General features: G+C 33.2%; 6 protein-coding genes across 9 annotated transcripts; 4 read left to right on the forward strand and 2 right to left on the reverse strand.

The window, feature by feature from the left end:
- The first annotated feature begins 17,272 nt into the window (after window positions 1-17,272).
- Window positions 17,273-23,510, forward strand: LOC105166094 (basic helix-loop-helix (bHLH) DNA-binding superfamily protein). 3 transcript variants are annotated; one of them, XM_020695216.2, is made up of 7 exons: window positions 17,273-18,174; window positions 18,548-19,232; window positions 19,868-19,999; window positions 20,121-20,186; window positions 21,150-21,215; window positions 22,295-22,354; window positions 23,081-23,510. In XM_020695216.2, the coding sequence occupies exons 1-7, from the start codon at window positions 18,041-18,043 to the stop codon at window positions 23,225-23,227; spliced, it is 1,290 nt and encodes a 429-aa protein (XP_020550875.1). In that variant the 5' UTR covers window positions 17,273-18,040; the 3' UTR covers window positions 23,228-23,510. The 3 variants fall into 3 exon arrangements, with proteins under 3 accessions (XP_020550875.1, XP_011083625.1, XP_020550876.1); XM_011085323.3 differs by having other exon boundaries at window positions 17,273-18,092; XM_020695217.2 differs by having other exon boundaries at window positions 17,273-17,761.
- Window positions 23,511-24,695: 1,185 nt separating this feature from the next.
- Window positions 24,696-28,258, forward strand: LOC105166285 (LisH and RanBPM domains containing protein). Of its 2 annotated transcripts, none has more exons than XM_088882307.1 (7): window positions 24,696-25,013; window positions 25,961-26,102; window positions 26,780-26,927; window positions 26,998-27,073; window positions 27,187-27,298; window positions 27,457-27,587; window positions 27,790-28,258. In XM_088882307.1, exons 1-6 carry the CDS (start codon window positions 24,981-24,983, stop codon window positions 27,552-27,554), a joined length of 609 nt encoding a protein of 202 aa, XP_088738433.1. In that variant the 5' UTR covers window positions 24,696-24,980; the 3' UTR covers window positions 27,555-27,587; window positions 27,790-28,258. The 2 variants fall into 2 exon arrangements, with proteins under 2 accessions (XP_088738433.1, XP_088738432.1); XM_088882306.1 differs by having other exon boundaries at window positions 24,697-25,013; window positions 27,457-27,548.
- A 1,091-nt stretch (window positions 28,259-29,349) lies between these two features.
- LOC105166095 (putative GTP-binding protein OBGC2) lies at window positions 29,350-35,397 on the forward strand. Its single transcript, XM_011085324.3, has 10 exons — window positions 29,350-29,569; window positions 30,329-30,804; window positions 31,026-31,117; window positions 31,446-31,529; window positions 32,675-32,752; window positions 33,380-33,580; window positions 33,746-33,853; window positions 34,117-34,191; window positions 34,317-34,522; window positions 34,886-35,397. The coding sequence occupies exons 1-10, from the start codon at window positions 29,457-29,459 to the stop codon at window positions 34,983-34,985; spliced, it is 1,533 nt and encodes a 510-aa protein (XP_011083626.1). The 5' UTR covers window positions 29,350-29,456; the 3' UTR covers window positions 34,986-35,397.
- Window positions 35,398-36,529: 1,132 nt separating this feature from the next.
- On the forward strand, window positions 36,530-37,698 carry LOC105166097 (dehydration-responsive element-binding protein 2D-like). Its single transcript, XM_011085326.3, has one exon. It carries the CDS (start codon window positions 36,628-36,630, stop codon window positions 37,264-37,266), a length of 639 nt encoding a protein of 212 aa, XP_011083628.1. The 5' UTR covers window positions 36,530-36,627; the 3' UTR covers window positions 37,267-37,698.
- Window positions 37,699-37,880: 182 nt separating this feature from the next.
- Window positions 37,881-41,080, reverse strand: LOC105166096 (purple acid phosphatase 2). Its single transcript, XM_011085325.3, has 8 exons — window positions 40,708-41,080; window positions 40,104-40,304; window positions 39,882-39,993; window positions 39,271-39,500; window positions 38,969-39,107; window positions 38,615-38,835; window positions 38,287-38,408; window positions 37,881-38,192 (listed from the first exon to the last, which is right to left on the reverse strand). Exons 1-8 carry the CDS (start codon window positions 40,891-40,893, stop codon window positions 37,994-37,996), a joined length of 1,410 nt encoding a protein of 469 aa, XP_011083627.1. The 5' UTR covers window positions 40,894-41,080; the 3' UTR covers window positions 37,881-37,993.
- Window positions 41,081-45,939: 4,859 nt separating this feature from the next.
- Window positions 45,940-48,534, reverse strand: LOC105166098 (protein WALLS ARE THIN 1). The gene is made up of 6 exons (XM_011085327.3): window positions 48,229-48,534; window positions 48,058-48,120; window positions 47,846-47,962; window positions 47,294-47,708; window positions 46,901-47,052; window positions 45,940-46,508 (listed from the first exon to the last, which is right to left on the reverse strand). The coding sequence occupies exons 1-6, from the start codon at window positions 48,456-48,458 to the stop codon at window positions 46,322-46,324; spliced, it is 1,164 nt and encodes a 387-aa protein (XP_011083629.1). The 5' UTR covers window positions 48,459-48,534; the 3' UTR covers window positions 45,940-46,321.
- Window positions 48,535-65,033: the final 16,499 nt, after the last annotated feature.

Consider the following 65,033-nt stretch of genomic DNA (forward strand, 5'->3'; position numbering starts at 1 on the left):
GCAAGAAGGCAGTTTTGACATCCATTTGTTTTAATTCCCAGTCATAATAAGCAGTAAGAGCAAGTATAATACGGACTGTAGTGTATTTCACAACTGGTGAGAAAATTTCATTATAGTCTATGCCTTCTTTTTGTGTAAATCCCTTAGCAACTAGTCTAGCCTTGTATTTTATGGGATTTTTCTATTTTATCTTGAATAACCATTTGCAGTCTACAATGGAGGCATCTTTTGGTTTTGGAACAAGAACCCATGTTTTGTTATCAATTAATGATTTCATTTCTTCTTTCATAGCAATAAGCCATTTTTCGGATTTTAAGGCTTCTTCAACACTAGAAGGTTCTCCTAGCTCAGTATTAAGGCTAGTATGGAAGTCCCTAAGTTTTGAGGGTATCCTAATTTGTCTCCTATCCCTATCTCTAGCAAGTTGGTAATTATCTAGGGGGTTATTAACCGGATTTGTATCTCCTAGGTTTTCAAGGTTTTCTGCATTTTGTTCTTGATTATTCTCTAATCCCTCCCCTTCTTGGTTATCCTCTATATTAACTTTGTTGAAAGTGGTTTCTTTTCCCATGGGTTGAGTCTGTTCTAAGCATGACATTTCATTTTCGTTGAAAGTAACGTCTCTACTAATTAAGACTTTAAAGCCAAGTTGACTCCTCACCCACAATCTATACCCTTTCACCCCTTCAGGATAACCAATAAAAATGCATTTGAGGGATCTAGGTTCAAGTCTATCAACATTCTGATGAACAAAAGCAGAACATCCAAACACACATAAGTAAGATAGATCAGGCAATTTACCATTCTACATAAATTCAGGAATTTTTCCAGACAATGACACAGAGGGAGACAAATTTATTAAATGTGCAACAGTTAAAACAGCTTCTCCCCAAAACGTTTTGGGTAAACCAGAACTAATCAGTAGGCACCTAACCTTTTCAAGCAAGGTACAATTCATGCGTTCAGCTACCCCATTTTGCTGGGGGGTGTAGGGATTAGTCTTATGCCTTCTTATTTCATACTTATCACACATTTCAGAAAACTTTTGTTACAGAATTCTAAGCCATTATCGGTCCTAAGAGATTTTAGTTTCTTACTGGTCTGATTTTCAACAAGGGTTTTCCATTTTGCAAATTTGTGAAAAACTTCTGATTTATGCTTCATTAAAAACACAAACACTTTCCGAGAATAGTTATCAATTATTGACAGGAAATACCGATTACCACCATGAGTTGGCACATTGGATGGACCCCAAACATCGGCATGGACATAGTCTAAAATGCAAGTGGACATGGATGGGTTTGGGGATGGGGATACAGGAAAATGCACCCTATGATGCTTACTCATAACACATTCATCACAAAAGTCTAACTTATCAAGTTTATCATTCAAAATCCCATCTTTTCTTAGAAAGTCGAGTCCCTTCATGCTAATGTGTCCAAGTCTTTTATGCCAAAGAGTTGTTTTATAGTTTTCAGAAACAGATGCAGCAAAGTTATCATATGTGGCAGTGCAAATGTAAAGGTTTCGTCTTCGTTCAGCTTTAAAGACAACCAAAGACCCTTTCATAATTTTCATAATGCCCTTTCCCCACCTACCTTCTAACCCATCTTCTTCTAATGCAGCATTTGAAATTAGGTTATGACTTAAATTAGGTACGTATCTAATATTTTTTAAAATCATTTTATAACCTTCTTCAAAACATAATGCAACATCACCAAGACCTTGTATTTCACATTTTTTCTCATTAGCCATAGACACAAAACCAATATGCTCATATTTCAGAATTGAAAATATTTCTTTAAAAGAACTCATATGAAAAGTGCAACCAGAGTCAATCAACCATTCATTCATATCAAAGGAGTTCACAGAATCAACTTCGTATACAACGAAAACTTCACCATTTGACTCAATGGACACATTATTAATCTTCTCTTTATCATCATAGTTTTCTCAATGGACACATTATTAATCTTCTCTTTATCATCATAGTTTTTATCTCTATTTTCTCTTCTAGGTTTTCTACAGTCTTTTATATAGTGGCATTTTATACCACAGTTATAGCAGCGTCTATCTTTTATTTTGTCATTTTTAAGGTTGTTTTCTCTAGGTCGTGACTTACTCCTACTGTTATTATATCTACTTCTGCTTCTACTATTATACCTGTGATTTCTAAATTTGGTTCTACCCCTAACCATATTAATCTCATGTTGATTCTGACTAGGCTTATTGACCTTAAGATCTAACTCTTTACTCTTTAACCCACTAACCACAGTTTCTATATTAATACTATCTCTTCCATATTTAATGGCAGCTTTTACATCTGAGTAAGATTCAGGTATGGCATTCAGTAATACAATAGGGGAATATTCGTCAATATATTTATCACCAGCAGGTTTAATATCTTGGATTAATTTCGTGAAGTCATCTAGATTCTCATCGATATTCCTAGAAAGATCAAGTTTGTATCTAAAAACTTTTTCTAACAAGAACAGTTTGTTAGGTAAAGAAATTTCAGTGTACAGTTCTTCTAGTCTATCCCATAAGGCTTTTGAAGATTCTAATTTACCTACTTTTCGTAAAACAGAATCAGAAAGGTTCAAAATTATGGAGGAGTAAGCAAACTCATCGTTTTCCTTTTTCTTTTCTTCAGAAACATTTTCAACGTAGTTGCCTTCAATGGCTTTGAAAATCTTTTGTTGGATAAGGATACCTTTCATCTTCTGTTGCCATATTGAGAAATCGGTTTTTCCGTCAAAAGGTAGGAGATTATAGCCAGCCATTTTAGAAACAGAGGTTTTTAAAGAAAGGTTTGATTTTATGGGCTACGTAAGAAATCACCGAAATCAGTTTTTTTTTTTTTTTTTTTTTTAAAAGCAGTGTGATCTTAAGAAAAGACAGATAGTGTGTTTCAAAGTTACTAATAGGTAGTATTCGAATATAGAGGCAAAAACAGAGATTCAGTTCACTACAAATTACAGGAACTTTTGAGTACAAGATAATAGCAGTGATAATGAAACAGTATAACACATACACCAGAACTGAAACAATATAGCAAGTATATCGAGAACCGAAAAGCAGTATAACAAATATACCAAAATCAAGAACAGTATAACAAATATACCAAAAGCAAAAACAGTATAACAAATATACCAAGAGCCGAAAACCAGTATAACAAAGATATATCAGAACACAACAGTATAACAGATATACCAAGAATGCAAGCATATACCAGAACCGAGGCTCACCAGCCTAAGTCCCTACTAGATACCCGACGACCTCACGGATCCGGTCAAGAGGGATATTAGGGGGTTTCACCTCGGCAAATAAGAGTAATAAGGAATAAAGAGACTAACAGTAATATGTGCGGAAAAATAAACAAACAGTAAACCAAAAAAGGAGGGGTTTATGAAATTACCGCCACCAGGATCTGCTCGGATCAGAAATGCAGGCTCTGATACCACTGTAGGGAATAACCCTCCAGTGGTATACAAATCACCTAACCAACTATTACACTCGAAATGGAGTACAAAACTCCTTAATATTTACATGCCGAATATGAATAGAAAATTATTACAGAAATAATCGAATAGTTACAGTAAAATAAAGAAGACAAAAAACCTGTTTGAATATGGCTCAGGAGATAGAGCCAGATCCAATATTCCGAGGGACACGGTCACAAAATACCAATGCCCACTACTCAAGCCAGGAAACACACAGAAATATTTCAGTGGACGGGAAGAAGAAGAAAACAGATTTCTCTCACGCGAGTCATTCACCGTTGGAAAGAAAAGGGGGCTTACTATTTAAAGGGTTAAAGTAACGGCCGGAGTATCAAACCGTTAGGCGGTTTCCAGAAGAGCCATCGGTTGGCTCTTGAAAACCGCCGGTGAACGGTTGCAACTGCCATGGTCGGATATAAGGGGGAGAAGAGAGGAAGCGGCGTAAACCGAGTGAGAAGGAGAGCAGACTGATTAGGGTTTAGAAGAGGGAGACTTATATATCAAGTCGAGTCGGGTCGGGTTTTGGACGGTGGGTCGGGTACCGGGTAGAGGGCCTCCCAAGTGATAGTGGGCTTGGGTTGTGGGCTTCGGATTTGGGCCATTTAATACTAACAGTTTGACTATTATCAGACGAACTACTCGATTTCTTTGGCCTAATAGACAGTGGCGGATGGATATTGAATGGGCTTCTAGAAAATGGAAGGGCAAACACATTATTAATATGGCATACCGTGCGCTATTTGGGGCATGCGTTTACCACATTTGGAGGGAACGCAACATGAGACGGTTTGAGCACACTTCGAGGTCGCCGGCTATGTTAACTAGCTTAATCATAGAGGACATCAGACTACGGATTCTTAGCAAAAACATTCCTAGCTCTGTTAGCTCTAGCGCACTTTATAAATTATGGCGTATCCCTTGGCCTGTCAAGGGATAGCATATCATACGAGCATTGTTATATTATACCTCCTTTTATTTATAAAATTTACCTTTCCCAAAAAAAAAAAAAATTATAAATATTCTTACAAAATATTTCTAAAATGAGCTACAATAAGAGAATATTTATTATTATAATTTACCCGGTATGTGTATTAGCCAAATGGGTTTCAGGAGTTAGAAGGGCCTAAAGGGGGCAAGCTCATAAAATAAATGAGACCCAGAAGCCCATATTCACATTGGACTTCCATTTATTTCAGAATTAAGTCAAATCCCATTAGCATCCCTCTGCAATTTGTAACAAGCTCTCATCTCCAGTCGTTTTAGATCCCACCCCTTTGAACCTTTGTGCATGGGGTAGATTATCCAAACATATTAAACAATTCTTTATTTTATTACATTATACTTCAATTTTCTCATAATCTTTATCCACATGCTCGTTGGGGCATTCTCTGCAGTTGGGTGAACCATACTCACATATACCCTCAGGTAAGTTTGAAACAGTGCTACAAGAAGTTTGAACAATCCAATATACACACTTGGCTTAAAGATATAAAAGAGAAAAATCACATCAATGAGTGAAACTTTATATCACCATCAAACTAAAAGCATGCACTTTTATTACATCTGAAAGACGTATGCTTTGTATTCAAATCTTTTGACATTTAAACGTAACATATTTTATACACACACACCCCATTTTATATTTATTCTCAGTGAAATTGAGATATTTTCATTGTCAGGGTTGCACCGCCCAAAGATTCTTTCTCACTTTGATAGTTTTCAGACTGAGTGTTTGTGCACATGTATTGTCTGTCTATATATGTATATCAGCCATAGCTCCATTTTATATATCTCCAATTAATTACTTCTTGATCATGTAATAATTCCATATGTGTGAAGAATTTAATTAAGCCCTCTCTTCCCAGACATATATCATGCATGTTAATTACGTTCATATTTTGAAACTTCATTGAATTTCTCCTTGGCGTTGTTTCAAGCTGCATATATGCATCCTGACAATAATGAAACAAGTGTTCATGTATGCCCTGTGATCATGGCACCATCATAAGCTGCAAAAACATTAGTTTCGTGAAATCATGAAACTTTGTCCAACTTGCAATAGAATAATTACAAGGCAGAGAACCAAAATTTCCGGACAACTTTGAATGTCTAAAGGGGGTTCTTGGGATTGGAAGTGCATGCCCAATTTTAATAGGCCACACAGCTTATCTTCCCTTTATAGGGGAATCACTTTCTCCCATTCAGAAATTTCATGTTCCCTTTCCCTTTCCCTTTCCCTTTGCTTTTGATTATGTATATATCTTCTTCCGTATCCTACATAAATTGATGTTAATGGTTATTTACGTGCAAAACCGAACAACCTCTATAACCAACAGTGTAAAGACAAGTATGCCTAATTAATTGTCATTTTACGTTCATTTTATGTATCTGAATGGAGTTTTCAGGAAAGCTGCTCGAGTTTTAGTAAAAGCAGCTTCAAGATCAAGTTGATTTCAACATGATACATCCATATTTTCCTTTTCTTGCACCACCCTCAATCCGTTTACGAGCATGCATGGATACAACACCCGGAGGAAGAAAGTACATTCTTGTCATGACGTAGTGAACCATTTCATGGTCAAAAACCCTATACACATATTGCTCTAATATTTAATTAAGCCCTTCATATTTATAATCTTCTTAAAAAAAATTCTCTTTTTGATGATCATATATAGGTAATATAATTGAAGGTATTAGTGGTTTATATGAGGGATTTTTTGCAATTTGCAAGATGAATAATATTCATATATATATATATATAGAGATGAGTGGGAAAGCAATGAGGGGGGAGATGATGGCCCTTGTGTTGGATTTCTTGCCCTTACAGATTGAGGAAAGCATATATTCTCCTACTCCAATGCCTTGTCTTCTTCTCAAACACCTTTAAGCCCTGTAAACTTTAGACCTCCTTTTAAGGGTTTTGCCAAATGTATGCAACTTTAAAACTCTCTTCTTGTATATATTATTATAATTTCAACACCCCCCCCCACCCCCACCCCCACCCCCAATCAAATATTAATTAATATTGGTTGATGAGCAGCCCAAAGCAGCTCAATTCTTTTCTGATTTCATGACTTAGGTAGTGGGGTGTGTTTCCTCTTGATTTAAGTGACAGAAAACAGACAGAAATCAGGGAAGACAGTGATCATCAGGAATTTCTTTTCACTTGAATTAATAAATAAATAAGGTTGCTTTTTTACCTAAATGAAATAATATAGTTTCATCATTTTACCTATTCAACACGCAATGATCATGGGTACATATTTTGAGAGGTAATTCACAAACATATTATGCACTAATTGAATTGGTTACTTGCAGTGTGTCTTTGTCATTAATGTTGGCTACCAGTTTTAATTAATTAATTACCTTTGATTATATATAAATCATTAATTACTAAAAAGATTAAAGACTGTACTTAGTTGTGTTTGTAAACACAACCACAACTAGACATCCTAAATTCATACTTTTTACGTGTGTGTATATGCACTTAATTATTTAAATTTAGGACTAATTATATTTGGACTTCCTCTAAAAATACAAAATTAGACTTTCGTCCAATTTGTTTTTGAAACTATACTTGCACTTTTTTTGAAAACTCTCCATTTATAGCTATACCCCTTCTGTTATGGTTTGAAAGAAAAATGCTGATGTTAGCAAAAAATTACATAAACTTCTAATTTTCGCCTTATTCAACATTTCCTTATAAATTATTGACTATATGACTAGTTGTTTTCATTCATCAATGGTTATTATTTATCCAATGATAATAATTCGATAATAATATTTTATTACAATTACCCTCTAATCACAAGTATAAAAGAATTACTAGGATATCTTTAATATTAAATTATATGGAATGCTGAATAAGGAGTAAAATTGAAAGTTTATATAAATTTTTGTTGGCATCATCATCATTTTTTGAAAAAAATGAAGTATAATTAATCCTTAAACTTATATAAGAGAAGGGTTTTCTTTCTTTCGGTCGTTTTTCCCTATATATTAGAACGGAGTCATCAGAAATGTCAAATGATGGAATCATGTTGAATCAATACAATATTAGGTACCAAAACTAACATATATGATCAAAAGGTGTAATATGATCTATCAATATTTGTTACTTTTACATTGTATTCATATAAAAAGAGCATGTAAATTTAGTCCTGTAATTTAGGGGTGACTTTTTAGTCCTGTACAATTGATTTTGGTAATTTAGTTCTGTAACTTTATAATTTTGGCAATTTAGTCATTTTTTGGCCAATTTGATCGAAAATTGTAATTTACTTGCAATTTTAGTTTTGTAAATAAATTCATTAGGGACCAAAATGCCAAGTCTTTTAAGTTATAGGACTAAAAATACCGACGTCCCTTAAGTTATAGGACCAAAAGTGCAATTTAATTGGGTCATATGCAAGTCACATGCAATTTTTCCGGCCAATCAATGAAAATTGTCAATTTTTTTAAAGGTATGGGACTAAATTATAAAAATCAATTTGTACAAGACCAAAATCGCTATACACCATAAGTTACAAGATTAAAATTATATTTTTTCCGAATAAAGTGGAAGTGGATTAATCAAATCCATCATCAACAAAAAGAAGAACGCTATTACATAAAGTGGTATAAGTGCCGTGGGGGTTTGACTTTGAATTAAGTTGACTGATTAAGACTTGCCAATTCATGAGCTTAAATTGGTCCCTAATTTCTTAATGATATCAAATTGCTTTAGGACAGTACTGTAGGCCTCCTTATCTTTAAACAAATTGCTATATACATATATATATATATATATGGACACAGCTTCAAAGCATATTCTCTTCTGACAGATCCTTTTTATTTTTTTTAATTTTAATTTAATTATGTTGTTGTATGTATTATAATATATATTATGAATTAGATGTAGATGCATCCCTTTTGCTAAGCTGTTTTTGGGGCTAAAGTTGTACACACTTTTCACTTATTAATAATGACTATATGGATCGGTAATCATAATTGGTATCTTTTTAGCTAGGTGGGTCTATAATTCTATCATTAATTTAATTTAATTTAATATATATGTGTAGTGTGTATTAAAAGTAATGGAATTTTTTGTATTAATTTAGTTTAGTCAAGCCATTATTATTAATTAGTGAGGTTTCATGCATTTAGACATGACTTCCCACACGTGCCTTACGTTGTAATACATTCCCCCTATTATTATCTTTTGGCCCTCCAATGATTTAAAAATCAACCTACGGGTAAATAATGAAATGAAGAGAGGAGTAGGTTAAGGTTAATTTTTGTATTCTTTTGAGGATGATCATGTAGTACGTATAGTAATAATATCATATGTTAGGGTGAAATTACACTTTTAATCGGATTCGACACTTTCAGTCCTTTATTTTATAAATAGTTTTAAAATTGAAAAAATTCAACACAATTTAGTTCTGCTTTGCGGAATTTTTAAAATGATCCAAAAATTAGAAAAGCTCTCCATATCTAATCTCATAAATCCCCTCAAGCAAATGACTAAATATGTGGAATTTTCCTAATTTTATGAGCATTTTGAAAATTCCGCAAAGTAGGAGATTAAATATGTTTAATTTTTCAATTTTGGCACTATTTTAAAAAAATTATTAAATAGACAAGTAAAAATACTAAACCCTCTATTCTATGGGACTAAAAATATAATTCTGATCATATTAATATAACCCTTAATATCACATGATACTGCATGTGATGTTTTTTTTTTGACAAAATTTGGTTGAAAAACAGTTATAAGTGCATAATTTTGTAAAGTTGAGATGATAAGTTGACACAAAAAAATATATATATAGATATCAAAGTGTAAAAACAATCATAGTTCGAATGACAAAATATAATTAACCCTCAAAAAATAATAATAATACTACATTGATATCACTTTAGGCTGGGTTTAATTACACAAGTATCTCATATCCTTTGTAAAATTATATAAGTACACACGGTAATGGTAATTATAATTTAAGAAAAATATAGTTTTAATTTCATAACTGAGAGGGTTGGAGATTTTGATTTTTTTCAAATTAATACCCGCACTTCAGTGCTGATGACTTGGCTATATTTTGGTAATATTCAGATTGTAAAGTTTAATTTGAATAGGATTGAAATTTTCAACCCCTAAATTATAAGATTAAAACTGCAATTTTTCCTTATAATTTACAAAGACATCTCCTCGTGGACATAAGTCACAACATCATTCTTCAAAGTGTACTTGTAATCTTACAACATACACAAAAACAATGTGGCACTGATTGTATGGGGTTAGGACATTAATTAATTATAAAATAGCATATAATAATAATAATATAATAAATAGAAGGTGGATGTAGAATAATAATGAAGGTAGGGGCAAGCGTGGGAGGGTGAAAAGGGGGGAAAAAAGCAAAGGCAAGGCTTGCCCATACCCTGATTTCACATTCTCCCATCTCAACTTTTCGTTTCATCTCTAACTTTTCTGCCCCTCCTCATCACTCTTTTTAAAATAATAGTTGGGTTCAATCAATGTATAAATATAATTAAAAATAGTAATAAGTTGTAATAATTTAATAACTCATGTGACATACATTCACATAAAATAAGACAAATACTTACATATCATGGCACTTGAATCCATGTTCTCGAACATGTTCATGGGACCTCATTCTTAACCTTAATCATTAGGCTAGGACATCATTCATCCTCCTCATCACTTCACATCATTAAGAAAAATTGCATTTTTTTATCACGATACAGAATCTTACAATTTTGGTCACACAATTTATGAACTTAGAACATTTAGTCCCATATAATAAATTTTGTAGCATTTTTTGTCCCATTGAGTAAAAGTTTATAACACATTTGATTCCATAAACAAAAAATCCTAGTATTTTTTGGTACCAAATACTATAATTTTTTAGCCTATGCGAAACCCAAAAATTGTAAGACCGAAAGTGCAACACCTTCTACTATGTGGGATGAAAAGTGTGACTTTTCCAAATCATTAAAAGCCCTAATTACCTTAATCAATTATAATTATTAATTAATTGCTTAGAAAACCCTTTTTCGTACATGGACAGAAACAGACAAGATCAGCAGCAGACAGAGGGATCCAGGAGTATGTAATATTTATTTTTTCTTTGGAGGGAGTGGAACAATATTGGTTGCCCTAACTGAGAAATTATTAAAGTATTTAGAGACAGGTGTATGTCACAATGTGTGCACAGGAAATGGCTGCGTCTGTCTATGCTTAGCTAACCTTTCTTCCTTGCTTCCCACTATAATTTCTATAATATTATGATGGTAACATATTCTGGAAATTTGTCCATCTCCTTACAAGAAATATGATTGATCAAAAGTAAAAAGATATAGCAAATATTAATGGGAATATATCAAATTTATCCATAAAAGAACAAATTAAATTATCCCCTCCTAATAATAAAATATCATTGACAAATAAAATCCGACCCGCTCCGACCCACATTTGAGCCTTTGATCGTCAGATACTTCCCACTAGCTCAAAATCACACCACCTAAACCAGATAAGTATGTAGATTTGGTCCTATACATATATATAAATAAATAAATAAATAAATAATAGAATGGCTCTCCACACCTACGAATGGTGACTAATGACACTGCCTCATTAATTTTTTGTGAAGTCAAAAATATCTTTTAACTGATAAAATAACTAATTATTTAGCCTTTCAAATTTTTTATAAACTAATAAATTAGTTTTCGTTTCTTTCTTTCTTTTTATACTTATTTATATATTTTTTATTTTTATTTAAAATATAAAAAAATATTATTATATGCTTGTAGAAATAGCATGCTATAATGACTAGTTTGTATATTATGTACGTACAATTATGATCAATATTAATAATATTGTTAAAAATTATTATTACAATATATAAAATTTATTTATTTCTTTTGATAATTAAACATAATTATTAATAATGAGCATAAGCTCAACCCAAATTACAACAAAGGTAGCAAATTGCAACCTTCAAATCAATGGGGATATATATTTTTATTTCTTAATATATATAATCACTGATAATTTTAATATTGTCAGTTAGTGATATGTTGTTCCAATTTTAATTCTTGTCATGATCACTGATTGGGAGAAATAATATTTTCATCCCGTAACTTAGAATTTTTTTACTTTTAATCTCACTGAAGGCCGGATTTCAAATTTGCAATCGTAATTTTCAAAAAAATATAATATCTTTGGTTTTATGGTACCTTTCCATTATATAATTAATGGAAAAGGCTCATCGTTAAGTGCATAGAACCAAAAATGTGCTATTTTTTAAAATTTATGGCACAAAACGTAAGAATTTCGTAAATAATAGGACACAAAAGTGCAAAAATTCTGACAACCCTTGTGCTACGTATGTGACATTTTTTGTTAAAATTTCTAATGAAAATATATATGTCATGAAATAAAAAGTATTGCATTTTAGAAGTCATAAAATCAGAAGTGATAATCCCATAATCAATAAAATTAAATGTCAAAATATCCTAAATTACGAGACGAAACCCTCACTAATTGTATTCTAGCTAAACTATTAGTGCAGATTTTCAATTAATTGATTCGGGTGAGCTCATAAATATTTTAAAAATATTTTATAAGATATCGATGGAGAGGTTTTTGGATATTTTTTCCGGAAAAGAAAGTTTAGAAAATCTAAAAAAATTGTCAGAAACTTATATGATCATCTAAAATCGTCAATTTTTAATCAAATTAATAATTATAAAATCATCACTTGTAATTCCATCATTTTATTATATCCAAATATCTAATAAAACTCATCATTTAAAAATAAAATTGAACATCATATCAACTATAAAAAGTTTTTATAAGTATATTTTAAATAAAATTAGACAAACATCTTTTATTTATAATTAAATACAATCACATATATATTTAGCAGTTGGCAAATTTTAAATTCGGGTGTTGCCTCATTTATCTTTTTCCTCAGTAAATAAATTATTATATTATATTATTAAATTATTCCCCTAATTTTCCCTTTCTAAAATAATCGACTAATTAAATAATAAACCTATGTAATTTGCTAGAGTGCTCTACATGCCTACGAACAATCTTTTCGCCCCACCGACACCACGAATTATAAAGACATCATTCCCAATCTTTTGTTTTTAATAAAAATGATAATTACATAATTACATCATTGTCTCAATAAATTCAACAATTATATATCAATTTCATCAATATTCAATACAACAAAGAAATATGAAATAAATTACAAAAAAAATGAGAAAATAATATTTTTCATCTCGTAATTTAGATTCTTTCCATCTTTTGACTCATTGGTTACGGGATTTTCACTTGTGGTCCCGTAAATTTTTAAAAAAATAGTAATTTTGGACCCAATGATACCTTTCCATTAGATGCTTAACAGAAAAGGCCACGTGACGTTAAGTTCGTGGGACTCAAAGTGCTACTTTTTAAAAATTATTGAACCAAAAGCAAAATTTCTGTAACATAACCAAAAGTGTAAAGATCATGTGCTTTTTTCTTTAAATATATAACGAAAATGTGTCATGGGATCGAAAGTGTTACTTTTAAAAGATACGGGACCAAAATAAAAAAGTCCCTAAGTTACGGGACAAAAAATATCATTTTTCCACAAATTCCACATAAAACAAAACAAATACTAACACATTTGATAAGCTTTTAAACTCATAATTTAAAATCTGTTCATAAAATTTCAATCTTACTCATTAAATTAAGATATTATTGATAAATCATTCACGATCGAAGATCAAGAAATATCTACAAGAAACATGTACATATATGTTTTTTTTTTTAAATTACATTTTACTATTTGATTTTTCCACTCGAATTGCCGACATAACGGATACCGCTGCTTTTCCGGCTATACTCAAATTCCAAGAGAAAACACCATCGTATTTAGTTATATATATATATATATATATATATATATATTCCTAATTTATTTTTTTTTTTCTATTCAAATCAAGACATAAATATAGAGATGAAAGAATTCTGATCACATTCAATGTCTTAAGTTATTTGATATAAAATTATTAGGCGATCTAATTTTCTGTAAGTACAATTAATTTATTATAGCATTAGATACGCTCACACCATATTAAAAATTAATTAAATATATTAACAATTTTAAGTTTTATATTACATCTAAGAGAAATAAATAAATATTATAAAACATAAAAGGCATGCAGTTATATCTATAAATTCGAATACACAATTCTAATTACTGGATTTCGACGAGGAAGACATATAGGTTTATTGATGGAATTCTGGCCTACGAAATTTGACTTAGTTAGGGAAATTGAGGTCTATGATTAAGAGATTATAGTTTCGAATTTGTGTGTATTAGTTTATTTTAATAGTAGTTGTTTATTTATTATGATAATTGTTATTGGCACTATAAAAAATATAATTTTTCACTAAGATTAATTGTTATAGCCGAAAAAAGAAAATCGCAGTAAATACAAATTAATCAAGGTTTCACCACAGTCATTAGTCGTTGTTTCTGCAAGTGTGGCTAAGACATTAATCATGGCCAAAATCATGCCAAATGTTTTGGCTGTGGCAAAAAATAATGGTGAATATTAACTAAACGTGGTAAAAAATTTTAAGTTTTTACTTTGATTTTTGTTTACCCATAGTTAGTAGTAATGATTTATTATAATTTTTAAGCCGTGATTATTTATAATGTAGCGAAAATTTATTTTTTTTGTAGTTTAGGTACTACAGAATCACAATATAATTCTAATCGATTTACTTAAAAAAAAAAAAAAAAAGGAAGTGGATTACAGGGATGATGATTAGATAATGAGTTGAGGGGCAAATTGACGAAGTTAAAGCCCCATTACTATAAGGTTATGGGTTTAAATTCCACCAATATGTGTGATGTTATTCTACGTTAATAGTAGTTGTTGCTATACTTTAATAATAGTTATTGATTATATATAATTATTTGATATTGATAATTTAATGTATGATTGTTATAAGTACTATTAATTGTTATACATAGATATTTAATATTTATAATCATAAATAATTTATTTAAAAAAGTAATAATTTATGATTTTCACTAAAAAAAAATTGATGAGTTGAGTGAAATAAGTAATGTATTGTGAGGGAAGAAGCCAAAAATTGAATCCACATATGTTAGGGGGGAAATGATGATGTCATGGAAAGGTCAAATTGACATCATTATGATAATCCAAATTTTGATGGTGTCATGCTCATTCCACCTTGTCCTTTCCACAAATTCAAATTAGAGATCATGATGTAATGTATGTGTGCCCCTATGGCCATGCTATGTATATCTATGTATGTATGTAGTGTTTGAGTCGACTGCTCCCTTTGAGACTTGTATGTATAACTATATATAATAATAATAATAATAATAATAATAATAATAATAATAATAATAAAATAGTAGAATTGGATGATTGGGCTTTGTATTCATTATGTCTTCTCACAATTATCCTCTTACGTTGTTTTCATACATTTCCTAAATGTCAGAAACTCAGAATTTTTATGCACGCTTTGCTTCACCTCTCCATCACTACCCTAATTCACTCTAACTCAAATTAACCCCCATTTTGTCCAGTATTTTAGAAAACTTTTATTTTTGATCAAATTTATTACGGGTATTTGGTTCTGTAATTTCTAAAAAATAGCACTTTTAGTCTTATAAACTTTTTTTTTAGATACTTTAACAGAAAATGGCACATGACTATTAGTACCTTTACATTTTTTGTCCCATTAGTTACGAAATTTTCACTTTTTTATTCAATTTTTTTAAAAAAATAATACTTTTGGTCTCATGTATTTAACTGCCACGTGCTCATTTTCATTAAAATTTAATAGAAAGGTGTCACGAGATCACACTACTTCTTAGTTACGGGATCGAAAGTGATAATCTTATAATCAATGGTACCAAAGTGGAAATGTCCTAAGCTATGGGACGAAAAATATTATTTTCTCTTGCTCTTTATATATGATTAGTGAAATTAATACATTTATATAATTATTTTATGAATATATATATATATATATAGCCAACTATTAATTTCTTCATGTTGTATTTTTAATACACCCTATTTTTTGTAAAATTACAAGTACACTCTCTGAAATTATAGTTTTAATTATAACTCCACCTCCTAGGAAAGACAAAATTTAGACAAATTTCTCCTAAAAAATATTATACTAACACCCCTCAGGGTATAATTTCGCAAAGGTGAGGATTGTTTGTATATTTTAATCTAATCTAAGGAGATATCAATATAATCTTTACCCTTTAATTATAAATTTTTTTTATGATTATGTTTACAGAAATTACTGAAACACACCACGTATATAAGATAATTTTTTAAATAAAATAAATAATATTATTTTTATACACGTGATGTATATATATTAAACGAAATAAAATGATGCAATTATAAAACTTGAAATAAAACATCCAATATAGCGAAGCCCATGCTATTTGTTTTGCAGCCAGATTCTCTTTTATAAGTTACATTAGTATATCATGTCCCTTCAGATACTTTTTTATTTAATTTTAACACTACACCCCTGTGGTATGGTAATATTATATTTTATGCCCCTTTAATTTCTTCCAAAGACATGCATATACTTAGTTTTGGACGGTGGAGTTTCATGAATATACAAAAAATAATAATCACATATTTCAATTTTCACTTAGGTAAATTTACGACGAAAACAACCATCAACGCCCCTCAAACACTTAACGGAATTTGTGTCCTGCACGTGATCATTTTATAAAAAAATTAACAAATTTGGGACGAAAGTTGTAAAATTTTTTGAGTTATGAGTAAAATCAACAAAAATGGGACTAGAATCGCAATGAAGCTATTTTATGGGATGTAAAATATAATTTTCCCAATGTCAATATATATAGGATAATTACATTCTTCTCTCTTGAGATCTGGTAATATTACATATAGATCCTTGTAGTTTGAAAATTATATCTAACACCTCTAAAATTTGCTTCCGTCTAACAAATTAATTCATCCATTAGTCAAAATTCACCAAATACATTGATATTAACAAAATAATTAAAGAAAATTATATATTTACCCCCGATTACTGACTTATAGCAGGTTAAGTAAATCTTTTCATGATCAAATTACCCTCGTATGTCTTCACACATTAATACATGTGAGGAGGTATATCTTTACTGTTATAAGGGTAGTTTAGAATGAAAAAAATATTTTCGAACTGCAATAAGTCAGTAATAAGTCAATCAAAGATAAATATAAATTTATATTTAGTTTTTTTTGTTAATATCAACAAATTCAGTGAACATTAATTACTAATGGGGAACTTATTCGTTAGACGAAATCAAACTTTAGAGAATGCTAAATATAATTTCTCATACCATAGGGGTTTAAGTATAATTACACCAAACCTTAAGGGAGTGTATTTATCTTTTTCTCTCTATATAGCTTCTTAATTCTTTTCCTCATTAAGACTTAAAGAAAAACCCTACCAATCAAATATTAATTCTCTCAAGATATATAGGGAAAAATACAATTATTTGCACCATGAAATTTAAAAAAAAAAAAAAAAGCATATGTGTCTTTATAGAAATAATTAAGTAAGGGCATGAAATTTCTAAAGGGACCCTCCCTAAACTCATACCTTCATTTTCACCCCTTCACTTTTCTTGATAGTATTGAGTATTTCTAATTTACTTTCTATATAAACTTAAAAGGTTTAATCATAGAATTGGACCACAAGAACTCATTGAGGGGGAGAATATACAGCATAGCCAGACAGAAGAGGCATTCTTTCTTCTGGTTCCACTTTGATCATTTGATCTCCCAATACAAAAAATAAAGACTGCCAAACATACATGTGTGTGTGTGTGTCTGAGAGAGAGAGAGAGAGAGAGAGAGCACGGCTGCTATCATTTCTTTGCACAGACTTGTGTAGAATTAAAGGCTTGGGATTGAAGGCAGGGATCTTAATCATGGCATGGAGGAACATACTAGCTACATCTCATCTTCTTCCTGTAATTGCAATATTGTGTAAAGATTGCAGAAAGTTTTGGTTGTAGAGAGAGAGAGAGAGAGAGAGAAGAGGTGGAGGGCTGAAGAAGGGTTCAGTCATTAATGGTGTCTTCCGTTGGTTTATGTTGAGACATTGAAAGAGTAAAGAAGGGAGTAGTAATGTATGAAAAGGTGCTAAAAAGCAAAGGTGCTGCTGGGAGGTATATGGCTGTCACCTGATGAGCTACTGTTTCTTTGAATAGAAAGAGAGAGAGAGAGAGAGAGAGAGAGAGAGAGAGATTCCTGGTGCGGAGCTCTCTAGCTAGCTAGCTTTGTTAGCTAAAATCTTCTTTAAAAATTATTAATCTTGGGATTTTCAAGTGTCTTAAAAAATTATCACCTCATTATGGAATCTGCAAACAGCCATCATCATCATCATCATCATCATCTCCAAGATCATCAATTTCTTGGCTCTTCTTCTTCTTCTTCCCCTTCTTGCTATGCTGTTGGTACCACCACTACTCATCCTTGGACTACTCCTAATTCCCTCTTGTAAGTCTCTCTCTCTCTCTCTCTCTCTCTCTCTCCCAAGTGCATGTTTCACCAAAACCCATTTCTCAGAATTGCTTTGTAGGTGAGAATATGCAAAAACAAATTATGATTTTTGCCACTAGCTAGCAGTGTCATCCCTTCACTTTTTTTTCTTATTCTTGAGTTGATTTGATGTTTATCAATGAGAAGGTAGTACTCCTTATTACATATATATCTTTACTTTATATATATATGTACACAGCGCTAGTATTTTCTGTTGCTTCCCATCTCTCAATTTAATTCTTAAAAACTTTATATGAATTTGATTGATAATCACTCTGGAAGTATATACCTCAGATTCGAAATAAAGAATATTTGAGAATCTCAAAAGGGTTTTTATTCTTATTCTTTCTTTGATCCAGAATTAGGGTTGAAAGTCCCTGACAATACTGTTCATGATTCTCCTGCTTTTACAGGAACACAAATGGCTTGATGAGTTCATACCCTAGTGAAAACCTTTCAAATTCAAGAGAACCAAGGCATCAAGAAGCCACTTTCCTCTCTTCACAATACACTTCCATGGCTCCTGCAGACTTGGGCTTCCACTGGGCTAATACAACAGCAAATTTCACCACTCTTAGTCATCAATCTGCTCAAGATTTAAGGATTAAGGAAGACTTGGCCGACCATTACTACCGCAAGTACACCGAGATACTAAGCAGCAGCTGCTCACCATCAAGCACTGATGAACTAAGCCTGCAGAGGAATGCGCAAAGGAGTTTGCAGCCTAACGGCATCGACACAAAGCTCTTTCTAAAATCAGTCTCATCCGGTAATCTGATGAACAAGGCTCAGCTTTCGCAGGGGGACTTATACAGCTCCAACGTTACAGGTGCTGCTGCAGTTAATGGAAGAGGGTTCAGCCAGATTCTTCCTAGCATTAACATTTCGAATTTGAACCAAACGGGGTTGACGAATCCGGCGTCGTCGTTGGACATGAACTTGGAGGCTCTGGATCTCCTTACTTCTTCAAGATTTGGTGGGAGCTATGACCCTTCTTCACAAAATCAAATTGGGCTCTTGAGAGATGGATTTTCTTATGGCTTTGATCATATGCAGCAATCACATCAAATCCCATTGTTGTATAGCTCCAACAATAAGGTAGCTACATTTACACACACATCTCCACAAACATGTATGTTCTTGATTAATTTACCTCCTCCTCCTGTTTACGCAAAAATGACATATCGTATCATCGAAACTAACTATTGGTTAAAAAACCTCGGACATCATCATGTCGACTATATACCCTTTATTCCATGTGATTCAAAGATACATTAATTACTATTATAAAAAAGATGATCGTGTTCAAGTAGATAAAATCACTTTAGGAATATCAGAAATAGTTCATAGGATAGAAGCAAAGCAAAAGCTAGGCACGAACAATTTCATCTTTTCCTTTCTCTCCCTTTATATCATAATATTATAATCTTTTCGACACACGATTTTAGTTATACGGAGGAAATAGGAAAGCTACGACTCTTTTTTCTCCTTTTCCATCCTTTACATGATTTTTCTTTTTTCTTTTTTTCCATTTCCTTTACAAGAAAGAGGTCTTCTCTTTTCTCATTCAAAGGCTACTTCAGCTTTTTGCATTATATATGCACCTTTATATTTTTTCAGAAATTGATGAGTCTTTTACTGCTGGATTTTGACAAGAGAGGGCCATGCATTGTAATTATTCCCCTCACCTTTACTTTTTTTTTTTTTTCTTTTTCTTTTTTTGAATTTTAAAGGTATCGACCCCGGCTAATCTTGGAGCTGCAGAAGCGAAACGAAGCAGCAGTAAAACGGAGCCGAAGGCGCCACTTCAAAGTGCACCAAAAAAGTCGCGGTTAGAAGCACGCGCGTCCTGCCCCCCCTTTAAGGTGCAACAATGTTGAGCATGCGATTTATAATAATTGACAAACTGTTTTTAGTTTATATTTATTCTCGATTGATTGTCTGAAATTTTTATTCATAATTTGATCAATTTCTGGCCTGGATCAGGTTAGAAAGGAGAAATTGGGAGATAGGATTGCTGCCCTTCAACAGTTAGTAGCGCCTTTTGGCAAGGTACGACGTGGTTTTCTAGTTTTCAAAATTAAGAGATCAATATATATCAATCATCTATGCACTCCATTCACAAAACACCAAATATATAAGATATATGCGAGTCTAATACATGCAATTACGTAAATTTGATCACACACATACACAGCATGTACGTTTTTTTATCTTGAGCATACAGTTGCTTTCTTTCTTTATTTTTTTTTTTAAGACAGAATGATACGGTAATAGAATGTAAGAAATCCTTTATTTAATATTCAAGATTAATCATCATTACAGCTTGACTTCCATGTTCTCAACTTTCTCTAGTCATAAATTAATGATAATATGTAGACACCTTCTCCATATATAGCAAATGTGAATATCTTGGAAGAAATTGCAGCATTACAGTTTATCATCATTGTAAAGTAAAACAGTGTTGTTCTACTTAGAAATCTAATCAGTTCATGCTATATTCGGTGCTTTGTGTTGTGCGAATAATTGCCATGTATCCTTATTTTCGAAAATTGAGGTATGTGTCAAATATCTAACTGGTGCTTTGTGTTGTGCGAATAATTGCCATGTATCCTTATTTTCGAAAATTGAGGTATGTGTCAAATATCTAACTACACAGTATATTCAGAACCGAATACAACATCTACGAGACCTTAATCAAATGATTAGGTCATGATGATCAATATGATACTCGCCTTAATTTGCCTAACTAAATGAATATTCACATAAGTAATATTATAATACATATATATAAAGTAACTTAATTAGAGGAGACAGCCGTTATAGAAATGTGGAGTCAAAAGTTGCATGCTTAGGATTTGGGTAAAAAAAGGACATAATATTCTCTCCAAAATCACTTTTCATGGGCATACAGTTGAATATATGTATATATATACATATATTAAAACTTGTGTCTGAACACTTATAGTGATTTATGTAAGAAATGTGACATGTTGGGGTTGGAGAATATTGCAGACAGACACAGCGTCCGTACTCATGGAGGCCATTGGATACATCAAATTCCTTCAGAACCAAGTTGAGGTAATACTCACACTCGTAAACATTCTTAATTTCTTTGTTTTTGTTCCATCATCTGGTGTCTTTTGACCTTTTTTTACCCTTAGAGGGAAATTTTAATTTAAATCTGACCAGTCTGGTTATATTTAATTATTATACAATTTAAGAAGAGTGGCATGATCTAAATAAAAAAGAATCATGATTGACTCTTAGCTAGTAATTATAAGTAAGCTTATATTTTTAATTGGTCCGGCTATAATTATAGATCGTTAGCACTTTTGTTTTATAATTTACTCTATTTATACATCTAGTCTTTTTTTTTTTCCATATTTGGTCCTTTTTCTAGGCAAATTTAGTTCAGTGTTGGCAATTTTGATCTCCTCCACACTAAAATAGATTTTATTTTTGATCATATAACTATATGTCATTAGAATTAAAATTATCTACACAAAATTAAATTTTTCAACAAATAACGATCAAATGTGAGATGTTTATAACTAAATTCGTCAAAAAATTACTAAATATATAAATAGAGTAAACGACAAGATAAAAAAATATCGTGGGCCAATACTTATAGGATAAAAAAAATATATATATAATTTTGCCTTGTAAATTAGTATACATATGGTCAATTGGCCATATATATGAAGCCAACCCACGCATGTGGAGGGTTAAGATGTCTTATCCGAGTTGACAAAGAAACTTGGAGACAAAGATGCATCAACACAAAACCCTTTAATAATGTTACCTTTTTAGTTTTTCTTGTAATAGGACATTAACATTTTGTAAAGTTACATAAAACTTGTCCTGAACCCATGATGATAATTAAAGTCGTGTTCTTTCAGTGACTTAATTTTCTATTCTCTTCCTTAGTCTTAGTTTTAGTAGCATTACTTGTTTGTCTTCTTTCTTAAATATTTGTTTCTCATCATATATTTATTTGTATATTTCTTTTATTTTCATCCCCCAACAAATGGAATATCTGCACCTTCCACATTATTACAAGTATTTCGACAACACATATAATTATATTATTAATTATCGATATTAATAAATTTATGTGTAAAATTTTTGTAACTAATAATTATATTGGTTTCTTGCAGACACTGAGTGTCCCTTACATGAAGGCATCACGGAACAAGTCCAGTAGAGCAATGAAAGGGGTAAGATATCAAATTAAGCCATTAAATTTTCTTTCCTTTTTTTGAAATTTGATATTTTCAAATATTTAGAATACAATGAATAAATTGACCTTCATTACATTCAAACTAATCCTACATTTTGTGAAAAATGCTATTTTAGTCTTGTAAGTTAGGGGTTGTAATTTTCTTGTTCAAATTAATATTCGTAATTTGATTTTATAATTTTAAAAATTATGATAATTTTTATTTCTTTTCATCCAAAACTCCACATTATTAGTTATGTCAACACCTAAATAGGGGTTTTCAGCCAATTTGATGACATGGTAGTCTAATTTTTTGTTTTTATATATATAGGAAATGACTTGACAAATAGAAAATTACCACTTTATGATATGACAAGTTTTTCAAGTTGTAATTTTTTTTGCCAAGTCATTCCTAAAAAAACATGTGTTGGATTTTCATATCATAAAATTCATCGAAAGCTCTAATTTAGGTGTTGACATAGCTGATGACGTACAAGTTTTCAGCTAAATTAGCGAAAAATGACTGAAATTACAATAATTTTTACAATTACAAGATCAAATTATGAATATTAATTTAAATAGGACCAAAAATGTCACCCCCAATTTACAAACTAAAATAACATTTCTCACACGTTACATTTAAAAATATATACTTGCATACAAGATATAATTCAAATAAGTTGGTGGAGGGATTAATGATATATATACCATGATAACATGACAGGGTCCTACTGATAACGAACACGAAGAGCCAAAGCGCGACCTGAAAAGCCGAGGCCTGTGCTTGGTTCCGCTGTCGTGCTTGTCTTACATAACTGACGGCGGTGGCGCCGCTGTATGGCCGCCGCCTCACTTTGGTGGCGCCACGTAGAATCTGAATCCCGCCACCCTTGATGTTGTATCATTAATGTTTTGATGATCATGACTATGTTCGTTTAATTACTAGCCTTGAGAATTTGGGTTCAATGAAGCTTAATTCAATTTTAATGGAGCAAACTTGGTCATCCTACAAAAAGGCAAGAACGATTAAGTTTTTGGGATGGACCAAGTTTGATCCATTATATCAGTAGGTGAGCAGGTCAGGTGTGTTAATTTCCTAGCTCCATCTTAATTATTATTAACATTGTTTGAGTGAATTAATTTAGTCTTGTGTATTACTATCCTTTTTTAAATTTTTTTTTTGATAAAATCGATAACAATTTTATCATAAATTCTAATTATCAACACTTAATATACGTTAATTATCAGTATCAAATATTGACAACTAACTAATAACTATTATTACAGTACAACTTCTATTAAAGTAACTAGGCTAATGCCGGTACGTCGGTGGGACTGATCAAACTCAACAAACTGAAGGTTCAGTGATTTTACAAAATGCATTGTTTTTCAAAGTACGGATTTTGTGGCAGATTAGGGCAAGAGAAATAGAAATTGCGTCTGCAACTCAACGGTCCTACCGCCCCCCCAACAAAGATAGTCTCTTAACTGCCACGTTTAATTCATGTGATTTTTCCGTAAAAAATTGGACAAAAATATGACTTGATACTAACAATGAGAATTTTTTTAAAATAAATAAGACTAAATGTGAGAGAAGTGTAACAAATGGCTGAAAATGAGCTTAATATATGCGACGAGAAATGTGTTTTTCCCAGACAAAAATATTAATTATTTATATTTTTTAAATATTTTTGCACACACATTAAGTGTGCCAACTATTGTCATACCAATTTTTGAATATCTAACTTTACCCTTTGACCTAATGTAGTATATTAGTCTATAAGAATATTTTAAAAAATATATATAGAAGTACAACTCGTAATTTAAAATGATATTTTAGTCAATTCACCACAAAAATTGAATGAATTCAGTACAAACGTACACTTTATTAGAAACAGAAAGAACAAAATAAGAAGCATAATAAAAAATTACTTAATAGTAGGAATATACAAAATTCTCTATAATTTTTATTTACGATTAAATATAGTTACTATTCCTAAAGTATCCACTCTACATCAATTACCCTCTAAAGTATTAAAACTTTCAATTCCTAACCATTAATTTTTAAGTTTAAAAAGTCTATTTTATCCTTATCAAAATTGATGTGGGAGTGGATATTTGAGGGGTGAAAATTGAATTTAACCCTATTATTTACGTGTGCGGTAACTGGTAAGAACATTCTTGATTCCATTCACTTTTGAGCTAACGTTGTAGAACACTTTTGGAATCGCGTCTCGGCTGGAGAAGTGTTTCTATAAAAAATAATAGGTCCTTCCGCTTTATCCTATAACCGGCAATAAGCGGATCGTAGGAAACCGGAGAGAAGCGACTTCATATAAAAGCTATTTTACTAATTTGTCCTTGGACATCCGATGCCCCCAGCCCCTTGCTTCCGGACAATGGAAACAGTCCAACATTAATCTTCACTTCAACACAAACATACAGAGACGTTTATCGTATGATACCAAGTTTTAATTTAAGCACAAGAACTCTATATACGCTCAAAATTTCACTAGAGGCTCTCTCAAGATTTTCAAGTGTGTAGGATTTTTGGTATTTTGCTGTTTTTGACTTTTTGCCCACAAAAATATAGGAGACGAATCTGCCTTCAACAAGTGGCAGAAATGGATGCTGATCCGCGGCAGTATGAGAACATTGTAAGCCGCTCTAGGTTTTCTTGGCACATGCTGTGTAGTTGTCTGATGTGGGTCGATGCTATTTTTCTGTAATTTTCCTTCTTTCTTGAACGCTTTGTTTATGATTCATCTTGTTGCCATTTTGACTTTCTTGATGTGGGTTGTGATTTCCATTTTGATTTGATGCATGTTTTCTGTTTGTTGATATACCCCATTGAAATACTGTATCTTGAGCTGAAGTTTGTGGGTAATATCTTTTGGTTTATAATTGGCAGTTATTTGGATTTAATTGATTATGGGAATTTCTTGAGAATTGTGAATTTGAATTCAGCTTAATTGTCTTGTTTCTGACCAGTTTCAATTGAATTATTACTTCAGACTGAAGCTATTTATATTAGTCCTTTTCAAGGTTGGCTTGGGATATAAAGTGGTGGGGAAAAACATTTATTTTTACTTATATCAATAGAAGATTTTGTGTCGAATATAGATTCTTCTTTTCTCCCTTAGCATTGGGCCGATGCCATTTTACTTCCAGATGATATTTGGTTAGACATCATTGAATTCTATACTTTTGTCAGCATTAGCTGGATGAGGAAAATTCTCTTTGTCAAGCCATTTCTATCAGCGGTTTCAACTATTAACCAATGGAAACTCCTGTAGTGCCCTATCCTTCTAATAACATTTGTTGTGCTTGTGGTCGTAGGTTATAGATTCTTGTTTACTAATGTGCTGGTTTTACCACAACATATCTGGTCGAGGAGAATGTCCCATGACATCTGATGGGCACAGTTACCAGTTTGCTTCAGTTTTTTGCTATCTTTATTGGAGGTCTTTCATGTTAGTCTAATCTGAGTTGATGAGAGAGCTATTGTGAATTTGCTGAGATTACCTTTTTATTGTTTAAACCGGAGTATTCTATCTGCTTATTTATCTGATCTTCAGGCACATTATGTTTATTTTCCCTACAGGCAATAAATGAAAATGACATCCACAAGATTGTTCGCTCATATCTTGTTCACAATTGCTTCAAAGACACATTGGAGTCGTTCATTGCTTGTACTGGGGTGAAGCAGCCTGTTGATCATCTGGAGGACATGGAGAAAAGGAAAAGTAAGGAAGCTACTCGCCCCCCAACCCGACACCTATTAGGAATAAGTTCTTTTCTTAAAGTTTTAGTGACCCTTCTGCTTCCAAAATTGTTTGCAATTTTAGGTCTACCCTTAATTTGTTAACGAGGTTTTCAGTTATCAATATTGTGTGAGCAACTAGAACAAACATTAACACGTAAAGTGTTGTGTCAATCATGACTTACTTTTACCATGTGGGTTTGAGACAGTTTAGTACAATTCTAAGACAGTTTAGAATTGTACTAAACTGTCTTAGAATTTACCTTTTATCAATTATGACTTCTCTCGTTGCTCACATGATTTATAATTGTCCTACTAAATTTCTGGATACCCCAATTGCTAATTTAATCAGTTGTTTTAGGTCTGACTGTTCCCCAGAATAGTAACTTTATGTAAAAGGGGTTGCTTTTCTGTGTTTGTGTTATAGGACATGATGTTCTTTATAATGTATTTATGGTGTTGGGACTCCAGAAGAAGGAATGCAACAAACAAAGAAGAGAAGATAATACACTTAAGGAGTGAGGCAAATCCAGACGAAACAAATTCTTCAAAATAATTGAATGTGTCATGTGAATTAATGCTGCTCTTTGGGTTGTTTGCTTGTGTACTCTAAGATTTAGCAAAAGTAGCTGTTGGACTGATTTGACGGTACACTTGCAGGAATTTTCCATTTTGCATTAGATGGAAATGCATCTAAGGCCATCGAGTTAACAGAAGAATTTGCTCCTGGCTTGTTGGAGGAAAATAAAGATTTGCATTTTGATCTTTTGAGCCTTCATTTTGTTGAGCTTGTGTGCTCTAGGAAAATGTGAGTGAGTTGGTTTAGTTAGAACTTCATGCGAATGCATGTTTACCTAAAACTTAAATTTCTGTGGCAGTGATGAAGCTCTAGGTTTTGCTCAGTCCAAGTTCACTCCTTTTGGGAAAGAGCAAAAATATGTCGAGAAGCTCGAAGTATGTTCAGTTTATGGAGTATATTGTTGTTAATTTGTGAAAACCCCTAACCTTATTAGGCCTATTGGGTTTTAACTATTCTTTAGATGACGGAGAAAATGTTATTCATGCAGGACTTTATGGCTCTTCTTGCTTATGAGGAACCAGAGAAGTCACCAATGTTCCATCTACTGAGCTCGGAACACAGACACCATGTTGCAGACAGTTTAAACAGGGCAATTCTTGGTACTTGTTTCTTAAAGTTGCAGCATTGGGGTGTTTGCTTTCTTTTCCTTTTACCTCACTGGAATGCAGTTTTAGTGATTGATGCAGCTTTATTTTCGTCTTGGCATGAAATCTGACAATTGATAATTTTTCTAACACTTATGCTCGTTGTACGGCAGCACACACTAAACTGCCCAGCTACTCAGAAATGGAAAGGCTAATACAGCAGACAACTGTCGTTAGGCAGTGCTTGAGCCAAGAATTCGGCAAGGTGTGAAGTTTGCTGTTACTCTGTTGCGGAGTTATCCATGTACTTGATTCCTTGCTTAGTTCTATCTTTCTTTTTCTTTTGGAATTTGAGATATACTTTTAAATGCTCTTTATCTTCTGAAATTCAGAGTCTTGGAACCTTCTACACTACTTATACTTAGCGCATAGAAATACCTTGCATTCTCTAGCCATTACTTGCACTAACTCGCTCATTGTTTTACCCATTTCTTGGTATTTTCTAGGACGGACAACAACTCTTCTCGTTGAAGGATTTTCTCAAGAGCTAGGCCTTCCTCAAAGCAACCGGCAAGATATATATTTTCCATTGGTGGCTTGAGGTTTGTGGCATGCAACACTTCGCTTATGAAAAGTTCCTTTACTTAGTCATGAGTGAAGTCGGTAACTATCAGGGCCTGCATTTCTCGTATGTATGTTTAAATATGAGCCAATTGCGGACCTATTTTCATCTTGAGGCGCTCTATGAGCCTGGACGTAGAGAGTTGTAAAAAGCAGAGCGATCCAGTCTCGTCTTTCTACTCAGGATCTTCTGGGCTTTCAGATTGTGTATATGTTTTAGAAACAAGGGAGACAAAAAAAGTTTTGCAACAATGTATGTTGCTAAATGCCATGTGCTCTTCTGCGCGCAGTATCAATGGAATCATGTAGCAAGTGAACGTTCGTTCTGAGCTTTACATCTTTGGTTTTTGCACATTTTCACGTGGTTTACTATTTTCCTCTCCTTTTATTTTATTGATTATTTTAAATTTTTATATACAACTTCTTTTTTAGAAATATTTCATTTGAGCCCCTTTAAATAAAAAATTATAAATTTCTGCCCATCAATTTTTGCCGCGCATTTGTAAGATCATACATATTAATTTTTTTTCCACATTTTTCTTCAACTTTAGTTTTGGGGTAAGCTACAACTACATTTTCTGATATTTGATATATTAATAATATCTTTTATTGTTTGAAAAATTATAAATACTCTTCAAATAAAAAATAATTATGTAGTTCTTAAATAATGAGGTGTAAATTACTACTTCTATCTTTATCAATTCTTTCTTTCTTTAAAAAAGTATTTTGAAAAATATAAGAAAAAAATTAAGGATGAATAAAGTAAATAGTTTTTAGATTTATTAGTTCATAAAAATATTTTCAAAAATTCTAAAAAATAAATTATAATTTATAATTTAAAAATACATATCGGGCAGTTCACTATTAAAAATCAAATGTGGAGGTTATCAAAATTTATTCATTGTTAGATGATTATGGGGTGTTTGTAATTTTTTAAATAATAAAATTTAAGAAATATTATGCCAAATATCCACATTTAAAAGAAAAAAATAGAAATTTTCTTTATTTGTAATTTTACTTGGGCTAAGCCGACGGCTAATGATTGCAAGGGTCCATTGACTGTACTTATTTTTACATTTTATTATTTAATTTTTTTTTGTGTAAACTTATCTTCTCAAGTTTACGAAATTATGCACTTTATCGTTTATAATTATTTTTCAACCAAGTGTTTTATTGAAAAACCACCGCATACAGTGCACGTGATCTTTAATGATTATGAGATGTGGTATTTTTTATATATGCACAGCATTTGATTTTTTTCAACAGAAAAAATCAATAAAAAGAGAGTTATATATGATAAAATGCAGTAAAATTGGGATGATAAGTTGATAAAAAAAAATAATAATAAAATATAAAAACAGCCATAGAAAGGGTCTCGAATTTCACTGTATTTATTTTATTTTATTTTTTTCCTACAATTTCTTGAGAAAATATTGGTCGCCGTTACCCTGCTCTGTTCTATCCGTTAGGACACACACTCCCTCACTCTCTCTCACTCTCTCTCTCACTCTCTCATACACAGACAGATACACACAGTTGGAAGAGAAGGAGAATGCTGTCATGGGTTCCTCAGCAGTGTTCATATTCAATTATCAAATTGCCTTCTGATAAAGCTTCGTTGGCTTCTCTTTCTGCTTTCTCTTCTCAGCCCTTTATTCCAAATGGGTATCTATTAATTATCTTCTTTATCAAGAACCCATAAACTATTAAGATTTCCCGCTTTATTAATTTGAGTTCAATCATTATTTTTTCTTTTATTCTGGTTCTTGCCACTCAGGATTTTACTGCTGTAGGACAAAAAGAGAGAATTTTGGTGTGTCAGTGCTTCTTTTCTATTTTTACTGTTGATTGCCACGAGACTCAGAAATTTGTTTCCGAACTTCTTCTGAGTTTATGAGCAGCCTTAGTTGCCTGATGCGTGCTTGTTTTGTTTTAGATTGAGCTTTATTCGTGATGTCATTACAAGGAAGCTTGAAGTTTCAGTCATTTCTTCATGTAAAATATGATCAAGCAGCTATCCTCTGTAACAGTTCTGTTTAGAATTCACCTTTTGAGTTATGGACCATTCATTCATTTGAGGAAGAAACTACATCAAGATTGTGGTTTTTCTTTTCTTTTTTTCCTTTTAAATGTATTAGATAACCTTCCTTGTATTGCAATATTAACTTGTTTTTACCCCTGGGATTCAACTGGCATTAAGCAGTTGGAGGAGACCTAATGTTAGTAAATTTTAATTCCTTGATAACAACGTGCTATTATACCTTTTAACGTTGATTGGTGGCATGCCATGACATTGCACTTATATGTCAGTCCCTATGAGAATGTGGTTGTATTGAGGTTCAATTGCTACATTATATAGAATAATAATCTCATTTTTGTTTTGCATTTGCTGTTATAAGTATAGACAATAATTTCTGTTTACAGTTCTCCTAGGAAATGGGTTGCACAAAAAAATTACCAGGGTATTGTGGTGAAAAGTGTGCTTGCTAAAATCAAGAATCCACCACCCCCAACCCCTGAAATTCTGGTGAAGGAACCCCACAAATACTTTGATGAGGTGATTATCACTGTTCGGGCCGGAGATGGAGGTCATGGTGCCATTCTCAGTCTGCCGAACCAGAAGGGTCCTTCTAAGTCACAAGGGAAATTTGAAAAGGAGAAAACAAAGAAAAAGAGTTCTTATAAAAGGGATTTTGATGGTTCACTTATCCTACCTCTGGGTGGACATGGTGGTGACGTCATAATTTATGCTGATGAAAGCAAGGATACCTTGTTGGAGTTTCACAAGAAGAGCCGATACAGTGCAAAGCGTGGCGGAAATGTTGATGCAATGGGTGTTTTGTCTTCTCAATTGCATAATGGAATTGCTGCCCCAGCGTTGCGGATTCCTGTACCCCTTGGTTTGTGTACTCCTTTTAGCTCTCAAATTGCCATTTTAATTAGCTTTCAGTGAATGAATTATCTGCAAACAAAAGTTGAATAACTTGATCAGTAATGGGTGTGCTTGGTTTGACTTTAGTTTGACCTCCACATGATAAAAATTACTTTGTTTTCACTAATACAACACTATGATGGTTCTGCATCCCAAATACTTACTCTGTGTTTTGTCCTCTTTTTGCAGGTACTGTTGTCAAACAGAAAAGAGGAAAGCTTCTGGCTGATTTAGCTCATCCAGGTGATGAAGTTGTTGTTGCAAGAGGGGGACAAGGAGGGGTGAGGATCTGTGTTCTTGACCATATCCAGATGTCTAACATTTGCAAAATTATGGGGTAAAATGGATTCATATAATATCTGTAGCTGAGATGGAAGCTTAGAGCTGTGGATGTTCAGGGGAAAAAAAGAACTGTTAGGAGGAAAAATAGTGGGGACTACAAAAGCAGTGCCTGTTTAAGAAATGAAAAATATCATTTCTTATAATTATGATGATAAGGATTATAGAAGCTGCAAGTGTTAATTGTCTGAGCTTGTAAAAGCTCTAGTTCAGCGTGATCTGAATATCTTTCTTTGCTCTTTGATTATGTCTTTCTTTGGATATTGGCAGATTAGCTTGTTGGAAATGCCTGAGCATAGAAGGAAAAAGACGATGACTTTAACGACCAATATAATGAGAGATGACAGTGATAAGGTAATGGCTGATGCTTTCTTTTTCTCCAGTTAGACATTTCATTGCCTATATCTTTCTTCCCCAGCATTGGACTTGAGGGGCTTCACTGGTCAAGAATATTGCATACCAGATTTGCTTTTGTTCTTTGTATCTTTTACATATTGCAAACCTAGCAATGCTGTTCCGTTCTCAAGTGAATGTCTTGATGATGAACTGTAGGATGCTTGGATATGATTCAACGACATGGAAGTTTAAATTGTAATATGTATGGAATGGACTGGTAGAATTCTTCTGAATTGCCTACACTTGCTTGGTGTCTGGACAAACTTGTTGATATGAGGAAACATGAAGGGAAATAAGAGTAACACGAAGAGTTTCTTGACTCAGATTTTTATGTGGTTTGGGTATAAAGTTTATGCCAACACAGGAAAGAAAGAACTACTAGAAAATGAGTTACGGCGACGCATAGACCACTTGGTTCGGCCATACAGCCCATGCCAAGGTTCCAGTGCTGACACCTCTAAGTGGTAGGTGATGGGGTGGGTTCATGCACTCTACCAATAAAAATAATCTCCACATAGTGGAACCCCCTTAATGAGGCATGGAATTCTTGTTCATAATACAACCCTGACTATTATCTCTGTTTAGTGGCATTAACCACAACATTCTATACCATATACAAGAAGGCCCGTATTGTGGGCAGTGCACTCTTTTTGGCAGCCCGTATTTTTTGAATTAACTGCCATGCAAAAAACTATCTTTGGGGTAAGTTTTAATTTGGCTGTAAATAGAAGACATCAGATACTTGTTGATTCAGCATTTGTTGATTTTAATTGTTAACAGTGGTCCTATATATGATTTTATTAGCTTGTTTCGCTCAATCTAATTTGCTTTTCTGTTGCTGAGGAAATGTGGTGGTGTCTCACACTTAAAATGTGATATATTTAGCTACATCTATAAATGTATGCATGTCTGTATGTATGTGGACTGGACCGTAAAGAAGCTTAAATCCTTTTATGATTTTTATCACCAGTTGCATTTTCCTAAAATTATAACGGGCTGATTGGATGTGTCTGATAATGGCACATAGATCAAGCGACTAGAGCTAAATTATGCATTGCCCTTTCAGATGTTGACAGTTATTCTCGATTTGTAACATGTTTCAGGTTTTAGTTCTTGGTCAGCCTGGGGAAGAGGTCAGTCTGCAATTGATACTAAGAGTTGTTGCTGATGTTGGTCTTGTTGTAAGTATTACTTATATTGATCACGCCATAAAGCTAGTCATGCATAATGTGCATGAATCCAGACGTTAGAATACCTCTATATGCTGAGCCATGCACGTGTATATTTTAATAGACACAATTGGATAAATGCATGTGTTGTCTTGTTTTTATGCATTTGAAGTTAAATACTGCAAGTCACTTAACATTCTGTTGTTGCTAATAGTTATTCAGTTTTTGTTGGTTAATCTAGAGTCAGTTATAACTTGTTTGTATCTGTTTTTTTTTTCTTTTGGTGGTAATTAGGTAATCATCCTTAAATTGAAAATTTAGTCTTTGCCATAGTTAAAACCTCTAAACTTCTGTCATTTTTTATTACCTTGTCCAAGTGATTGAAAGATAACTCTTCCTGTTACTGTTATTACTTAAATGTTTAAGCGCTTTGGTGATGAAGAAGTTGAAACAGTATGGAAACGGTTCATTGATGTTGACTATAATGTTGATAGTGGCTCATGAGTAGAATCGAATGCTTATTCTACTTTCTCCTGCCCATAATTGTTTCAGGCATTCTTGACAGACTTATAGGGTATATGTGCAATTAGGCTTGAGTTTATCATCAGATTTTCAGTAATTTTACCTTTCAACTTTCAGGGGCTCCCAAATGCCGGAAAGTCTACCCTACTGGCAGCTATCACACTTGCAAAGCCGGATATAGCTGATTATCCATTTACAACCTTGATGCCAAACCTAGGACGCCTTGATGGTGATCCCAGTCTAGGGCCTGCCCAGTTTTCATCTGAGGCAACACTGGCAGATTTGCCTGGTCTCATTGAAGGTGCTCATCTGGGAAAGGTATGTTTATTTTTAATTTTTTAAGTGGCCTTCGTTACAGCAAATACTTCCAATATACTGAAGAAGTTTAGCAAAGCCTTCGTCAGTTCTCTTTATTTTGTAGTTATCTTGCATAAATTTCTGTTTTGTGAGCTCTAATTTTTGAAAAAATCTGTCATTTTCTAGGGTCTAGGTCGTAACTTCTTAAGACATTTGAGGAGGACTAGGTTGTTGGTGCATGTCGTTGATGCAGCAGCAGAGGATCCAGTGAGTGACTACAGGACAGTGAAAGAGGTAAGATTTTAATCTAGGAGAGCCCGAAAATGAGTTTGTGTTGGCCCTTGTAGTTGTCAGTAAATCATTTTTCGGTTGGCCAACACTCTGAAGCCTCAGTTGTATGCATATGGGATTTTAACGTTTGATTACACATCAAAGCCATTTTAACTTGCCCATGATTTGAGTTGTCCACAGATAATTCACTTCATTAATTGCTTTTATCATTCTTTAATTTGTCTCTTATGTAAATCAGTGGAACTATATGTCCATTAACATTGCAGGAATTGCGAATGTACAATCCTGATTACCTTGAACGACCATATATTGTTGTTCTGAATAAGATTGACATTCCTGAGGTATGTGTTTGCATTTTGTTTTCTGTGTGTGTGTGTGTTCTGTTTTAATTGATAACAAAGAGTTTTCTAGTTACATGCTAACTATCTCAGTCAGTTACTCAAAAGCACAGTCACAATCTCTGCAGGCAATGGAAAGACTTCCAATTTTAACTGAAGCAATATGGAGGATCGGGAGTGATAAGCTAGACTTGCAGATTGATGGTACCTCTGAAACCGCTGATTTTCCATCAGCAAGTGGTGAGGACCAAACTGATAGTGCTCCTGGAGAGAGAAAGGTGAAGGAAATCGAAGAATATCCACGACCCCTTGCTGTTGTGGGCGTCAGTGTCCTGTAAGTTTGTTGGACAATTTCTATTTTTCCATTGTTTATTAGTTGTGTCTGGTGATTCTGTTTTAACCTGATATTTCTAGTGTGATGTTGGCAGTCCAGCCGCCTATTTGTTGTTTGTGCTTCGTGAACTTCGGTTTTTGCATATCTTGTGTGAATATAACTTGTCTTCTTTCTTTTTGATAATTTAATTCCTAGATTGTTTTGTTGAATATGTCAACATCCTTGCATCTGCTAAGAGATTTCTGTTTCTCCGACTGTTTCTTACCTGCATATGAATCGCTTTGTTTATCATGCTTTAATTATGGAGATAGCAGTTTCTTCTCTCTGCACCATCTGAGAGCATTGCTGTGTCCTTGTTTGCAGGAAAGGTATAAGGATCAATGAAATGTTGAAGGAGATAAGAGCAGCCTTGCGCAGTTGCCAGGACGTTATTGGATCACAGGAAATTCTCGCAAAACCATGACGAATTATATCCAAGTTCAGCCAGGCTGCCACAGCCGTTCGTCACGTGCACATGCAGTTGTCGGCCTGACAACCAAGATTTCAAAAAGCTCAATTTTGGTCACACCAATGCTGCAACTCTGGCGTCTGATCGCAACTACAAAAACCTGGAACACGGCTTCTCTGGGCCTTGGTCAATAGGTGATGCCAGGAATCAGCCTTGATGTACAGACACTAGGAAGCCGAAATACACAGAGTGCCTTTGTTAGTAATGAATCAAGTGATATTTTCCTTGTATTTTTGTTCTTTTTCAGTTCATTCAGGTTGCTGTAAAATTCCAGAAACACAATCATAGTCTGAATTAGGCGATCGTGGCAGAATATTTGGGAATGAATGATAAATATCCTCTCAGGAAGAGTTCCAAGCTGCCTTCATATATTCTATTACATTAGCACAGTTTTCCACCAAGTGCAATCTATATCTGTGCTGGCCAAACATAAACAAGACCATAGTTTTTAATAACTGGACACACACATACACGGGCATGCTTATGGCTTAATTATGAAATCATCAAAGATTTTCTGGTAATCTTTGACAGGAGGCTCTGGGAAGAATAACTCTGGACCTGTAAACCAGGTTTTAGCTATGAAATCAGGGTTATAATCTATACATCTAAAACCCGGAGTTTGGACAATTCGGACAACATTAGCTCATATTTTGCCGGCGGAGTGGATCTTCTGATGTAAATTATATTACATTTCCTATTTCGTTCAACGCACACATGCAACATAATAGAAGATGGAATAAAGTTTATAATAAAAAATCTAATTTGGTCAGCCCGGTCTCATAAGGACCAAGTTACCCTTTCTTCCCATAAAAAAATCCCTGAGGTTTGTAGAAACCGCTAACACTCTGTCTCTCATCCCTCTCTTCTTTTGACTTTATTTCACCCATGAGTTATTACATCGCTATCTCTTGGGGCTTCGAAACATTTTCCCGAACTGATGTCACCCACAATTCAATGAATTTTAGTATTATATTCAACTAACTTTGAGTTCAGACCACATCCCACAAGAGACAGGCAAACCGAACGTACTACAGAGCTGTCTTTTACTACTGCACATAAAACCTCAGCGATATTACTGAAATTAAGGTGCTAATTCTTGGGAACCCTCTGCACTAAAGTGGCTAAGGAGCACTAGAAAACTTCACGCTGAAAACTTATCCACCCAGAGCCCACAATGACGTTCTCCCTGATGTCAGGCTGCTAAAATGCACGCACATGAGTGTGTTAATATGTGATATATTATATATATATCCTGATTGTTCTTCCTCGCCAACAAAAGCAGGTAGCTTTCTGAGCTGTAGTCTTCCTCCCCCCGTTTCTTGCCACCTGAGCTTATGTACAAATTCGTGCTTACCCACACTGTACATTGTATCTACATTGCAAGAAAACACAGACAAAATAAAACCAGTTTCTCTTGCCAGGTATCAATGGCCACTCCCCACCCGGAGACACGTGTTAGACCCTTCCCTGTTTCTTTATCTATAAATACCGAATTCCACTCATTGCCTAATTTTCATATCAAAACACACTTTCTTAGCTTGCTTATCATAAAATATACCTCTTTTGAGTGTAAATTTAGCAGGCCTGATTCATAATAATGTTTAAATCCATGGCGGATATGGGAGAGGAGAAAAGGGTGAGGAAGCCTGCTCAGGCGAGCTCGAGGAAAGGCTGCATGAGGGGGAAAGGCGGCCCGGAGAACGCCGCCTGCACGTATAAGGGTGTGCGGCAGCGCACCTGGGGCAAATGGGTAGCCGAGATACGCGAGCCCAATCGAGGCTCCCGAGTCTGGCTCGGCACCTTCGACACCTCCTACGATGCTGCCGTAGCATACGACACCGCCGCCCGTAAACTCTACGGCCCTGACGCCAAGGTCAACTTGCCCCACTTGTATGAAGAAAAACCTCAGGGTCAGGTACAGGCTCAGGCTTCAGTTGAAGCCTGTAAAATGGAGAACCAAGAATACTGTCCGAGTTCTAATCTGCCGATCTTTGACAGTTTTCTGGCCGATGAAATTTCGCCTGTAAATGGGTATCAGGGGGGTGGTGAATACGTGAGTTCTAGTGGGATTTTGAAGAATTTGAATGTGAGCCTGCCGGAGGTTGATGACTCCTACCTGTGGGCCGAGGCAGCAAAAGATACTTCATTCCAGATTGTCCATGAGCCAGCCGTTTTTGCCAGTAATTTGGACTGTGGGAAAGATAGCAATGGTGTGCCTTTCACCTGGTTCTATTAAGCCCTTTTAAACTGAGATTTTAACGTCAATCGCATGTCAAGTATAATGAATTATACTGTACGTATTATGAATAAATCATGCATGCAAGGGGACACGTAAGATACTTGTGACGTACAGTATATACGTCGTTTTCAAGTATTTTTATGTGTCTTATATATATCATATTGACGCTAAAATCACATTTTCGTATTAAAAAAAGTATATACTAAATATAAATTAGTGGATGTGTGAATATAGGTATTTAAGTCGTCGTATTTAAGGTAGGGGGATGGCCCTTGGCTACCTATATTTATATTGTATGTGTTGTAGAGTACGAATTGGAGCTGTTTGTACATGTTGATGTTGATGTATGGAGTCTGTAAATATTAAGTCATTGTAAATGAAACTACAGAATTAAATAGTACAGTATAAAGTTTACCATTAGAGATTTAATTTTTTGTTTACTACTTATTTTGCTTGACCACAACAATATATTTCTGGACTTACAAACTTTTCCTTTGTTAATTATTTAGTTTTTTGTCCAAATTATTACAATCCAAAACTTAATTCCAGTACATTATGCTCTGCTATACACACAAGATCATGTCCTGCTGGCCCTAATTACAGGTACTCAATTCACAACTCACAACGCATGGGATTTCATTTATTTAAATACAAAAACAGTGGTAGTCTAGATGCTGTTGCAACAATATTTAACAAACTATGGGTATTTCTGCAGTTTCACTTGTCATTTTACAGCTACAGATGTCTCTTCAATGGACTTCCAGTACCGATTAACAAACCATAAAGAGTCAGCTTCTACGGCAAATCCATCTTGGTTACGATGCCAGCCGAAATAGGCATGAGTACTGTTCTTGATGTCAAAAATGCCGTGGCCGTAGCTGGCTTCCCGGTAAGCCGAATATTCGGGCTGTGGCTGTGTCATCCTACGAGCAAACCAGAAAGGAGAAATCAAGTTTTGGGAGATAATTAGCAACATATTATTTCGGAACTATTAACAATGTATCCAGGTTAACATACTCTTTGACTAAGCCTTCTTGATTTCCTCCGTCTCCAATAGTAATATAAACTGGAGCAGAGTCATCAGTGATCGGAGTGCAGAATCCGTTAACCACATTGTATCTTATGTTGGATATACGTTCCTGCGTCAATGTATCAGTTGAATCTTGTGAAAGAGTTGTTTTAAGTTCTTACCTTCATAGTTGAGCAAGGCAGTGTTAGATGACCCATAAAAGTATCTTGAACAAATAGCAATAGCAATCAAATGCTCAAATTAACATTAAGCTGGTCCAGATTACAGAACAGTATAAATGTGCATTGTTTCAAAGTTCAAAGGAGAGTTACTTACAGATCGTTCATAAGCATGAACATGGCCAGCAAAGACTACATCAACTTTGTACTGGACAAACCAAGGTTCATACATCACTCGCATCGTTTCCCCTTCCATGTAGTGATGAACGTAACTGCTGTACATTGGACAGTGCATGAGTACAATTAGCCATGGTGTCTCCGTCCGATTCACTTTAGGTAGCTCATTTTCGATCCACTTATTTTGAGGAGTATACTTCCCTGCAAAAGATATAGTGTGGTAATCAATTGGTGATGAAAGATGTTGCAGCCATTCGTTTTACTTACATGAAGTTGATATAAAATGTATGAAGTCACTATATCAAAAAAAAAAAAAAACTCCATGAGGTCGTACCATAAGCTGAGTAAGAAGAGATGACAATGATGTAGGCTGAAGCTCTCTTGATAGAGTACCAAAGAGGAGACGTACTTTGTGACGCTTTATATGGTATGAAAAATCGGTGTTTGTAAGGCTTGAAGGGTTTAGTTTCACCCTGCAATAATACCTTTTCATCATAATTGAACATTTGCGACATTTGTGGATGTTAACATAATCTCATTTCAAAATTAGCAATACCAAATCAACTTTGTGATAAATCCATAAGAAGCCAAGAGGGAAAGTTCGGCATATTAGAACCAGTTTAAGAGAAAGCTTACAATCTCAGGAACAAAGTCTATTTCATGATTCCCAGCAGTCCAAATCCATGGTTGATAGGCGGCACTTCTCTCTATAAATCTCCCCCATGTATCCCACCTTGTATTATCATGGAGAGGGTAACTATCAGCATAGGAGAGGTCTCCAACAAACAGCAGTGTCTGTCCTTTTACCGGGTTCAGCTCATAATGAGTTAGCGTTCGGTTGGAATCATAAGTCTGACCAAGATCACCTGTTCATTACGCTACTGAGAGTGGGTTCACAACAGAAGTGGATTTTATACTTCATGGTGCATTTTATTTTGGACCCTTGTTTCATGTTTCCAACATATGCTATAAGCCTGCTCGCTTTTATACAGCTTGATGTACAATACTTTACACATCGGATTATGCAAAATGAGGCTCGTCATTGACATACGAGGAACTGTAAAAGTCACAAGAATCAGGTTCATGAACAACGAAAAGACAAAGTCCTGAACAATTTTAAGACTACGTCAATCACCACAATCTCATTTCTTTCTCTTCCACACTCTCTCCCATTCCTTTTGGCTTTGACCATGCAACAAGCTTCTGCATTAATTGCATAACGAAATTACCTTGTGGCTAAGCCATACCTATAAGACCAAACGTATAAGGAACATCAGGGCCTGGCTGAGGAGGAGTTAAGAACCAAAACTGTCGTGTCACATTCCCCGCTCCTAGCTCATAGTAGTATTTGGTATCATACTGCAATTTTAGCGCATAGCGCGGGATGATTCTATACATTAAGCTGAAAGCTCCTAGCTCAAGCTTGTTAAAAGTCAAAATATAAATACAGCACTTTCAGAAAGACTTACATCCAAATTCTTGATTGTGCAGTGATGAATGTAACCAGAAGTATAATTGTAATACGTATACTTTACAACAACGCCGTGTGCCGTTTTCTTGATTCGGCTATTTGCAGGCCAATAGAGCACCGAATTCGAGCCTGGCTCATCAGGTGTAATCCAAGAGACAATGACACCCTTGCCCTCATGATCGCCTTGTGTTATGTGACCCTTCAAACCAAGCTTGCATCAAACTCTTAGCACATAAAATATGCACAAAGAGCCTCAAACTAAAACTTCCCCGATATTCAAGTACTAAAGCAAAACCAGTTCATCCCTCACAACCATGAAATCCATTCTTGTCATGTCTTATTACCATATCCTTTGTAAGGTTAAACTAAAAGATCAAAGGTAACAATTAAGACGAGCTTGCATTAGCTGTTGCATTTACTCTTAAGACTTACCAAATTCCACGGAATTGATGCCATTGTTGAAGTATAATAATCAGTGAATTGCACAATTGCCCATAAAAGTACCAAGAAACAGGGGAGGAACAGGGATTTGTCTGAACAAACACTCTCAAACACAGAATTCAGGAAAAAAAGAAAGTAGGCTTGAAAATGGATTAGATTACCTGCTGTGGAGCATTGTAGCCAGGAGGTTCCTTAAACACATCACTGTCCAATGGCATATCTTGACTCAACCCATTGTTCCTCACGTAACTACTGGTTAAACCCGCTTCACAGAACCCAAGAACTCCAAGAAAGATGAAGCCCACATGCAGATACGCATATCCACCAACACTAAACTGGATACCCATTGTTTTCTCTAATACGGGCTTCCAATTTTGGTTTTGGAAAGGTGATATTTTTCGTGAATTTTCAGAAAGGGTGTTTCTCTTTCTCTGGAAGAACAGTATGCGGGGGAATATTCGTCTCGTTGTTGGAATATTTGTGTCTTCCAGGAGTTGCCGCAATCCTTGGACCTCTCAGACTTTAACATTTGTGACTTCCATGGTTAATACGATGACAAAGATGGCTGTCTTAAGCAACCAAGTGTACAGTGTATGACAATAGTTTTAGAATAAAGGGTAGAATGCAATTTTGACCCTAAACTATTGTTGATATAAGATTTACCCCTCAAACTAATAAATATAACGCTGATTTTCTATAATTAAATTTTTGATAATATTGTCCATATATTATATATCTATCGAGTTTAAAGAATTTATTCTAATAATTTTGCATTTTAAATTTAAATAAAAAAGTATTTTTTAATTATAATAAAATAATATATAATTAGTGAATTAGATAACATGGATTTTATTATATTTCATAGACTCAAATTTATGTAATGAATCAGAACAAAAAATATACAAAAAAAAATCATGAAAATATTTTATTAATTAGGTAATAAAATGAAGTTATTAATTATTTATTCTTTTAGATAAAATGAGTAATTAAATAATTTTTTCAATATATTTTCTTTTAAAAAGCATATATTTAATTGTTGGTTATATATATTAATTTATACTCCAATTTTAATTTAAATTCTTCTCTTACTAAATAAAAATAATTTGATAATGATTTTATATGCAAAACACTAAAATATATTGAGAATAGTACATTTATTTAAGGCTTGAGGGGCATTTTTTCCAATCAAGGGGATAAGTGTTACATTTATTAATTCAGAGGGGTAAATATTATATTAGGAACAATTCAGTGGGTCAAAATGTATTTTACCCTAGATTAAATGACAACATGCTCTCGAAAAATTTATCTTATATATACTTTCTCATTATTTAAAAAATTATCTAAAAATATTTTTAAAATAAATAATTATTCAATAAATATATCATTACAATGGACTATCATAAAAGAATATTTATTAGATAATTATTAATATTAGAAAAATATTTTTAATTTTTAAATAACAAAAAATATTATAATTATAGCAAATTTTACCTATAAGTTTAAATTCAAAGATCGATTCATTGCCTAAAAAATTCAAATTAATAAATATGCTTGATCAAAATAAAAAATAAAAAAAAGTTATTATAGAAGTAGATGCATATTCTTATGGGACTCGAACACTCCCTCAATCTTACCAATCCAACAATGTCTTGTTGACAGTGATTAACAACTTAGCATAGACAACAATGGGAGAGTGGAAAATTGGTCGGGATTCTAAAATTTGATCTATATTTTTAGTAGAATATAAATATAGATAATGCATGGAGCTGAAAAATAAATTAACAACTCAATATCTAATTAAGATTGACCCATGAAAGTTCATTTCAATTCAATTAATTAAATTTAATTTGTATATCTTGAATAAAACTTCTCATTTGTTGAACTTTAAACTCGGCTTCAATTAAAATTGATCAGTGAGAAAATATCACATATGCTTAAAATTATCAAATTACTTGCGCTGGATTCGTATTCCACTCAATTACCACTTGTTTGAGCTCGATTCAATTAAATATGCAGGATTTGAGACACCCCTTATGTAATTAAGAATGGTAATAACCTAAGACAAGTCACGTGTGCGACCTAATTAATACCTTGAGAAATATAATTTCATTTAGGATTGGACGAGATTAATGTTTATTTTGTTTTGAATCAGTCCGATATTAATTGCTAAAGTCTGCCACTATAATTTATTATGATTACAATTTTAAAGTTATCTATACCATTTAAATTCCAGAACGATATATAAAAAGAGGCCTTAAAAGACAAATTCCAATGTTTCCTTGATGGATGGATATGTGAAGTGGTTCTCAACAATAAATGAAGCCCATTTCTTAGCAGAGTACAAAGAAGTTTGAGGCCCATTTCCTCTTACCGTTTCAAGTCCACCATCTCACATTCTTTTAGATACTTTCAAATGAGTGGAAGTCGGTAAATACATGAAACTACTCATCAAACCAACTCCATAAAGAATATCGGGCCACGAACATGTTAGGTACCTTAATGTTGGATTGACCTTTTCAGCATCATCAAATCTACACAACTTAACTCCATATTCTAATGGTGTAGAGACCGATTGATAGTTATGCATGTTGAACTCTCTCAAGATCTTCGTTGCATAATGCTTTCCAGACATAAAAGTCCCATCATCTAATTGATTCACTTCATTGTCGAGATAATAACGAATAAGGCTTATGTCTATCATCTCAAATTCAATCGTCATCTCCTTTCTTCACTCCATTGCACCATTCTGCTAAGGTGATCTTGGAACAGAAAAAATCTCCGAATGCCATGAGATTCACAAAAATCCATGGGTTCCTCTCTTTTTGAGAATCCATACATCCCTAAACAGCTATCTCTCGAGAGCAGGTTTAAGTTCAATTTTAATGGGAAAAGAAAGTGGAGCACCTAATATCGCATCTTCACTGACCAATAACTACGAGATCACCCCCTTTATTAGACGAAGGGATCATACCAGTCGAGCCGATTCTTTTTCATGCTTTTCTCAGAGGCCTGAAGAAAGTTGCAATTAATAGGATTTTCCTAATCCTCCTTTCCGAAAAAAAGAGCATGAAATTCTTTTTTCTTTACACATGAACTAGGAAATTGGATCTAGCCGTAAGAAGAATGCCATCAAATTCTTTTGAAGTGAACTCACTTTCTCTATCAATTCATAAAGCACTCACAATATAATTAAGCTCTATATTGTATAAGACTAAAAAAATAATTTTACTCGTTATAAAAATAGAAATATCCCATATACCTCATAAAGGGCACTATCAATAGGTCATGCCATTAATTGGTAGAAAATTTCACCAGAAAAAGGGGAAAGACAATATAGGAAAATCAACGACAGTTAAAGGTAGAAGTGATCATCAATGTAATAATTAAAAAAGAAAAAAGTGATCATCAATGCCTCTCTCTCTCACTCTCTTTAAAGGTAAAAAGCAATGAGAAAAAAGGGATTGTCGTATACATCATTAAATGGAAAGCACTAAGCAATTAATTGGATTAATACACTCTTAAAAAATCACTTCATCTCGGGATCTACTAATCCTACTTTCCCATAATCTAATTGAGTTAATTAATTTCAACGTGCAATATGCTAATAAACAATTAAACAAATCGTGTTTTGAGTTTAATTCTAACTCAGTGGTGGGCTCATTTCATACGGACAACCTAATTAAGCATCATGATTTCAATTGTTGTCGAAAAAGAAAAAGGGTTTTCTGTCCTATATATATATAATCCACTCACCTGTCCTTCAATTCTTTTATCATTCAAGAAAAGCAGCAAATCCTGCAGGAAACTGAGATGCTTTCTGCTTTCCGCTGCATCTCTTTTTCGAGTGATTTATTACTTCCCCAATTGAAATTTCTACTCTTTATGATGGCAAGAGTTGGGATCCAGTAAAAAGGATCCAATGAAACATGTTTAAATTGGTTGATCATATTGAGATTGGATTAATTTGGATATGACCCATATCACGCTACAAGTTGAGGACAAAGTCTCCTAATAGGGTTTTACGGATTTGTCTTCAAAAGGCACATTGCTAGAAAAATGAGGCATTGAGCTAATATACAAACCATTCAAGCTGCTCGTCAACAATCGATGTAGGATATCTGTCTATATTATCAGCCAAAAAGCGAAGGGCTTGGGATGAACATATGACCTCATTACCACAGACAACGCCAAATAATGTGAGCTTGCGACTTAATCAGTACTCTATTATGCGAGGTATGATTTGTTCTGATTTTATATGAGTTTCACAATTTTGTTATGATACGATATCTCACTATGAATATCAAGACTCCAATCTTATAAGTCATTCAAACTCCTTGCACGTAGCCTGACGCTTGCCTAACATCATTAAAAAAATTTCTACCAAAAGTGAAATTGTGCATGACTTTCAATCTATCATATATCTTGACTTCTTGCACTATGCGGCGTATTAATTGAAATCTTTTCAGTTTAAGTAAGGAGAGAAGGAGAAAATTGACATTTCATGAATTAAGTTTCACATTGTTATATACAACACCACCACCTTAACAAACGGAAAGATGCATTTGGATCGGACAACATTGTCCATCATCAATCAACCCGACCACGTTCCCAAAGGTCTGTTGATTTGATTTGATTTCTCTGTTATGGCACGAAGCTTTTTGTTATTTTATACCTTGAACTTATTGATATTATACAGAAAAGTAAAAGCAAGCTTGTTGACAGAATTATGAAGCAAAATCCTTAAGAGTGGCGACCCAATTATGAGTACGTGCCATCAACAACATGCCAAGAGTGCCATGTTATGATTTCAGACCAAAACTCCCACTTTCATTTCCCCTTTTTAGAAATCGTGAATGCAACTATGATGCGACGTGCATTTTGTCCATTTTCAAACATTAACATCTATGTTAACTGAGTTTTCTAAACTTATTTTTACAAAAATAGCCTTGTTAGAAGAAGATTACGTCTGAGGTTGATATATTGTTCAAATTCTTCGTTTCCACTTGATACAATACAATAATACACATCATCGAAAAATTACAATTTTAGTCTATTGTAAGTATATATGAGTGTGACAATTTCAGTTTTGTACAAATTTATTTGTTAATTTGTTGTATAATTTTAAAAATTAGCACATTTGAAACAAAAATGATCGAATAATTGCACGTGATTATTTTAGTGAATTTTGGTTATTTTTTTTCTCATTGTACAAATTTTTTAAAGTTACATGACGAAATTGTCAATATATATTCGTCCATGATTGAAATTTCCGTCCATCATACTTATCGTACTAAAATTGTAATTTTTCCACACGGTTATCATTAAATTATCTGGGCTCCACTAATAAATAAAAAAATAAATAAAAATAAGACAGCATCATTTGGGACATTGGATTTCCTTATAATTTAATCAAGCATCATTAAAATTGATAATAATTAACATTATAATTAAGAACCATATGGGGCATATTCATGCTTAGACCCCATGCCACAAGATCATAATCATCACATTGTTCCCCTCAACCCCACCCCAACGATTTTTCATTTTTTTTTTCACTCTTCATCTTAATATCAAGCCACTCACCTAGCTACTCAAGAACTGGCAAAAGAAAAGGGAAAGGCTAATAAATTAAAAATAGCTGTGATACATGCACACTCCAAAGCCGTGATGATATATAGCATAGTTCAACTGCAGGGAATTTCAAGATTTCTTCTTCTCTTTTTCTTTTTTCCTTCCACCAGCAAGTAACTGTAGTTAAAATTAGGGTTTTGCTGGTCAAACATTCTCCGTTGACTGGGAGAGGAGTGGCTGAGTGATGGATGACTTGATGTGGGGGGTTGGTCTGCTGCTGACCTGCTCTGCCGGGGACTGAATCGCTGCCTTCTGTGCAAATTTCCTCTCCTCGCTTTTTCCCCATAGGACGAAGTATAATCCGGTTATGATCAGCACCGCACCGATGATACTGTACATCAATTTTGGACAAAACAATATATAAAAATATGAATCTTATATATCATCATATCAAGACAAATTGCAATGTTAGTACCGAAATTATGGTGTTGTAGATATTTTTGTTCTGTATAAATTCTTTTTTTTATATATTTTATTTTGAATTTTCTGTACATTGTGAACAAAATTAGTTTAGAAAATTTCTAAAAAAGTGCACCTTATTAAGGTAGTCATGTACACTTTTTTAATTATTTTAGCAAGTTTTACCAGATGTGCAACATCTTGCACGTTTAAAAAAAATTTCATAGTAATTTTATCCAATATTTTTTTTTTTTTGTTTTTAAAATAATGAGAGATGAATTAAGTAGAAAGAGAAAGAAGAAAGGGAAGGGGTACAAGAAATACCCTCCCAAGTAGAATTCCTCTCCCAAGGCGAGGGAAGCCATGATGGCGACAACGAGAGTCTGAACAGGCTGATACACGGCCACGAACACGGGACCACCCCTATCAATGCACCATATCTGTACAGCGAATGCGATCCCTGATGCCACCACTCCCTGCATGCAGTTGCACCATTAATACATACATTTTTGTTGGATATATGATTCATCTTTGTACATGTACCGCTAGAAGACAAAACACAATTTGCAACAGAAAATTCAATCGGTAATTTCCCTACCCAAAACACACACACATACACAACTACCATACAATGAAATGACCCGTTTGCCCCCAAAGCCATGCAATTGGAATCTCCGAGAAAAAAAAATTTTAAGTATAAGTTGAGGGATGACTTACAGCGTAGAAAACACTGAAGAGCTCTCCTCCAGAGTGGACGAGCCATGCCTGAGGATCCCTCTCCAGAAAGGCAGCAATAACCAAGAACTGTATGACCCCAAAGAAGCACTGGTAGGAAGTGAAGGAGAGGCGAGCCGGGTACTTCTTGAGTATCGGGGCCTGCAGCACGAGCCAGCCGGACCACGACAGGCAGTGGCCGATCAAGAATATGCAGCCCAGTGTCCAGTTCTTGCCTTTGGCGTCGCCCAGCGCCAGCAGCATCGGTGAAGCAGCCCTTACGCTTTGAACCCGTGGAGTCGGGCTGTAGATGACGGGACCGTTGTATAGTGTGATGACGGATGCACCCGCCACGCAGAGGAGTGTCCCGGCCACCTTTGAGATTCCGTCCTTTCTGTCCAGCCTAACCTTTTCTATCCTGGAATTCCATAAAAAAACATTTCAACTTTACGTTGAATGGGACTTAACTTCTTTAAGAAAAAAGTTGAATAATTGATGGTTTCTTTCTGTTTAATTAGTTGCAAATATGCATGATTCTTGCTTATAATAGCTTGCCTGAGTATGGCAGCCAAGAGGAACGTAATGGCCGGCACCGAATTTTGTATTGCGGAAGCAAAAGTGGGCGATGTGTTGTCCAATCCCAGCAAGTAGAATCCTTGATTTGCAGTAATCCTGCCGTTTTATACATTATTTTGATTAATTAGTTTTCTCAGAACAAATAGACTTCTTATTTTCAGGCATGATCATGACAATTTTCAGGTACGTACCCCACAATTGCAAGGAGGAAGAACTGGATGACGAAGTTCCAAGAAATAGGTGGCCTCTCCTTCCTATCAAACAAAGAAACCTAAGTATTAATTTCTTGAGATTGGACAGAAAAATCAAGAAAAGAATCAGGACAGTAATTAAACTTTGGAGTTGATTAATTAACGTAGTACTTCTCAAGAAAATAGGCGAAGGGCAAGAGCAGAAGGAAGGCAAGAATGTTCCTGTAAACAGGGAACACAATCTTGCTGATGCCCATGTTAAGGGCAGCACGTGAAACCACATGAAAACCCGCATAACCAAACTGCAAGGCTAACATAGCCAAGTGCAGCTGAAACTTCTCCGGGATAAAACATAGTCTTCTCCCTAGGGCTGAGCCACCACCCGCCGCCGCGTCCGCCATTACACCAATGCAATGAAAGTAACTAGTGAGTAGAGAGAAGAGGAATATTGAGTTGAAGTTGCGGTGGGTTTAGGGTAGAGTTTAGGCGTGATATAAATATAGGTCGGAAGCAAGAGAGAGTGACCCCACAAGAGGCCCTCAGAGACGTTTGTGTAAAAGCGTGAGCCCTTCAAATGTTTCTGCCTGTCTCCCTCAATTCTTCTCTATCAGCCCAGTACTTCTTTCTGTGACCCCATGTCCTCTATTCGCCTGTTGCCCTGACAAGACTGCCCCAATCGCACTACCGAAAGAAAAAAGAAAAAAGAAAAGGAGAAAAATACACACACACAGGTGTGCGTGTGTTGCGCTTTCTTGCTAGGCCATGTTGCGGTTAGGCATGCTATTAATGATGATAATTGAAGAGAAGGGGGCCGGGGCCGGGGCGGGGCAGAATCGAGTGTGGTGGTAAGCCGCCATCGAGAGATAGCGCGCACGAGGGGTGGGAGGTGGGTGACACCATGTGTCGTCTTCCAACCATCAGACGCTCAACCCCACCCTAGTAACTTTCCCTCTTATTTTATTTGTATAGGTAGATGTGAACTTTTTTTTTTTTATTTGTTTTATTACATAATTTCCTGGCCCCATTTTCTAAGGAAATATCAATTTGACCCCTAAAGTTCCATTGAGTGCTTTGTGGTTAATTAACGGAAAATTCTTATTTGGATCAAGTTTGGACGAACCAAATCAATAATAAAGTAGTGTAGCACACTTGCTATATGATGATCATTTTTTTTAACTGTACACCAACCATACGAAAAATATATTGTACTTATCATATGATTGGTTCAGATTCAGTCGAGTCAGATTCGGGCTAGAATTTCTTAATTAGCTTAGGTTGCGTCTGAATTACACAATTTGAAATTCTTAATTTCAAATTCATGATATCAAATCTTTTCACCTTGTTTGGCTAATTACACGTTACAAAGAATTTTAAGTCTTTGAACTTGTATTTTGAACTGCATCTTGTGACATTGTAATGAAATTCAAATTTTTTTAATATTGAGTCGTTTGAAATTTATTTCCTCAAAACCTTCCTTCAAATCCAAAATCTAATAGACTTGATGGATTTGGATTTGAGGCAAAGTTTTGGATAAATAATTTTCAATTACTCCATAAAAAAAAATTTAAAATCCATCAATATTTACAAAACATAGTTTAAAATATAAATGAAAAGATTTAAAATTAGCCAGACAAGTCAAAAGAATTTCTTTTGTTCACGTCCCATACATAACTTGGTGCATGGCATTTTTTGTTTTTACACGAATTGATTTTCAAAATTTAATCCTGTAATTTTTAATTTTTATTTTATATTTATCAACTGCAATTAGTATATAGGAATAGAATTAAATCGAAATGAAATAAAAACGAGAAATAAATCATATTTAAATAGCATGCTTGTGATTGAGATTAAAAGATAATAAAATTTTCGTTCCTTAGTAGTTGCACATTATTTTTCAAATTAATAAAGCAAGTTAGTAGGTAGAACACTTGGGGGAAAATGCAATTTGAATCCGGTGACTTAGATGATGACATTTTTGCTCTTATCTTATATATATGAATTGATTTTCGTAATTTATCTTGAAAATAAAATTTTTGGTATTGGACACACAGGGGCTTAATTGTAATTTTCTACACATTCATTACCTTACTTTGTCCCTTTTGCTAATGAATTTACAAGGACAGTCCAATAATTTTGAGGATGTTGTAGCTGAAGCAAAACAAAAAAGATGGATAAATATGGTCAAATAACAAGTTAGTCTAACTCCACAGGCCATAAGATTACAGAATCTTATTAGATAAATTTATTGATTAACTCCGCAGCGCTCGTGAAGCGATTTGGTTTCTTCAATCATGTCGTGTCTCCATCGTATCCAGTCAAACGTTGTCTTTGAATTCAGAATACATTGTATTATAATGTATATATGTGTCTGTGTGTGTATAAATATTTAGGTTCATGAAGTTAGAGTTACATAAAAAAAATAATAATAATGAAGCAAAAGTACAGTTTGGTTTACATGCCAAAGTATATGTCACACACCAAGAACATAATAAGTTGCAAGTGTCGCATGTTAATTCAATTGGTAAAACATGTTATTTTTTGTTAATAGGTCTTACTCGACTGATAAAATTGAAATTTTACAATTAAAAAGTTGAGGGTTTGAGTCCTATTAATGTGGAGCTTATTGCTTCTTTGTTTCGATTGAACTTATTCGTGTGTCTTATGATTTTGAAGGCATATCGTGATTCATAGCTAGTGTTGTTTAGGGTCGAAATGATTCAAACGATCTTTTTTTTAAAAGTTTTAGAAAAAAGGATAATTAATAACATAAAACAATAGCTATACACCTCCCTTTTCTCCTGAATTTATGGGATGGTTTCGGACACAAAATTAAAATCCATTCATCATATATTGTATATTAATATAAAAAAAAGAGGTGTAGTAGAAATAAAGTGAAGATTTTGACATTTCTGTATTAATTTTTTGTGATCCAAAAAATACTCTTAAGTTTTATATTAAATTAACTATTAATTAATATATTATAAAGTGTGAAAAATATTTATTATATACAGACGGAAATATCATATGAGGAATAGTGTTGATTAATTGAGAGTTAAGCAAAGTATAGAGTTTTAATTTTGGTGAGGGACATGAAGTAATGATAGGTGTTTAAGGTAATAATAAACTAAGTGTGTCCACTAACAGCCCACTGATGATAATCCATGATGAGATGATGTCCGAATATTCATTCACTCCTCTCTGCTTTTGAGAGACATCGTGTCCTCCCTCATTTCAGACCGCCATCATTCTACAATCTTTCAAAAAAGTTGATGCCTGTCCCACTACAATATATACATATACGGCTATACGCTTATACCTACAGCCTTTGGTTTAAGTAGTCGAGTGATTTCTTTCCTTCTTTCTGACAACCATTTATGCCATGTAGTGTGAGGGTTAAAAATTAAAAAAATGAAAAAAAGATAGTTACACCGAATTTTAGTATAATTTTTTATGTTTGTTTTTTATTTGATGTTTGCAAGAATCTCATATTGATTAGAAATTTTTTAGACTTGTGCGATATTAAAATTAACAATAGCTCACGCAATGGGGCATCGATCAAGTCGTAAGCCGCATCATTTGGCGCCATCTATGAGGAACGAAACCATGAGTCTGTCCAAGCTCCTTGTCTGATGATGTAGGCAAATGTCCCACGTTAGTTGCATATGAGAAGCTTGAGCGACTAATAAGTCCCAATGCCTCCTCAATTTAGTGAGGCGCCTTTTCAGGACAAATTTATGAAGTTTTTGTGAAGCCAGAGAGGACAATACATCGCGCAATGGGGCACCGATCGAGTCGCAAGCCGCATTACCGTCTGACAAATAGATCTCTTTATTAGCTAAAATTAACTAAATTTGTTGATATTAGCAAAAAGAATTGAATGAAAATTTATATTTAACAACTTATTACAAATCAAACAAAACTACTCCAATAATGGTAATATTTGAAAATGTATATGGATATATATATTTTACATAGGATGATAAGTTGTTTGAGGAGAAATAGTTGTGTGTAGGGGACAAGAAAAAAAGAAGAAATCCTTGAAATAAAATGTAGTGAGGGCGCGGGCAGTGGCAGAGAGAAGCGGACAGGGACAGGAGAGTGAGTAATACAGGTTGGAACTTGATTGCCATCTGCCTATCTTCTTCCTCTTTTAGGGTCACACCAACACCAAGTACATGCCCGACAGCTATTTTCTGATTTCTCTTGCACGACCGAATCTTACCCCCACGCCAACACCCACTCAAATCTCCTTATAATTACCATAAAATTACATTTACCTTCCTTAAAATTTTAAGTCTAATTACACAAGTAATCTTTATATCTTGATGGATTGTTAGTATAATATATCTAAAATAATTTTTATATAAAATTTTGTTACTGAATAGAAAATATACTTATAATTATAATTATAACATCAAGAATGTCGATAAGATGTTTGAGTAATTAGACAAAACTTTAAAAATATGTTATAATCCTTAAATAAAGAAGTAGTTTTTTTGGATGAAAACGCATTGTTATATAGTATGACAACAATGAATTTAAAACAATATATATATATATATAATAATTATGTTATTCCATCAAAATTAAAATATATCGATGGCTAAATGATATGGTGAATGTTTTTTTGCCATGGCTAGATGTCACGGCAAATATTTTTGCATGACGAATTATATAAGTTTTTGTCTCGATTTTGTTTAATCATAATTAATAATTATTTATCATAATTTTTAATTCATAGCAATTAAAATATAGGCAATGATAAAACATTATTTTTTGTAGTGGGTTAAGAACTTAAGTATAGTTTCGATCCCATTACTTAAGACTTTTGAAAATAGACACGTAATTTTGTAATTCGTGCCAACTTTTATTAGGAAATCCAAAAAAAAAAAAATCACGTGCAAAGTTGTGTGGTAGTTATCTTTTTAAAATAAAGGATAACAACCACTTGACTTGCATGTTCTTTTTACGTCAGTTTCTTAATTGAAATTACTGAAATGACTGAAAGTAAGAATTTTTAAAGTCGTGAGATTGTTTTCGAGAATCCGACAAATAATAAAATTTAATGTGTTACGTTATGAAACAAAAAATGCAATTTTCTCTAAAAGTTACACATAAGATTTAGCAATTGAAAATTTTTATTAAAAGGTGGAAATTAACCTTTTTTTTTTTTTCCTGTACCGTTAATGATAACAAGGATTCTGTAGCAGAGGGAAAAGGGGGAGAAAAGAAAGAAAAAGATTCCACCTGCTGCCAACAGGGTGAAAAAGTCGATTCATTTTCCCGACTAAAAAGCGTGTTAATCCATGAACGCGTGCTCAAAATTGAAACGATTTCAATTGATAGTTTTTAGAGTAAAAAGAAAATAATAGCACTCATCATGATTGATTTCACACTTAGCCCCAACTTATATCAAAGTTAAAACATTTTTTTTTATTTTTTCTTTTATTGGAGCAATAATTTTATCATTACCTCAAAATTCAAAGATCAAAAGTTCCTATGATCATCATTAAAAATTAAACTATAAAAAATAATAAATTTTTAAAAACATACACGTTTGATCTAATCGATCGAGCTTGAACCCATCTTGTACATATCTATAAAATTTCAGTATTCACGACTAAATTAAAATATTGTTGATAGAAGTTAATCAATTTTAGTATATAGCGGTGTTCTTTTAATTTTCTTCTTGAATATTATGTTCATTAAATACGCAAATTTATTAGTTTATGTGGGTATATCAGTATTTTATTAACTATTTTTTTTCAAATGCAACCCTACATTAATACTTAACCCAAATATTATCGATTATTATTATTATTATTATTATTAATTTGACATCTCCTTACGTATCATTTAAAAATTTAAATTATTAATATATAGATTTATAATTATTTATATCATTTTAACTGTTATTTCTTGATATATTGGTTGATTGATTAATAATTATGTGTCAATACAGAACGCTGATTCTAAATGATCTGAATTGCGGGATTAAAAATGTATTTAAGTTAACAAAAAGATTATAGATATATATTAAAACCGAAAAAATGAAATTTTAAATCATTGTTTCTCTTATATAAGACGTCAACAATATTTTAGTTTAATAATAATTATTAAATTTCAGAATAAAAGTTATCAGCTATAATTTTTTTTGAATGAGCAGTTTGACAAATTTGATTTTTTGAGTTGAAAAATATAACATAAATTTTTGATGCACTTCACATGTATTTATATATGGCCCATTATCAAAGAATCGTGGGTTCGAGTTCTATAAATATAGATATAATTTATTTTATAATCGTTTGCAATATTTTTATTTCGTTTGAATATATTTATTAATTTAAATTTAAAAATTATTTATATATTACATCAATTCTAGAATTTCAATACATATTTAATGATGTAAGAATTGTATTCTATGAAAATCTACACTGAAACAGCATTCACTAAAAATGAGTTTATATACATTTTCATGCTAAAGAAATTAAAGAAAAAAAGGAATTACATTTTCCTTATTTAGTTATATTTGCTGTACTTTAATAATGTTCTTTATTAAAAGATAATTCCTTAAAAAATCATTGCATTTTGAGAAGACATGATTTTGTCAACCAACACCACATGTGCTGAGACACATGACATGCCAACACTTGCAATTGAATTGTTGGAAAAAATTGTATTTTTCGTCCTATATTTCAAAATTAATACACATTTTATTTTATGAGTTACGAAATTTTTATTAATAATTTCATAAATTACAAAAATTCTTACTTTCCTATTATCTTAAGTATAGTACACGTTTCATCCTATTAACGGCCATGTTTTTAGCATATGGCAGTTTCCATCAAAATACTAATAGAATCTTATGAAAGAACTAAACGTGAGAATTTTTGTAACTTATGAGACCATTAATAAGAATCTTGTAACTAATGAGACAAAAAATATACTGACCCTAAGATCTGAGATGAAAAATACTATTCCCATCTCCTCCGCTTATACATAGTACACGTTGACTCAACTAGTAAGAACAAATCACTTCCAGTCAGATAATTATAAATGTAATTAGTGTTGTCGATGTAAAAATATATTGGTGGCTAATATGCAAATATGTTTCTAAGCGATCCGTGGTTTTGGGAGTATATTCTGGCCTGTGATGATGATCAGAGTCGATCGAAACTATTCAAATTTTTCTATAATAAAATAATAATAGATTTTTATATTACATTTCAATATATAAATATATACACATATAGATATTCATATAAAACAAAGGAAAAAAAAACAAAAATTAAATGAATTTTATAGTTTGAAAATTATGTTAAAGGGGCAGCTTTTGTATCAGCCTTCCAGTGGACATATGCTGATATAGGGGAACATTTCTACACTTTCCTACTTGAAATATTCTGTACCATGAAAATAGGAACATATACTGTCAAGAATTTAAAGGTCCATTTGCTATAGTAGTTATATTTGATTCAATCAGTTCTTTAACTCTTGTACAAATATTTGAATAATAAGTAGTTCAGTATATAATAAGGATCAAATGTATTTTTGATCCCATAATTTAGATTATTGGTCTTTTCGTCTTTTTAACTTTATATAGTAGCATTTTGGTCCTATGTGTTTTTAAGTTTTATAATTTTAATTTTTTTTCTTTTTTTGCCGGAGTTCACTTCCATTGAGAAAGGTGAACCCCAGTAAAAAGAAGTAAAATCGTGAAAATTAAAAAATATGTTGGACCCAAATGACACTTTAGAAAATTAACAGACAAAAATGCTGGAAAAAACGAGCTCATAGTAATAGCAGCTCTAGTTTTTAAAGGTCACATGAGATGAACATGTATTTTTTTAATTAATTATATAATTAAATAAAAATAATAAATTTATTACTATAATGTGACTTGCACATGACCTAATTACATTGCAATTTTAATCCTATAACTTAGGGGGATCGAGAAGGTATTTTTAATCTTGTAACTTAAGAAAGTTGACATTTTTTGTCCTGCATGAATTGATTTACATGACTAAAATTATAATTTAATTGGGTTATGCGACAATGACATGTAATTTTTCGATCAAATTAGTTGAAAAATGACTAAAATACCAAAATTATAATGTTACAGGACTAAATTGTAAAAATAAATTTGTACAGAATACAAATGTCATACATCCTAAGTTACAAGACTAAAATTGTAATTTTTCCTACGCTTACCATATGATTGGTAATTTTGTTGAAAGTGTACACCAATCACACAACAAATGTATTACATTTATTATATAATTAATTTAGTTTCAATCAAACTCGATCTAAATTAAAAATTTTCGAACTTAAGACTAATCTAATTGAAACATTTCTTTCCATTGCACAAATAATTAACCCGAACCCTAAACCACTGCAACAGGAGAAATTTTAGTCTAGACTCAACTCGGCAAAACCTGAAATCAATGATATTACACGTGCAATACATTTATTTTGTGATTAGTATATAGTTCAAGAAAATGAGTAATCACATAACAAGTATAATACACTTATTCTTTAATTGATTTAATTCGAGTAAATTTGATTGGACAAAAATTTTCCTTGCAACAGAGTCTTAGAACACAACAAAAACATGTCTTGATTTGTACCAATTAAGTCACCCTGCAAACAGTGTTGGTCGACCATGTAAAGTGCAGGCACGACCACGCCGAGTGGCTTCGACGAGTAGTCGCCGTCACTGTTTGGAGATTCCCCCAATTTTATTCTGCCCATCATCAATTATTTGCCCGAAATTTTCGAAAGTAGTGGAGATTCTTGCTTAGAATCTTGCAAGATTTTGATATCAGGTTTGAACCCTTTTTTCCAGGCTGCTGACTCTCCAGACATGCATGGATTTCCCGCACATGGTTGAGGAGTAGACATCATCCTCCATCCTCACACCACCACCACCATTTGTTTTGTGCCCTTCATCGGGTAATGGGGTGGTGCTGATCATATATAATGGTGACAAACAAAGGCTTAATTGTTGGTTTCTTGTTTAGATGTGTTTTTTATTTTAATGGAGGTCGATGATGATATGACAATTTTGTTGGAATTTGTTTGTTTTATTCACTAGATAACTTTGACCTTCTTGTACACTTAGAACTAGACAAGTACTAATTGGTTGGCCTGCAATAATATAAGATTTGTGGTGGTAGTCCTCAACTAAAATTTTTCGAAACTTAAATTAAATTCGAGTTATTAAATGATCGGGTTCGTAAAGTTAGAACTCATAGTAGTAAATACATATCTTACTCATGATGGAGACAAGGAGGCCAATTGTACTATAACACATGGGGCAACGTGTTAGCTTCGAAACCCGTAGAAAAGATTTCATCAACTATTATTTTTTGGGTTGATGATTCGACCCAAGTAAAAACACAGATATATTTCTCCGAGTGTATTAACAAAGCAAAAGAATATATTAGTTGAATATGTGTTTTGGTACAGAGGATTTGCATGTTTCGATTTCAACAATCATCATGGGCAGTCATGGCAGAGTAGTTACAATAAAGTTGCTTATAAATTAGGATAAATTACAAGGAATTCTTCGAAAGTTTGTGCTTAATTAAAAGTACCTTATTATTGTTTCAAAATTATAAACACCCCTCTAAAGTTACAAATACCCCTACAGCTAGCTGTTACAATAGGATATGTTAAAGTATTTGTAATTTTAGGGGGTAATTGAAACTAATTATGACAAATTTTAAGAAAGTCCGTTATGATTTTGCTCTATAAATTATCTGCCAACGCACTTGTCATATCAATAAAGGTATCTTAACACATATTTTTCTAACATAAAATGGTGTTTGTGAACATATATATAAAACAGCAAGAAGTAGTACCAAAAATAAAACAAGAAAAGGTTAAAACAGTAAGCAATAAGTAGTAGCGACTGTTTTGCATTTTACTTGGCTACACTTGCAAGATTGTAGCCAAATGCTTACGATTTAGCTTAATGTTGCCTAGAGACAACGGTACTTGTCAATATCGCCAAAACATGCAAATCATTGAGAGTGATAGAAGAATGGTCGTCTTTAATATTATTGGCTACGTTTGGTAAACCGTCTCTTTTGAGCATTCAGCACCCAAAATCAAGCACGATTCAACGTTTCCAATATCAGGGTTTTATGGTCCAAACACAATCAAATTCTTCTAACATTTTCTGAAATTCAATCGAAAGGAGACCAAAGTTGCTTACCAGTCGGTACTATATAGTTAATGCACAAAAGGGGTTGTCATGTTAACGAGGTCTTATTTAATTGATAAGGTTGAAACCTCACAGTTAGAAGATTATGAGTTTGAATTTCACACGAATTCGGGTATGTAACCATTTCTATAATTGTTTTTTATTTCTTTGTCTTGTTGATTTAAATTATCAGTATATTGAATTAGTTTTTGAATTTGAATGAATTGAGTGATGGGCTAAATTTTGTATTTTTGGTCCAGTATATTAGGACAGGATGGCATTCATTATAAGGACACTCAATTTTGGAGGTGGCAAATAGTAAAGGGGAGGGGGGGCCTGGCAGTGTTCCCCTCCACAAGACAGGTCAATGGAGGCAGTTGCTAAGCAGACTGAAAATCACGTCTGTTTGCAGTTGCAATATTCGGACATTCCTTACCATTTCACAGAAGGCAGATCATGTGAATCAACACCACCCCGACATGCACACCACCGTATAACAATTCTTTATTTTTATAACCCAATTCATGTGACTGTATTTGCCTTGCAACAATTTATTTTCTATTTTCTTGATTTTAATTTTTGTTAATAAAACATTGAAATTAGTACAATATAAGTTCAATTATTAGATGTTACATGATTTCTTCTTTTTGTATTACTTTTCTATGTAATATGTACATGTAGCTTTACTAAAGGGAAAATTCGATTCATAATTTTTATTATTTTTTAAATTAATTTCAGTAATTTGGTCCCATAATTAAAAAAATTGACAATTTAAGGATAATTCTGATTGAAAATTCTCAAATTAACATATTACGTGCACAAAACATGCACTTTTTCAGTTGATTTATATAAGTTTTTTTACCAAAATTGTCCAAAATTATAAAAAAATAAAATAAAATAATTGCAGAACCATCGAGATCCTTCTATGCTTATTGGACTAAATTATGATTTTTGCTTTTTCTAAACAACTTGACAAGAATTCAGACTCATATTATTTATGCAACAAGTTTCGACTTTTTATTGACCCACACTTGTTGGTGGTATATGGCACAATTAATACTTGTTTGGTTTTATCACAATTAGTATACATCAAAGTTTTCGAATGCAAGGAAGGCTTAATTACATTTTTCGTCTTCTAATTATGTTTATTTGTTATTTTTCATCTTTTAAATTGTTAGAATTGCAAAATAGTTCTGCATATTTTCAATTTTTCTGAATTTAGAACATATTTAATCAAAAAATTTAAAATCAGTCAGAAAGTCTCATATGTCTTGCACATGTTGGTTAAAGCCGACATTCGGCTAATTTAAAATTTTTCTGACAAATATGTCCTGACTTCACAAAAATTAAAAATATATACAACTATTTTGTAATCTTAGCAATAAAAAAAACTAAAATATCAAATAAGCATAATTAAAAGACAAAAAATACAATGAAGCCAAATCTTGGGTATATCGATCATTTGATGTGGGGGTGACCTTTAGATTCTTTAAAACGACAAAACGTTGAACGTTTAAATTACTTTAAAATTTGCGTATTTCTTTTTTTCAATCAATCCGAATATGACCTGACAATGCACTTCATCTTCATGAATGTTGATCATGACGGGTGAATGGTCCATAACACACCATACAACTTGATCATTTCTGTCAATTTAGGGGTATCAATGGATAGGATAAAACTCTACTCAAATTCATAACATAATTCAAAAGTTCATACTCGAACCTAATTAATATTGTTAAACCCAAACCTAAATCCAAACTCATTAAAAAAAATATAAATTAGGTTTAGGTTGAATCTCTCCCATAAAAACCCATGGGTCAATGTACTTAATTTGGACACGAAAAATATGGACCAAAAAAATTATGTCTATTTTTTTTTTTCAATTCAGTTAGATTTTTATTTCTCGATCAATCTACTAGGACGTGCAATTTCCGATTAACAAACCGAAAATCAACTAAATCAAGAGTTCGACTCGATTTGATTATTGTTTTTAGATTTTGGTTTGGTTAACCAAAAATCCACTAAATTGAAAATTCGGCTCGATTTTGGTTATTTTTTTTCAGATTTCAATTTGATTTAATTTTTTATGCCAGTTAGTGAACCAAACCGAATATTGAATTTTAAAACTTCTTTGGTTAATTCGATACAAAAGCCAAATCGAACTTAAATAAGTTTGATTTTTACCGAACCAAATTAATTCGTGACGTACTGAAATTTTAGCTAACCAAACATTTAGTTCGATTTAGTTAATCGAATTGAACACTCCTAATCTATATTCAAGTGAACAAATCTAAAAAATTTAAGACATCATAGCATTATATATCATGTAAGTCTTTAAGCATGTACATATTTTAAATAATAAATAATTAATGATATAACTATATTATCTTGTTGGATATATTTTTCAATATTTTAATAGGCAATATTATTTGTTTGAAGACTTGACGTGATCAAATTAAATTTTAAATTTTTATAATATTAAAATCGATTGCTATTAAATATGTAGATTTGTATTTTCCTAAGATTATTTTATAAATCACTATAATACTTAAAAAATTCTATCAAAAAAGAGTAACTTGTGAATTGATCTCAATAATTTTAAATTTATTAATAAAATATGAAAAAATAAAAAAAAATTAATTTAATTATTATGATTTGCAAAAAAATTTAAGTTTGAGTCTGGATCTAACCTTACCCCAAAATTGGGTCTTGGTCAGGTCTTGAGACCCATGGTATTGAGTTGGGTTTAATAGATTGAGTATAGCTTGGATATAGAATGATTTTTTTGGGGTTTCTTTGAGTCTGGGCGTGGGTAGGGTCTTGCCCTACTCATCGACGGGCCTATATCAACCTTAATTTGACATTCGAGAGTTATAATTAGGTCCACTTCATGCTTTTCTTATCGATCTCTACATATGAATTTGATAACCTAGTGGCTAAACTCTGAGAAAGCGGCTAGTTAATAAGATTAGGCAGTCAGAGTGGGATCTATTTTCAATTATCCTAACAGATCGATCGTCTATAAGATAACGACTCGTCTATCTTCGACGTTCATATAAATAGTTGTATCACTTCTTATGATAAAATCAAAATAATAACTTAAACCCTAAACACAACACTCGAAAAAATTCAAACTCAAGATCTCGAATTTTGGGACTTCATATAAATTAAACCAGGTTCAAACAAGTTTTCTTCCATATACTTCAAAATAGCCCTTCAAAATCTAACAACCCACTCACTTTTTCCAATCCTTCCAAAGTGCTACCAAACAAACTGCAACAACCTATGAAGTAGTCCACTCCTGCCCATGACAACCTCCACATTCTTGCACAATTTTACCTACATACATTTCCTCTTGTCACAAAGTCTTCACTAATCATATGAAAACAAGACAGCTGAAAAACCCATTAGCCCACATATACACACATAGGGTTAGGGCAAAAGCCATTAACCTCGCAAATAACGATACTTTCCTACTTCACATCGACATCATGAAAATTATGGATTTCGAGCGAGTTTCCTGTAAGAGAGCCCTCTTTTTGGGATCGTATGTTTGACTTCATGCGATCTGTCCGTTTTCCGGCATAAACCTACTAAGAAGATAAATGCAAACACCATTCTTTATTGCTTTTGTTTGGAACTTTTGGCAAATAAAGTGATTCCACCCACTCCAAACACACTGTACCAGAAATCAAGTAAAGCATAGCACTGGTCTCTTTTTTTTTTTTTTTTCCCCACTTTCTCTTCTCTTTTTTGGTCTGTGAAAATCGGCTCTGGAGAACTTTATGTCATGCAATTGCACACAAAAATGCATTCACATATACCACCCACTATGCTTTACTTGATGCGGCTCCAACGGAAATTCCAATCCAATTAGAGTTTAATTGTATCTGAACCAATAATATGGTAAGTGCGACACATTTATGGTATAATTGGTCTATAGGTTAGAGAAAGTTATCAATCACATTCGTTCTATGATTGATTTGATTAAGAATTTTCCTAAAACTCATCTTATTTTTCGCAAAAACCATAATTTATTGTTGTCATGAGTACAAAACCAAACACTCTTCTTCTCAAGAAGATTAGCCGCCTTGTTATCTTTTGCAAATTGCACACTGAATCGAGTTGAACTCGTTATAATTGGGCGCTACAAGCCATTAATATGTTAGAAATTAAACTCAATCTACACTAACATTGTCAGTTCATAATACACTTAGAAAAATTGTAATTTACTATGTGATACAGAAAATAAGAAAACAACTCCAAGAAACACCAATTTACATCCATTTCTGTAAAATGTGAAAAATGCGCCCTTTATGCACTTGTTCAATTTCGCTTAACTTTTAGCTATAAACTTACTGTTATGCCGCTAGTCATAAACCATTGAATCTTGTTTTAATATATTAGTCATAAACCATTAAATCTTGTTTTAATATATTAGTCATAGATTTAAGTAACATTTGATCTGGACAGTGAACTGAAAATAAAAACTTGCACCAACAATTTATATTAAATAAGATCTAACGATTGCAAAATAACTAAAAACAAAACTGAGAAGAAAATTCGCGTCTACACAACACCACTCTCGTGAAGAGGGTGTTTTACACTTTTTTTAAATATTGAGAGAGGTAAAATAATTTTTAATCTTCAAAAGAGAGATATTTGTTAGGTAAATAGATTACGATTTGGCCAAATGCACTCACATGGGGCATCAAATTCTATATCTTCAGTAAGTTTAAACTCATGAATTCCTCAGAAAAACTAGCAAATTTTGCACTAAACTACGTGCCGGTAGTAATTAACGTTCGTGATTATTACATCATGAGAGAGCTGATGAAAGATTGAGTCAATTTTCATAACTTCACACTTTCTTTTTGATCCATGGTTGAAATAAAAGGAACAATCTTCAATTGAACAAAAGAAAATGTAGTCGATCATAACCAAAGATTCATCAACCAAAAAATCAGCCAAAAGAAGGGCCACCAGAGGAAGAAAAGGAACAAGTGCGTCCGACTAAGCGTACAAGAATGACAGAAGAAGAAATTAATAGAACCATAATCATGATCATGCACTACCTAAAAACAAGATTCTTTCGAGCAGCGAATTGCGTGTAGGACCATCTTAAACCCATCAACAAAATCTTGACAAAACCCTCTCTGTCTCTCTCTTCTTTTATTTGTTGCCTATTTTTTACATCCACGTTCATGGGAGTGACAAAGTCTCCATTAGCAGTCCTTTTAGAACGCACCATAGAGGAAAAAACAGGTCCCACGGGTGGCAGCCCGGGCGCCACCATTACCGAATAAAGTTCCAGTCAAGTCGATCCTACTACTACCCCAATGCCAATGGCTCCAGAGAGAAGATGCTATAAAAATCTTCCAAAGGGGACAGAGAAGATTCCTAGTTGGTCATTTTCATTCATCCTCATCCTGACCCGCATGCACCCGACACTCTTTGAGTCAGTGGGCGACACGTTCATGGCCGTTTGCATGCAAGAAGAGCTCTTTCCAGGCACTATCTTCCCAGCTTCATGCTGAAGAGACATGTTTTGAATAAATGACATGCATTACCACAAAACCTAGCTAGCAACTTACCTACAACCAATAGTATTCGACAGAACTACGTTTAGATTCCATGAGTAATTTGTTCACCTCTAAAACACCACCTTTACAGATTCAGGTAGCAACTTCCCAGTAGCTGTATGCTCACAGATTACTGCATTCTCAACATGGATATTCATGAACATATTGTACACTAGTGAAGTCTCTATGGTCCAAATTCTGTTCTAGATTTTCTTTCCGACAACGAAATTCGTCATGATGAGACCGCCTAACAATAGTTATATGCTGGCAAATCATATAGGAGTATTGATAGACTTCAAAATAAATATCGAACATAATGGAGCTGCTCCAGGTAAGTATACTGGAAGTAATCAAGGAAACAAAATTCTCAGCTTGACATGAAAACCGCACTAACATGAAAATGACTCTTAATGGCATCATGATTGTTTGAATAGGAGGTAATTTTGTCACTCTAATGGTTATCACAAAATGCCGCACAAAGAAACTTCTCCGCACCCATCGATTCCAGATGGCACACATCAGGCATGCATGGTCTATGACAACTAGGGAGCACAATAACCTTGGTTTCCTACCAAATTATGTTACACAAGACTAGAAGATAAATAACTCTGTATACAGAATAGACATTGTCCAACATAGTCATGGTCGAAGATAAGTTCATTTATATGATGCCACCACTGCACCATCAGGTTTAACAGAATTCAGGAATTCTCTCTTAGATTGAGATTCCGTGCCAAATTCCCAATAGTGTTATGCATTAGTAAACAAATGGACAAAGGCCTGGAGTTCCAACATAATGATATCAGAGTTCAACCATGCTTCTGCAGAAATGCATAGAAGAAGGGTGTGTTCTCAACCCTAAGCCCCCAAAATCCTCAAAAGAAAATGTTTTGTATAACAAAATAATCACACATGAGAAAGAACTAGTATCCACATTTTTTATCATACAATTATACAATCCTACGTTCAATCTAACCAGATATACTTACATGCATGTAGTTCATGAAATCATGGTGCATGAGATAATTGTCCATCAATTAAGGCTCAAATACCCACAACTGGACTCAATACTTATGGGGACTCTGTACCCCCATTTGAAAGACAAAACAATACAATTGCCAACAAATTCAGTTTCAACACCCAAATTGCAAGAACAGGTTAGACTGACTGAAAAGCAAAAACCA

Source organism: Sesamum indicum, linkage group LG7 (genome assembly GCF_026168435.1).
Source record: "Sesamum indicum cultivar Baizhima isolate 11 linkage group LG7, ASM2616843v1, whole genome shotgun sequence".
In the NCBI taxonomy this organism is placed as follows: Eukaryota; Viridiplantae; Streptophyta; class Magnoliopsida; order Lamiales; family Pedaliaceae; genus Sesamum; species Sesamum indicum.

Bases quoted from the DNA above. Each gene is read 5' to 3' on its own strand.
- LOC105166094 (XM_011085323.3), top strand. From the start codon at position 17,947: ATGGAATCTGCAAACAGCCATCATCATCATCATCATCATCATCTCCAA. The intron at 20,000-20,120 runs GTGCAACAATGT...GGCCTGGATCAG, and splicing joins CGTCCTGCCCCCCCTTTAAG to GTTAGAAAGGAGAAATTGGG. The intron at 21,216-22,294 runs GTAATACTCACA...GGTTTCTTGCAG, and splicing joins TCCTTCAGAACCAAGTTGAG to ACACTGAGTGTCCCTTACAT.
- LOC105166285 (XM_088882306.1), top strand. From the start codon at position 24,981: ATGGATGCTGATCCGCGGCAGTATGAGAACATT. The intron at 25,014-25,960 runs GTAAGCCGCTCT...TTTTCCCTACAG, and splicing joins CGCGGCAGTATGAGAACATT to GCAATAAATGAAAATGACAT. The intron at 27,549-27,789 runs GTGTGAAGTTTG...GGTATTTTCTAG, and splicing joins TGAGCCAAGAATTCGGCAAG to GACGGACAACAACTCTTCTC.
- LOC105166095 (XM_011085324.3), top strand. From the start codon at position 29,457: ATGCTGTCATGGGTTCCTCAGCAGTGTTCATATTCAATTATCAAATTG. The intron at 31,118-31,445 runs GTGAGGATCTGT...GGATATTGGCAG, and splicing joins CAAGAGGGGGACAAGGAGGG to ATTAGCTTGTTGGAAATGCC. The intron at 31,530-32,674 runs GTAATGGCTGAT...AACATGTTTCAG, and splicing joins TGAGAGATGACAGTGATAAG to GTTTTAGTTCTTGGTCAGCC.
- LOC105166097 (XM_011085326.3), top strand. From the start codon at position 36,628: ATGTTTAAATCCATGGCGGATATGGGAGAGGAGAAAAGGGTGAGGAAG.
- LOC105166096 (XM_011085325.3), bottom strand. From the start codon at position 40,893: ATGGGTATCCAGTTTAGTGTTGGTGGATATGCGTATCTGCATGTGGGC. The intron at 39,994-40,103 runs GTAAGTCTTTCT...CTAAAATTGCAG, and splicing joins GCACAATCAAGAATTTGGAT to TATGATACCAAATACTACTA. The intron at 38,409-38,614 runs GTAAGTAACTCT...ACATTGACGCAG, and splicing joins TTCATGCTTATGAACGATCT to GAACGTATATCCAACATAAG.
- LOC105166098 (XM_011085327.3), bottom strand. From the start codon at position 48,458: ATGGCGGACGCGGCGGCGGGTGGTGGCTCAGCCCTAGGGAGAAGACTA. The intron at 47,963-48,057 runs GTACGTACCTGA...ATAAAACGGCAG, and splicing joins TTCCTCCTTGCAATTGTGGG to GATTACTGCAAATCAAGGAT. The intron at 47,709-47,845 runs GCAAGCTATTAT...ATGGAATTCCAG, and splicing joins CTCTTGGCTGCCATACTCAG to GATAGAAAAGGTTAGGCTGG.